The following is a 65,197-nucleotide window of genomic DNA, read 5'->3' on the forward strand; positions in this document are numbered from 1 at the left end:
CCTAGGTGTTTCTACCTCGCCTCAACCGACCACCCTTGCTAACCTGTACATCTTTACCCTCCCTTTTTCGCTTCATTGTGGCATGTTCTTTCGAGTGATGGTTGTTTAGCTTATTGGAGTTGCTGCCCTTGTTATTTGTATTTTAATGAAATTATGAAATATCTAACTGGACCATCTTTCTTTGTGAAAAGTATGTTTGAATTAATATCTCTAGTTTGAGTTTCAATAGTAATAGCACGTAGCTTAAATATTAATAACCTCCTCGCTGTAGTTTGTTAAGTTTACCAAGCATGCATCAAAAACATAATTTTACCTCAACTAATTTTCAAATGTTTTTGTCCTAAGCTGTTATAATATAATCAAAATGAAATAACAATATTGCAGCAGAAATTTAAAACAACGTAGACCTCTCTTCCAGTACCGAACGTTCCATATAAGCCAGATTGAACGAATTTGGAAAACATAAAAAGAATCAAAAATATAAGTGAAAAGCAACCAAAGATCTTTATTCCAGTAACAATTATACTCACAGTTTAAGATGTTCAGCGTGCATTTGGTTGATCATTGAAGAACGGTTGGTGAAGGTAATGGTTTATAGCCCAGAAAACTGACACTCACAGTAACATTTGCAGTGGACGAAATTTGCACCGGACGAACAAGCTAACTGGCTGAACGATTTGAATCACTTCGTTTAAACTGTTGAACAAACGGAGCTTGAGAGTTGCCACTTGAGCCTGTCTGCCCAGAGCCACTGCCCGTGGGTTTCGGTTATGAAAACCAGGACAACCGGACGGTCGAACATTCAACTACAGACTGTTAATCGACAGTGCCGTACTGACGCACCGCTAGTTGCCTACGTTTTGGCGCGCTTCTACCGTGATGCACGCACCTCCTTTGATGTGTTCATCGGCGCTGGTGAACGGCCAGAATATCCTTCGAGGCGAATGAATGCGCGGGCTCGTTCCAACGCGAGGTCCTTTCGGCCTCGAGAGTGAACCCACCGATGAACGCTTTCATCAGGCGACAGGAAGGGACAGCCCATGTGGGATAGAGTTGTGTTCGAGTTAACGACGATCCCGACTGGCAATCGCCCGTCATGCGCTCTCGAAGCCGCGAAGGTTTCGGCACTATTTTTGAATGGGCAGCGGAACTGTGTCCTTCGGCTGCTTCTCCAAAACCGGGCCGTTGGGGGGAAAAGTGAACCGAGGGAACTGCGCCTACCTCCGAACCGCTGGCCAGACTATCCTTCGCAACTTCATGTTTCCAACTTTAAAATTTACCTCCCCTTGTTTTTCCATGCGTCAGGTAAACCCCTAGGGTTTTTTTTAGATCGTTGATGACGTCATTATTCGCCCGTGCAGTGCTTGCTTTCAGTTTGCAACAAAACTGCAATTACTACGTCAGACGGATTGGAAACCTAATGGAAATGCATATATTATGAATTAGAATCGTAAAAGTATTTTATGCTCACGTTCGTAAGTGAATTCTAAAATTAGTAGAAACATTATTTCCTTGTGTTTTGCCGTAGGAAAGATTACATATTGCCTTACGTGATGGTTCAGATAATGGAAAAAATAAGAGTTTTCTATTTATACCACTAATGCAACGAAAAATTATGTTTATTATCTAAAAAATACGTTAGATAGTCTAGCAATCAATCAAATGTAGCTTCGATCAGAGGCCGATTAAGCGTTCCAAGAAAACATTCACTACATTTGCCATAAGATTTTTTCATTTTACCGTTTGAAAAAAATTCCAATTTAGACGATATCATAAATTTTTATCTAATTTAGATTCAACTGCAATTTATCTCAATGGTTTTTGATTCAAATGTTTTTGTTTAGCTTATTTCATGCGAAATCCTCAATAACTTTCGAAGAGAATCCATAATATCATGTTTTCTGAAGAATGTTGCTAAGTAATTTTCTTTGTTTATTTATTAATAATAATTTTTCAGTTTATTTAAATCTTACAAAGTTTTTTTTTGAAAAATATTAGAAAAAGAAAACTTTAATACAATTTTGAGCAATATTTTTGAGTTTTGATATGTGTAGGACACAATGTCTATTATCCTTAAACTTTTGCTAATCATTATATATCCATTATCCTTAAACTATTCTGAGAAATTTCCACATTTTCAATAAAACCTTTAACCTGAGCAATTAAATACACGCCGGTATCTTTTTATTGTAACCCAAATACAAACACGAGACATTTTCATTAACAAAACTCAATTCAGATGGTTCAATTGCATCATACTCATCTTTTCCTATACTTCATTTATTTTGATTGGGAAGTAAATCCACAAACCCATTATGCATTTGATAAGATAAGCAAAATGTTAGTATATTAATTCCAGCAATGAAATTTAAAAAAAACATGGGCAAAAAGTTAATAGTATAGTAATTGGTTTCACAGGAAAATATATGTGTGTGATGTGGTATATAAAACGAAATCGGCCATCGATAAAACATTGCGATGACTGAAATAGCATGATTCGTTTACAATTTAACGTTTAACGTTCTGTCGCAATACCGATTTTCTAATCGTATTTTTACATGTCACACACACACAAATGTAATATGATCACTGGGGGATCAAAAATGTGTTTGTACTTTAAACGTTATACCTTTAAACCCCTGCTGGAGTTCGCACAGTTTCAAACGATGAAACTTTTCGCACTGTAATCTATGTACATGTTTTCATATTCATTTTGTTGATAGTCATATAATAATCCATATCATTTAGCCAATGTAACCAGCGTGTTCGATCGATAGTAATGAGATAGAGATTGTAGATTCTTTACCTAGACGTATCTGAGTGTCATATTAACTCTTTTGTTTTGCACTGCAATAGAATAAAGGAAATATTACACTTCAGTTAGTGAATCTCGCGAGGTGGGGAAAAAAAAATGAACCGCTTCAAATCCCACCAAGCAGAAGGTCTCAGGCTTTTCGAAATTGAGAGGATATTTTTAGAAAATTTTGCTTCTCAGATATACACCGACTATTTTTAGCACGCACGAACACATCACTAAATAGTTGACCGTGCGCCTGCTGCAGCTGCTGATCCTCGGATGTTTTGCCTACCGCTTCTGTTTACCGCATGTGTTTTTCCATTGCCTTACTTTTTTCGTCCGCAAGCGCGACGTCGCTGCCAGCGATTGTGAAACGAGTTTTGTTGCCGCATGCATGAACGAAAAGCGCAGAAAATCAAACAAGAAAAACTAATATTGGCACCGATTGTGGGTGCAAACCGACCCAAACGGATGAGCTCACGCATCGCGCTAGACAAACTAGAGCACACGTTGGATCGAAAAGGAAAAAAAAGGATCGATGTTTCTCTCCTACGGATAGAAATTGGTTGTACGTCCGCTCTTGGGCGGTGTAATAATTCGTTCTAGCGAATTTCCAGGAAGCTGACCGTGTATCGAACTGTCGGTAAGCCCTACGTAATAATGCATAGCTCTGATGAATGCATAATTTAAGGTATCCTATGACAAGAGGTGGTCGCTTAGGGCCCTTGTAATAAAATATAGGTTGGAAACATTACCGATTCGATCAGAACAAGCTACAAAAAAAAATTAATAAAAGATAGTTGGCAAATAAATATACAAGTAGCCGTTTACGGATTAGAAAAATCTTCAAAAATGACGAATTGATAGAGTGTTGAAAAGAGTGTTTAACTGTTTTTAATAACTGTTTTAGTATAGTTCGTTAGTACAATCGTTTTTGATAAAATTTAATTGTCAATTTTATTGAACCAACGGTTTTTGTAAATTAAGTAAAACCTAGGCATCCGAAAGAATTCATTATATTGATTAGTATAGCCTGTTAGTACGTAAGTCCACTACAATATTAGTGTAAAAGTGCCATTTTTGCTGTGGCTTTGAATTTTAAGAAAATCCTTTTTTGTTTTGGAAAACATATTATGCCGATTTCGAGATATTAAAATCAAAAAAGATTGCCGTTGAGATTCTAGTGTTGAGGAAGTTGGCAGGGATTTTTTTAAAGATATAAAATAGCACGCATAAACATGACGTTGAAAAATAAAACCACGACACGACAAGTCTAACGTCACTGTAGCGAAATCAAATTGCCAAGTTCATAGTATTATTTATTGCTTATGCCACCAAAGAGTGTTCCTATCTAAGACATATGTTAACCTAAATCAATTTCAAGCAATTATCTCATCATCTAAAGTTAATATAGAATTTCTAAATAACATGTATGCTGATGAACTCAGTCATGAATATATAAATCAATGAGATAGAAGCAAAAGCAAGGGAAAGAAGACTCGTAAGATACTAAAAACACTGCTAAGCTAAACTCTTCGTTGCTTTCGAATTTGTTGTTAAAAAACATTTAAACAAAAACAAGTCAACAATATTACTTCGATATAGGTTTTTGCAATGGCAACATTGAGTGCCCCAAAATTAATTTATCCGCCCCTGTCTATGACATTTAAATACACTTGCACTGAGGTTTCTATCGAGAGTGTGAACTTTGCACGGTCCAGAGCAAGTGGAAAATAAGTATAAATTGCGATTTGCGTAGGGGACGTAAGCAGACCCATCAATACTGGAGGGTTTAATATCCAGAGACAAGAGTGCATCAGTTCGTTACTTAGATGATTTCTTTTCCAACGGTGATCGTTCGATCTTGTTTTCCGAAGGATACACGTTCTATTTCATAAATACCGCTTTTCCATGCGTGTTTGTGTAAATCTTCCCACATAATCCAGGCCAACTTACATCCCACGCAGCGATCACTTCGACTGTTGCCCACCAAACCACCAGGTCGCCACTTGGCCCCAGTTTTCCTTCGCCAAGGCGCCCCAAGCGAGGCAGCAGCTACATCCAGCACACCAGCAGCCAAACGAAACGAAGAAGCAGGTGGTCGACGAATGTTTCGCACGAAGCGCACGATGCGTAACGACGACGGTAGCGCGGGGTAGATCATGCTTAAATTTAGCTCATTGTTGCTACACGCCCTACACCGAACCGTGAATTTGATTTGATTCGTAAGAAAAAGTAAAAACTAATAAGAAGGCATCTCCCGCCTCTGCAGTTGGCAAACTGAGCTGCGGTGGTGGTTGTGAGGAGAGAAAATTGCCGTAGATAACAAGAACGTCCTGACGACGATGATACTGCGGGGAGGAGGAAAAATATTTCATACACAAACAGAACAAATACGCGACTTCGTAAAGGTGGGATCGCGCTCAATGGGAAATCCAACATTAATTAAAAGCAAAAAAACACACATACACACACACACACACACACACACACATTCAAATGGTTGGCACATAAAAGTCCAACGCACATAAGCGAAGGAAGATGCTGCCAGCGCGCAATGGAATGCAGTTGTGACAGATTGTCTTTTAATAAAATTTCGAAAGAGAAGTACTTGGGGATGCCTATCTTCTAACAAAACCTGAGAAAACAATTGTTTGTTGGAAGGAAAGTTTGAAAATCTCACCACGTACTACATGCCATACTAGCAACATGAGTCATGTCGCCATTTTTTTTTTGCTTGTAGCTAAACCAACCAAGTACGCAGTCGCCGATACTGATGTAGCTTTGCCTATCCTAGGAGTGATACGGTACAGCGCGAGGATTGGTAAAGTTTGCGTCGGCTACGCTTGTCTATCCACCCAATATCCATCGGTTTAGCTGCCTCCATAGTGTAGAGATACTATAGTTATCAAAACATTTCTTACATCGACATACTGTCGATATTTATTTGGCTTCTCAAGTTCTTAAAGTCTGGATTCTTTTTGTTTATGGTTTGATAGTCTAAAGTCCAACCGAATTGTGGTTTAACTCAACTATCAAGAGAAAGACTCATATCTCATAACAAACATAGGCATACAGTGGTAGTATTAGATCAAATGTCACAGGTCAACTCTTAAGACAGAGAAATTTAAACAATTCATAAGGAGAAAGATCTAATGCAAATTGTAATGCAAGTGCTAGTATTAGATCAAATGTCACAGGTCAACTCTTAAGACTGAGAAAGCTGAATAATTCATAAGGAGAAAGATCGAATCCAAATTGTAATGCAAGCTAGCCGACGCTCGATTGTACCTCGGGACGGGTTGGTACCTGTTTCTCAGCGAATTCTGCGCGCTAGTATCTCTTGTGCCAGATGCAGCACACACTTGTGAGGTGAGGTGAACCAGCCTCTGAACACTGGCTGCTATTCTTAGGTGAGCGTGGATTTCCGCCCCGGATGTGGAGCGTGTTGTTTGTGCAGACGGCAGGGGCCGGCATACTTCCGACGATGCTAATACCTAGCTAGGCTCCCAATACAACGACACGAGAAGACCGTCGGTCGGTCGTACGCAATCTGTGCCAAACCGAGGGTGTATGCGTGGGACGTAGGTGTTTATTTATATAAATGTTGGTGCGTTGGTGGTGCGTTGGTGGTGCATGTGTGGGTATATGGGTGCGGTTTCCGCTTCCTCTGACAGGTTGTCTTGGTCGCCGGTGCGCAGATAGACGCGTTGTCCGCGAACTGAGCAAGCGCCGTTTCGACCCGGGATCGCGCCCCACTACTAACCCACTGTTGGGTGCAACCCGGGGCGGCGCTAAAGGGTGGCAGCGGGTTGCAGGTTGCAGAGTCCGCGAACGACGTGAACCGGGCGCCCGGGACCAGGCCAGTCTGTCGCCACGCTTCGGATTGATCAGTATTCTTTCCGAGTTCTCAACGGTGTGTTTAGTTCCTTCGCCAGCACTTGTGCGCCGACCGCCAGGAACGTTAGTTCTAGCCGTTATCCGCTTACCCGGTTGACTTTGAGGTGAGTGCCTAACACAGCAGTGCTGCCGGCAGTGGATTTTCGGCAACGGTGCTTGGAACTGTCGGTGTCCGTAGGCTTCGTAACCAACCAAACCTCCTCCTATCAAACTTCACTCGGTCCGACATCGACCTGGACAAGTCCACGGAGTCCGGATACCGGGTGGCGCCGCAGAGTCCGCAACCGTGTGCAAAAACTCGCAATTCGGTGAATCGCTGGCGAATCTCTGTTTCTGACCAGCGGACTCGCTCTAATTCCTGCATTCGCATCATCCTTCAACCTGTACAAGCCTTCAAATTGTCGCGCTACTCGTTTAACACAGAATTTTGGAAAACATTCTACGGTGGGCCGTAAGTCGCACGGTTCGGTAGGACAATGCGCTCCTCCTCGTCTATCTCGTCTGCGACTCAACTATTCTTGCAACGAACGGGTTTTGTTTTCTGTTTTGAACCTCGCTAATGCATCTGAGTTATCCGTTTGAAATGAATTCGTTTGCCGAACCTACTTCTGTGACTTTAAGTGAGTGACAGCGAACAAACCGGGAAGAACCATTGGTCCCTCTAAACTGTTGATTGGATGTGGCCTAATGTACTTTATAATGGACACATTACCTTTTCTTTGGATCGTTACATCTCTTCTTATACCGCGTAGTGTTTTCTGAAATGATTTTATACTTAGTTTGCTATACCGAATGTAATTGAAAAGTGTTCTCGCTGTACGGTTCCAGGCGTATAACTTTTTTCGGCCAAAATACTTTTGAGAGAGGTGATGGGACTTCTAACCAGCAACCAACTGAACGGTTAAAAATAGACCTCAGCGCACGACACGCACGTACACCGATCTAGTGTTTTTTTTCTCCCATTTCTGTCGGACATTTCGCCTGCAAGTTGTTCGCGTTCGGTGTGTTCAATTCCACCCAATCGTAAACCCCGGCCCATCGCTGATGTCGGACCAGATCCGGGCTTGTGAAAATGTATAAATAGACCCGGCGGCTGCGCCTTAGCCGGCAGCCTATATTAGGGTAACACTTTTGCACGCGGATGCGCGCACGTTGTGTTTATCTGGTCTGGTTTATGGTGCGTGCGGCAAGGCGGAGGGCGCCTGGCACGGCTACGAAAGTGAAAGCTAGCCCTAGCGACTGATGAAACCCACGCATTGCGCAATCGCGGCCGGCGAGTAAAAATAGAACTTCTGCCCGCGCTGAACCTCGTTTTGCTCTAGATTCGTGCACGTACACGCGTCGGTGGACACTTATCTAATTTTGCACCAAATCTACATTTGCACTTTCGGTGAAGAAGTAGTTGCTAGGTTTGCTTTAAAACCCGCTTGCCAGGTTGCGATAGACTTTCCTTCGAAGAAAGATAACCCTACGTCGCTAACGGTGGCTTCTCCCATTTCTCCAATCCTCTTCTAGCCAGAAGGTTTCACCCTAAAACAACACCATGGCTGACGAAGAAGCAAAGAAGGCGAAACAGGCCGAAATCGAGCGCAAGCGTGCCGAGGTGCGCAAGCGCATGGAGGAAGCCTCCAAGGCCAAGAAGGCTAAGAAGGGCTTCATGACTCCAGAGCGCAAGAAGAAGCTTCGGGTAAGTGTCTACAGCAACAAAATGGGATCTAAAACATCAAAGCAGGGGAACTGAAAACTACGACAACAAAACGGGACAGATTTCTGATTACGCACTGCGTTGTATTCTGTGTCGCCCGATAGTTACTTCTGCGTAAGAAAGCCGCTGAGGAGCTCAAGAAAGAACAGGAGCGCAAGGCCGCCGAACGTCGGCGCATCATTGAGGAGCGTTGCGGCAAACCCAAGAACATCGAGGATGCCAACGAAGGTAACACAAACTTGCTTGCATATTTTGTTTCCGAAAACATCATATACTCATAATTTTCGTTTGTTACTCGATTATACAAATCACATCAGTTCGTTCGTAAATGGTTGCTAAAGGCTGGTTCTCTTCGTTCTATTGTGTTAGTTTTCTTTAGTTCATGTCTTTAGGACTTCAAATTTTTTTACACATCCGCTATTTCGTACAACGTTTCCATATCGCCAATTCAGATTCAATCGCAAGGTTTCGTCATGATTTCTCCTACTCTTTCACAATGCGACAGTAACGTCTTGATGTTACTCTTTTGGTAACCTTCTGAATCAAACATTGGGTTTGACAAAGTGCCGAAAAATAGTTTACCTTTCACCTTCCCACACGATATCATGCACCTTCGGTCACGGTTCCTTTTCAAAATACCGTTAGTTATGTAAAAATACACACTGTTTTAACACTCAGTACAATCATTTTGCTATCACCTACCCTAGTTCTCATCACATGTATTCCAGTTAATTCATATTTCATATGTTAGATGAATCAGCTTTCTTGCGTTCATGTGTATCCTTTTGTCACGTTATCAATGTTTTCGTGCATTCATAGCACAATCGTCACTTTTGGTTTTAACAATTCTCACTTTCGATCTGAACTTAGTTCCATTTTCGTCCACTTAAAATTCAATTCAGAAATTATATTACATTTCCATGCACACTAATATTCGGAGGTTTTAGTTCAATTTGCCGAAAACATTTATGTTTCATTGGCAAACCGTGTCGTTTCAATAGCATCGCCGTATATTATTAAAACAGAAATAAGCTTATGATAATCACGGACACACTTTATGCCCAAACGATACACAAGGTTTATTATCTTACTCAATCAGTACAACTTCGTTGCATCATATTATATATCTGTAACACACACACATTCCTTTATTTCTCACACACATCCGCCGGTGCCCCACCCTCCACCCTTAAAATCAGAGCAAGCGAGAAAGGTTCTGCGTGACTACCATCAGCGTATAAATAACCTGGAGGAAGAGAAGTATGATCTTGAGTATGTTGTGAAGAGGAAGGATATGGAGGTACATACTTAGTCCACATGAAAGATGCACCCTTCACCTAGAAGGTGTCGCCTTCGCTATTTTTCGCCAGTTTGATGTTTTATTGTAATCTTTCACGCAGGGACCGGACCTTCTTTGGCTCGGTACCCGTTATCTGTGTGTACTATTTATTATTCTCTTTGTTTAATTTTAATAAGATTCCTCCTTGTTTCTCACAACTCTATAGTTTCTTTGCAACTTTCTTCTCTTTTTTTCTATTTTGGGCTGTTCATGTGATGATATCAGTTTATTTAACTGCTGATCGCAATTTCTGCCATATTTCTTAATTACATCTCTATGCTATGGTAATTTCTCTTCGCCTTGCCTATCTTTCATTGTATTCCAGTTCCGACTTTTTATGTTCAAATTTTTACTGTCAACAAGAACGTAGATAATTTTTATGGCTTTTGTTGTTCCAAACCGTCCTCTCCTCCTTGCCCTTTTTATTTTTCTCGCTATCTCTCTCTGTCTCTCTCTCTCTCTCTCTCTCTCTCTCTCCTTATATATCTTTCCTTCTGTCAATTTTTTATTCTTATATGACCAACATTTACTTGGATGAACTTTCTTTCTAAATGTTGTGTGTTCATTTATAGCTATCGATTTTTGTATGTTTCGCTATTTTCCTCCTTGAGTATTCCCTGCTCAATCATATTGCGATTTTTTTGTTATTGGTTTCATGTAATCTCTGTTTTATTTTATTAATGTATCGAATTGATATAATATTCATATAGGTGACTACCAGCTATCAAAATGAGCGTTGTTTGTTTGTTCTCCAAAAATTAAGCTGTAATTGTAATTGTGACTAAATAACGTACTTCTTTTAATCCTAAAACAAGTATAGTTTATCCTGTTTTCAGATTATCAAGTGTTTGTTTTAGAAAATCAACTTCTTTAACTTCTCATACGTTGAGTCCAGGCTAGATTTTGTTGATCCTGGTTAGCAAAAGTGACGACAAATATTTTCCACGCGTCTTGCGATTACTTTCAACGCAAGTAGAATATGCCCAAGCTGTGACGTTCAATCGTAACATCTTGGTGTAATTTCCTGAACTCATTTCGCTTAGGATGGCTTTAGTATGGTTGCTATTAAATTATGTTTTTGTCCCATTATTGTTATTTTCTTGTAGCCAGTCTGAAGCACATATGCAAAGAGTACCACAAAAGAATTTGTACCCTGGAAGGCGAAAAAATTGATTATGAGTATGAAGTTGCTAGAAAGGATCTAGAGGCAAGCAAACCACTATCCAAACACGACCGCCGGCGTTTGATTTGCGGTCACCGGAAGCTCTTTCGGCGAACGCTGCGCACAATTATGCTACAGCTCTTGTTTGTGCAAGCTGCAATCGCTAGTGGTTCCGTTAGAAACTATCAGTATATTAAAAACAGCAGCAAATTTTGGCAGGCTATTTTGCAAGCACGAGGATTATACGTTAGCAATCCATCCACGTTCACGCGACTGTTAGAAAGAAGGTCCGACGGTTTTGCGCTTGCAACATGTTACCTCGATGCGGCAAAGATAGCAGTAATCGATTTCAATAATGCAGTCCGCAATAAAATGGGCTTCCGAGGATGATGCCGTTTTTCCTCGAGTCATGCAGCGTGCTCCTAAAGCATAGCCGTAGCACTTTGGCTTAGCTCAATGCGCCCGTGCCGTTACAGCCGCCGCCGCAATCGCCTTTTTTGTTGACTTTAACAGCGCCGCAGCTATTGACGCGCGTGATAAATAACGTTCGTCGAAAAGTGTCTCCTTATTTTTCGATGTCCGCTGGATTAGTTATATTCCGTAACTTTAACTGGTTGTTGCTATTCCTCCGGCTCTGTTTCCCACCTAAGACCCACAGAAAAAAAAAACTAAAAACTACACTTTCACGCTAATATGTACCCACATCAGTAGTCGTTTCCGTTTAAGCACGCAAAGGTATCCAATTTGATTTTCGTTCGAAAATTTATACATATACTGGAAAACACTTTCACTTAGCAAATGTAGCCGAAAAGATAACCCAACGTGGCTTAAATGCAAAATAAAATAATATCAATCCTTTTACTTATCCCATCTCTCTACTAGCTGAGCTACAGACAATATGTAAGGAATATTGGAATAGGGTTTTTGGTTTGGAAGGAGACAAATTTGATTTAGAAAGAATGGAAAAATTGAAACAGTTTGAGGTAAAATATTGCTAGTCGACTTTGTAAACAATAGTTGAATGTTTTTGTTTCCTTTGGAAATATTGTAATATGGTTGATTTAATTTCACAATGATGGTTTTCATTAACCGTACCGCCAAATGCAAATGTGACATGCCAAACATGTCTCCTAGTATACGTTAAATTGAACTCTTACATAACAACACTGAAGCACACTGGAACAGACATAGTCACACACAAACATACACACAAATACACTTACAAATATATACACACACACTCACAATACTATTCACATAAAACACACTTAACAAATAATACAATTATACAACAAATGTGTGCATCCTTCAAGCTTTATTGAGACAGAAAAAATACACAGAGCCACTTACATGCGAGCACGCGCGCGCGAATCCAGACTAAACAGCTCGAATGAAATAATTCTAACGGCTAAAACTATTTTAGTTATCGTTCATTATTTTAAAGATACAATTCTATCATCATATAACTAGTTCATCAATTAGCAATCACAGCAAAAGGATTTTTTTGTTTGAATTAAAATTCAATAACGCACACACCTTATCTGCAAACATTTGTCACACAAATTCTAGCTTTGCCATATGACCAATGTAATAAGAAAAAAACAAAACAAAAACTCATCAAACAAAAATGTCTCGAAATTGTAAGTACCACTGTTCACAATTGAAATTTGTTCTTGGTAGAACAGATCGTTTGAAAACAGCTGGAATAAAGCTTCGTTGTTTGTTGCTCTTTTTACAATAGAGCTTTTTGTCGATAAGTCAGTTGCATTTATTGACATGCAAACATTGAATATGGTCAGGATGACGTTTCGTTTCAAACAGGCTGATAGTTGTTTCTGTACATCAAATTATTTGAATTTCCAACGCTACATTTTTTCCAGTTACCAGTTCTCTTCTTGTTAAGTCAGTCTTTGGTTTCCCATTTATTTCTTTGTTTATATTTCAAACCTTGATTTTTAATGCGTCCTTTCTATTTTTCCCTACCTTTCTTTCTTTCGCTGTCGTTTTTTGCTCACCAGATGACTGGATGGAATATTTTTCAAATTACTTTTTGAATTGATACTTCCACTAATACATCCAAACTGTTTTTTATTTTTTTCAAAACGTCTTCGTTATCTTTCGGTTTTTATCTATTACTTCAAGGCATGCGTTCAATAATTTCCCTATACCAAATTTCTTTTTGTTCTTCGAGCATGGTCTATATGTCCACCCGCTCGTTACTATGTTGTGTCGTGACACCTTTATTCGTGCACATTAATAACACCACCAAACGTAGAATTTTTTATATTCTTTCATTCTTTCGAACACTGTCGTCCGTTGTCCGACGACATTTGAATATTCGATCACACTGGTGCTTGCTCTCTTGCTTTCTTATCGATATCCACCCACTCCTTCGCCTACCATCGCTCCCTTCACTATCTTGTAATCGTTGTTTCATCTTTACTCTGTTACTGTTTCTACGTCATCATTCCTTTCGTTTGTGTTACTCCATAGTATCATCGCGATGGGTAAACTTTTAGTTGAATCATTATGAGTATTCGATAAGTTGTACTTTGCTCAGCACATACTGGTTTCACTCTATCTCGACATACACGAATTATTTATATTGTTGTTCTCTTTTACCAGCATTCATCTGTTTCTCATTTCAATTGATGCCACATGTTCCCTTACATTTTTTTAAACGATTGCATCTTTTAACTGCGTATTGATTGAATTCGTACAGTTTTTCTAAGTGTCATAAACTCAATTTTCCCATTTGCAGACCAGTTGAAAGACATTGTTAAAGAATATTACAACCGTATGTATACGTGTGAAGGCCAGAAATGGGATTTGGAATATGAAGTCCGGAAAAGAGATTGGGAGGTACTGCCATTGAATCAATTTGAAATCGTGTTTCTGAACAAACAAAACCAATCAACCTTAAAAATCCGTTAAACCTTATCAACCCATCCAACCATCTAAAACAAATCTAAATTCAACCCTTCGTTTAAATTCACACTTCCCGTTTTCAAGATTCATTTCGTTTTGTTCTTTTTGAAAGTTTAATTTTTATTATTATTACTCGTTGTTGTTGTTCTTATCATTTTGCACTGTTGCGTGATAATTATGTCTCAAATGAATAAGTTTGATTAGTCACATTCCATCCCAATAAGGGTTAATTTCCGTTTATAACGTTTTATACTTGTAATCGATCATCATAGTTACACGTTTTTTACTGTTCGCGCTGCTGCGTTGTTTTAATTAGTTTGAATTTTCTTGTTTTTTAAAGCATTTTTTAGTTCCCTCAAATTAATCCACCATCATCCTCCTGTTGATAGTTATTGAATTTTCTTTTTCAAAACAAAAATATCTTATTTATTTCGGATCCAAAAACAGTTGCAAGTTTCGATGTTATTGTCCCTCTATTTTATGATTTTAATTGTATAATTTGAAGACATTTGGCTTCAATTTTAACCACGGCACTCTTTATCACTAGTATAGTTCTCTATTGCAATTCGATTAAGAACATTCGCACTTACCAGACAGGAATCTCTAATATTCGATATTTGACATTGAATATTTGATTATGCGTCCTTTCTTATAAGTTTTCTTTCGCGTTACTGTACTATGGGATAGTATTTTAAATGGAGTTGGAGGCGTATGCTTTGTTTTTTTCTATGAAAATTAAAGGATCTTGAGTCGAATAGAGTTGTAGATTGTGTTGTTCGTTTATTTTAACAAACGTTCCATAGAATTAATGTACCAAAAAGATACATCTTAATAACGTGTCAAAGACAATATTTTGAAGCAAATTTCGTCGAATAACTGAAGGAGAGAAATTATAGAGCTCTTTCTTATGATTAATTAATGCAATGAGTACAAAAGATAATGCTTTGCATAACAATCAATATATTTAAATATGTTATTTACTCCATTCAATAAAACTAAACTTGTTGATGAAGCGAAATTAAGAAGAAAACCAAGCAAACAAATACGCTTCCTAAATCTAAAACGTTGAAATTTCAGACGAACCCAAAATCTGGTGGCGTGTTCTAGTCATTCCATGCTTCTGTTGCATCTCTTTCACCTATCCCTATGCCCTTTCCTCTTGCGCTAACTCTAACCCTTTGTATCTGGTTGCACTGCATGGTTGTTTGAAGTTTTGTCCGGGAAAGAATTATAAATATGCACTTTTGTGTTCGTTTTGGGTTGCGTGTGGACGTAACATTTAACTCATATATTTATCATATGCTATGATCTGATGCTTATGGTAGACAACAAAAACTTGACTAAGTTTGCATTATCTTGTAGTTTTTGGTGAAGTTCGGGCCTGTTATATAATTTCAGTTGGAACAGTTTCTGTCTTTCAACGATGAATTATTCGCTTCTCACACACTACATTAGAGCCAAGCAATGGAGTACGCTTTAGCTAAACAACGTTCATGGTCTATCTTTGGCAGTTCAGAAACATCAACATAAACAAACTCACTTTGAAGCGGCTTTTTACAGAGATGTGTATATTTTAGTGGTTTCATGTATGCATAAAGTCCATGATGGATAATCATATGTAAAATTGTAGGTAATGAAAAACTATACACATTGCTTCCTGTGGTCAAACGCGTAAAAAATACACAGCGTTCTTGGGCATATTTTTTATATGATCGAGTGTTATCCTTCTGACACACGCATTACCAAAATTTGTCGTGTGAACCGTACATATTATTTTCAAATCTTTTATTTGCATTAGAAGAACTTTTGTGTTTTTTTTAAATCGAAAAAAGCAAATTCGCTTAAATGTACCCTCAGAAAATGTTGATGAAATATTAAATTAACCTGTAACCTGTAAGATTAATGCATCTCGGTGCATTTCCATCGGCAGATAAGCAAATATTAGACTCTTTTGATAAGCGTTTTCCGCTAAAGATTGTTGCATTAGCCAATTTAAACTTTTATGCGTCGCTACTTTTCAATCTAAGCACGAGTTGTTTTGTGAACTTCTCCATTCGATCCACTATGGGACATTTAGTATTGCTACTAAGTATGAAAGCTTCATTTTACGGAAGAATGCGTGCCAACAACCCTTATCTACCAAACATAAGCTCCCATTTCTTGTTTTAGTAAATTTCCCTATTCTTTTTTGTTTTCACTCCTGGTTTGATAATTTTTGCTTCTGTCCTGGGCTTAGGTTTACCAATTAATGTCTTTACGCTATTTTTTCATGATAAATTCACTTTTGCTTTAATATGTTGGTATCATGGAGAATACACGATATTCGATATTTGTTTGGAATTTTGTTTTTTAATTTCGGTACTTCAGTAGATCGTACGTTCAATTTTGGGCTTTAAAGATATCTAACGGTAAACATTGTTTCAAACCACTTAATTGTTTAAGGTTATTGAGTGGTTTGAAATTATGTTTGGTTCGGACTCAGGGCATCAGGAGCGAGTTTATATCAAGGCATCAGGAGCGTGTACGGTACAACGTCAATGAAGTACTAGACATTTTGCTTCTAAATTTTGAAAACTTAGCATAATGTATCTTAGCATTACTTTTTCGAACACAATTTGTTCCTACTTAGTATGGGAGCCCAGCACAAATATATGTTACTTGCAAAATCCGTAATTCACTAGAATGATCTGTACCGAGTAAAGATGAATAAGAGATTGACCTGTTATCATTTGCACAGTTTAAGAAAATTATGTCATATTATAGCTGTTCCAAACAAACTATAGTGTTTTCGTTTGAAATTATAAAAGCAAGTAAGTTTGTTGAGATTAGACAATCTTCTAAAGATTCAGTAGCCTGGTTTATTTTAAATGTTAGTTCAAGCCGTAAAGTTGTATCGGATATGAAATCTGTTCTGGAAGCGGACATTTTCACAAAGTTTTTTAAGCAATGTTAAATTAATCTTATATACATGTTACACTATGATTAAGTGATGATTCGTTTTTTGCTCTTTATGAAAATAATGTGTTCTTTAAAGTGTCCAACTTTGTTCTTGCTCGTGCTGATTGTACTCGTTGTCGCAGCTCAAAATGTGTCATTGGAAAAAAGTCAGCGTTTATTGATTTGCTTTGTTTGAACCATCCAATCAATTTTTTCCCAAAAGGGTGAATGTTCTTATTTTTAATTGTATTGGTGTTTTATTGGAATGGTAATGTGACGTTTTGTCTTTCCTCAATTGACTAACACAATTCTCCTTTTTGTCTCGTGATAGTATTTTTTCTTGTTTTTCGCTCTTGCAGTATTTAAAAAATGTTACAGTTTCTTTGTTAAGCAAGTTGGTGGGATCATTAATATACAATTTGATTAGAGCTAAGCGCAGTGCAAATGGCATTCATTGGAAAATCAATCATCTAAATAGTTTTCTATTCTTTTTATCCTAATGGTCAATGTTTTTTTTTGTAATGTGTTCCTTTCATAACTGTTTATCTCCATGTCGATTTCTCGTTTCTTCTTTTCTGATGTTTAGCTACAATTTCCTTATTTGAGTGTCTCTCTGTCTCTTTCTATTTCTTCGTTGGCATCTGTCTTCACACGTTCTTCGTTTTTCATATATGTGCGTTCACTCCTTTCCATTCATTGTCTTGTTCCAAACGCCGTGTTAGTTTGCCCACCATTCGTCGTGTCTACTATCAAGTTTTGTTGGTGTAAATGATAGATGATGGTCAGTTGATGTTACTAGTAAGTTTCTTCCTAAATTGTACCATGGAGCAACTTAAGCTAGACACTTACGTACAAAAGGAACACTTCACCTAAACATGGTTGGACTCATCTGTATGAATTCACTCCTATTTTGAAATTATCTTCGTATTCGGTGGTAGATTTGACCTAAAGTTTCATTGCCAATTCATTTGAGTTTTGGCAGAATCCTCTTTGCGATAAGAAACATAACTTTTGGAAGGTTTTAGCGTTGGAACTTTTTAAAGTTTATTTGTCTTCTTGAATTTTATCGCAGAGTATTTCATAGTATTTCAAATACAGTTTCAACGATTAAAAACAGTGCTCGAGTAAAATATATGCCTCTATACGGTTTAATGGTGTTTGGAAGGAAATGACATTTTACACTGAGTAACAGGCAAAACTAGCACGGTTTAATAATATAGCCCATTTTTATCATTTCAATTATAACTTTTTATTAATATCTCACTTTAAAAGTACTTTTAACCAAGGGAATTTTTTTATGTTTGTATTGTGGAGTTTACAACAGATGAGTTTGTGAGACCGACATTAACGGAAACAGGAATGATGATTATAGAATGTTCGTAACATTGGAAGCTGAATTTTAAAGATGTCACAATCGAAATTACTTGATATCAATTTAAATGAGTCCAATTTATTCTGTTAATTTCATTTTTACTTTCAACAAAAGGTCTTGTTTTTTATTTTAAATTAAGGGTAAAAACCCAAACGGTGGTTGAATCTTATATTCGAGGGTTTCATTAGTTTGTTAAGGAATTTGGTATCCCGCGTCAATAATATTTCAACATTGGAAAATGTTTTTATCAGCACAAACCATATAATGGTTCCCAAGAACGCATCGCATCAATTCCGAAGCAGGAGCATAAACTTCGAATTTGTTTCATTGGGCCAAAACATAAAAGCTCGTATACAGATTGGTTGTTGTGAACAAGTTAAACATTTTCGCTTCTCCTTATGGGTGTTGGCCCCGAATGCTTGTTTGTTGGTATTTTTCTAAACGTTCGAAACATATTGAATGTTATCGTTTCAATGTCGTAGGATCTTTCATTGAAGCTGTTGCTTCTACGAACATCATCCGTCGTACAATTGTGTGCTGTGCTCGTACTTAACGAGCATCTTGCACATGTGACACAAGGTTTACACACAGTTACTAATCGCAACTGTCGAAATTTGTTCGAAAAAGATATTTTGTTTGTTTTTATTTTTGTTTTGTTTGTTTCTTGACATTGGCTAATCTGTTGATTCAACAAAGTCGTCGTGCAGATGCAGAAGGTCACAACGTGTTCCAACTCTATCGTTACACAAACCCACTTGAAGCATACCCAAACACTTACTTCACGCCTTTTTTAGTACTTTCGATCTACCTGTAGGATCCGGTACTTCATTTGCTTGCTCCAGAAATATGACATATGACGGTCCCCAGAGTTAATCTTTTAGCCACAACACCGGATGCGAATGTTAATCCTTAGCTGCACTACTGCTTGTTTCATTTGAATGTGTAATAAAGCTACACACAGGCCAATGAATGCTGAAATGTGTTTATGGTGGCAATTTGATTCTAATGGCTGCGCAGAGATTAAGATTGTTTTTATATTAGGCTGGCTTTTCAGTACTATATGCATCACCAGTCGTGCAACCTAGTTACTGGTCAACTATTGGTGCTTCGTAATCAGTGGCATGTACTTTGCATGACGGATGGTCCTGTAAAGCTGAACGGTTTCAGCCTATGGACATCTGAACATGTTAAATACTATACCTAGCGCATCAGTATGTAAAGTAAGGTATATGTGAGATATGAGTGCTTGGGCGTGTGTCTACATCTCTGGACGTGTTAGCGTGCCTGTGTGCTGTGCTCATTCACTAACCACTGCATATAGTATCGCTTCGTCATCTGTGTGAGCCTGCCACTTTCGCCAATCTTTACGCTTTGTATACGTTGTACTCCTAGCATTGCACTATAGACAACCGATATTGATACCACTGCTAACCACTTGCATTTTCATCTTCTCTATCTCCCTGCATCGCTCCCTGCTGCTGGGTACTCGGCAATATTAATTGTTCTGCTGGTAGATTTCCGACTTGAATGCCCAGGTTAACGACCTGCGTGGCAAGTTGTAAGTATCGTCGCAAGCGGAGACCTCTCTCCCCATCCAGACATCCCGTTCACATGCCACTCGTCTTTTCTTTCCCCAACAGCGTCAAGCCTACGCTCAAGAAGGTTTCGAAGTACGAAAACAAGTTCGCCAAGCTCCAGAAGAAGGCCGCCGAGTTCAACTTCCGCAACCAACTGAAGGTTGTCAAGAAGAAGGAATTCACCTTGGAAGAGGAGGACAAGGAGGTAAGTGGCAGCGGTACACTCGCGGTGCGACACGTACCCCATTTTTGAAACATTTTGATTTTTGGGCCATTTCAATCGAGGCTACCCATATTTTGACAATTGAACTTGAGTACACAACAAACACAATTTACACTACTAGAGTTTTACTCGACCAAATTGAAGTCTAATACATTTTGAAAGACTTTGCAAATAAATTCACAACACATACTTTTTTCCCTAGAGTATTTATTCCCATTCGAAGAAGTAAATTTCTATTTTATCGTCATGTGTGGCGATATGTTTTTTTATTAATTTACCTTCGATTTCAAATGCAACTATTTTTTAACCTTTCCCAGAAGAACCTCAAAATATGACGGTAACACAGTGCTATATAGCAAGTCGATCATTGAAAGCAACAAAAGAAAACAAAACACGTAGTGCTGCACGTATTCACAACGTGCTAGGCGCTAATGAGAAAAAAAGGAACAAATTACTCAAAACACAGTAAAATGGCTTGTGATCACTGTTGTACCACATCTGGAAAACATATTTTGGTTTTTAAATTAACAACTAAGCCATGTTTTGAAGAAAAAGGCTGTTCGTCCTGGATGCTACCATTCCCATCTACCATCGATATGGTGTTTTTTTGGTTTTTGACGATGGGTGCATCCCGTTTAAAGGCTGCGTTACTATTCACTGATGTACCGATTCCTTTCCCAACAGGCAAAGAAATCGGAGAAGGCTGACTGGCAGAAGAAGTAGGGGTGTGTAGCCGACAGCGTGATAAACAAGAGGAATCAACCGAAACCCCACATAGAATACCCACACCAGAATACCTTTCAAAACCTTCTTTGGGCTTCACAGTATAAGAACACGTCATTATTTACGCAAACTATTACACCCGCGATACCAAAGAAAACATTATTAAACTGCCCGGTTACCGCCCTAATCGTTAATAATGAAATGCAAAATAATCAAACATCGCTGCATGTAAAGATTAAATAAACACGGAAGTTATATACTTGGAAAAAAAGGGAAGCACATCTTTTATCTAGTCCACAACCTCTACTTCCGAGCACTCAGGTTGAGCATACGCATGAATGTATGTTTAGCAATGTGGTTGCGGTTTGCATTTTTAACGAGTTTGAAGAACCGCGCTCATTCGGAATTGGACAGAAGTCTAACGAGCTTAGGATTAAGATTTAATCAGCAGAATGCCCTTTGCTATATACCATACCACATACAATATTGGTAAAAACAACAAATACATAAAACAACAGGTAAATGATCTTTAACTATCACAATTCGTCACTATGTTGTACGTATCCAGCACAGCTAAACCAGAAGCTAAAGTTTTCAGTTAATGAATCTCATCTCACAAGATTAAATAAAATGCACACCCACCTTTCCTCATAACACAGACGATTTGAGGGACTGCATCCTGACCAATGTGAATGGCGGATTGAGGTCTTCAAATTTTCGTGGCAAAATTTAGTAACAAATACCTTGCTCCCATTCGATCTCATCAATGTTCATTGAAATTTAAACTTAATCTTTATGATTTACTAATTCGCTGTTCTTTCTTTTTTCATTACTTTATTGTTAACCATCGTCCGCCGGATTGAATGAATCGCTTGATGGGACCTCTCCATCCCCCCTAACGTCCACCGAGCGCAGAAGAAGCCCGAATGGTCGAAAAAGGGCGACAGCAAGGTAAAAGAGGAAACGGCAGAAGCGGTTGAAGCCGAGGCATAAGCCCCCGTTCGCTTCTATTCAATACTCTTACAATCACTATTCACAACATAACAACCAACAACCAACAACCAAGGACAGCAACATTAAAACAACTGCAACGACCACTGTAGGCGTGGTGTACAGCTATGCTCTGTTGAAATCGTTTGGAATATTTTTGACAATAAAATAAACATACAAAAAAAAAAAAACAAAACAAATTACCCAAATTTTCAGACTCTCACTTTCAGCCGTATTAGCATGACGACACATGATCCTTTGTGTCTCCAAAGCCCAACACTCTTCACTGTGCTATAACCAACCTTCTTCCAATATAAGCTATACGCTGGTGATTAACAGGTGTCAACACTACTACGTCATTTTTGAATGGTATCAGTCTATGCCAAAATTTAGTAAAAAAGTACTTGCGGTGTAAACTGTTAATTTAATTTAACTGTTTAAATCTACTTAACTTAATCTTTATCCTGATCTTTTACAAACTACGCTATACATTCGAAAAGTTTTATACTCTTCCGTGTTTTGGATAGAACAAATCCGAGGAAAATAATCAACAACACAGAAGAACATTTAAGTTGAGGCAAGCGTTAATTTTCATTGAGTTTTTGTATTGGAAAATTCAGTTAGATAAGTCTACCAAATATGATTTGATAGCAGATTTTGTACATTAATGTGCAAAGCTACATTTTGCTTAACCTAATGTTCATAAACTAATAGTAGCGTGTCTTTTCCTCTTGAAAGCAGGTTATGTTGAAAACGAAAAAAAATATGAATAACGCATTTAAAACTGTCATGACAAAATCTGTAATTGTAGTTTTTCAAACCTACATTGCACAGCGGGATAAGTTAGAAAAACCAAGCGGGCATTTCAGTTTTTTTATGAACTTCTCGATGATTTTGATTCTTTTTATATAAACTGAATATATAAAAATGATAAAAGTTAATATTACCATTGGAAACCCAGGTGCCCCTGTCTCTTCTAAAAATTTAATAATCTGCATTGAAAAGAACCTTTTTCACTTTTTAAACTTTGGCATAGCTCAGCTACAAATTCAGTAATATATTTAATTAATACTAAGGCTATTCTTATTAACTATCAGACTCATCATTTAAGCTTGTTATCATTAACATACAAACGCTTAGTTCCGAAATGTTCTCCTCTTATCCCTACGTGCACTGGTTCAAACGAAACATGTCTGCATGCAACGTTTCTAAGTGAGAAAACCCTGTTATTTCGATTTAACCGTGTATTTCCAACTGGTTGGTATTGTTGGATATGGAACACAACAAACTTCTGTTATCTTCTGCGTTACCTTAACCGATACAATCTCATACTTGTATGCACATGACGACTATCGTAGTAGCTTATGACTTTACTCTCTTCATAATCGTTCTTTTTATGTCAACCTAGCCGGAAGCGCCAGCTCCAGCAGAAACTGCATAATTGAACGATCGGTGCTGCTAGTCTCGATCGACGCGAGAAAGAGAGAGGGAGAGAATGAGAAGTGCATGTAGGAAAAACATTGAAAACCCTTTTCGCAAAAAACAAAAAAATGCTGGAAGCAGTTTCTTGGTAGAATATCCATTGCCTACCCCATCGCAATCGGACATCGAAGAACCGACGTAACCAATCCAATGAGCCATCATTGATGATCTTCTGTAAGTCTTCATAAGGTCCTGCTTCGGCGTACTGTTCGTTCGTAGATATTGTAAATGTGCAGCGTCAAAAGTTGTTTGTGCGACTGTCCCTATCTTGTTAGTTACACTGTGCAGCGTGTTCGTAGTGTTTGGCTCATGAGTGGCGTCAATGTGGTCATTGTATGTCTAGCATTGTGATTTTCTCACCAATCACACACATGTAATCTCTGTCCGACCAGGTTTTCTACGTGTTACCAAATTGCGTTGACACATCTGACTTCCATAGTGCATACTTTCATCCGTGCAAACGCTAACATTCACCGATCGCAACGACTCGTTCTCTTTTCATTCCATTTCATTTTCCGCTTCGCTTGCCATCTCTTTCGCCAACGTTTTTGAAATCATCTACTAGGAGGGATCCACCGGCGCGGAAGGCAACTAAATGATGACTACCATTGATTTCGATATTATGATCCAAACCACCATCACCACCACCACCACCATCACCACCATCACTACCACCCTGCATATCCGATTCCGGTTAGCGAACGAATATGCAGCCACTCTCGAACGACGTAGCAACCTCGGATACCCACCGTTTTTTCCAAGGCTGCAATCTGTTAAGCTTAGTTTAGGTAACAATTTACTATTTTTTTTTTAAATATAACCGCACTCGCACCAGCGAAAACGAAGATAAAAACAAATGTGCGGTGATTTAAATACACACTTGAAGTGGAGACTTCGACGAAAATATGAAAAAAAAAACAAAACCTAACTATATATTCAGTTTTCCTGTTTTATATCGATGTGCGCACATTGGCTTAGACATGTAAGAATATTGCTGAACGAAACGCATCGCTTAACGCTCGCCGCAAGTGGTTCGCGGTCAAAGGTCGAAACAGAAGACATTACCAATAAATTCGGGACATGTTGACCGTATGGAAGGGCTAGACATTAGGCTTTGAAACCCAACCGACTACGACACGTACGTAAGAGGAAAAGTCTAGTAAGGTCGTTGAGATCGTCATTACGGCGGAGAGGAAGAAGGTACTTATTCTGCTCGTTAGTTTCCCGTTGCAATCGTTCAAATCGTGGACAAATGTTCTTCAAAATATTGAAGAGTGAAATTTCTTAACCTGGCAGATCCGGATTTGGGTTGGAGTTGGCTTTCTTTAAATTATGTTAGTGCTCGATTGCGTACTGTAAATGAGAATATTGACTAATTTTTAAATCGCTGCTTTGATAAGTCTTGCTAAACTGGAGATATCGTTCACCGATCATTACTAAACCTTCGAAATCCCATGAAGATAACTTGGGTTTGCATTTATTTGTTCATTTATTTATTCCTTTATTTATCATTGTTTTTATTTGCTTAGTTCTGTTTTACTGTCGCCCAGATGAAAAATGATTATGGCGAGCAAAACATCTTTAACATCGTGATTATCCGTGATCAAGTTGAGAAATTTTAGGCGAAAGAAAGATTTCTTCCTTCAATAGATATGATCCGAAATAGTTTTACCGTTCGTTGAATGTTCTTAATATCAGACTGACGCCGTCTTTGATTAGCTGCTATTTCATCCTGATGGTATCCTGATCGTTTTCCACCAAGCTGATCGCATGCAATTTGAATTCAAAGCGTGCAAGAAAGGTTTGTATACACGTTGTAGTTTGTACGCAAATAGTGTATGTCTCGGCTGGATAAACCCTGTGCCAAAAGGTCCTTGAAATATAGCAGATAGTATTTCGATTTACTGAAACGAATTCTTATTTTAGACATAAATAACAAACTTTTCGAGGATACAGGATAAAATCAAGCAAACGGTTTCAAACAGTGAAAAGAAATACTGCACCATCCTCAGCTCAGGAGGAATGTTTTTTTCATATTACCATTTATGGGCCTACTGTACAGCAACTATAAAGACACATAAAACAACATTGAGAAACGGAAGCTGTTGAAGCTTTTCAGTTTCCGTAAGCTTTTGGTGGAGCTCCTTTATCTCCCAATTCGATTGCAGGACAAATTTTCGTTAGTGGCCCGAACCACTTCCATTTCTTAATGTATTACGTAAAATTCACGGGGAAAAAAACCTGTCGGATAAAATGTGTAGAAAGTCCCCTTTTTTATTGAACTTGGCATTCGCAAAGATTTTTCACATAAAGTTATACCAAGCAGAGCGGTACAGTGATCGGCAGGATAAAGTGTCCAGAATCATTTTCACGAGTATCAGTTTCTATGAACCAAACTGACAAGTAATTACGAAATTTGTTTGAAAACATGCTCAAATGACAGTTTTGAAAGGAGTATAAAACCTTTTGAAATGATCGTTATCGTTATAGATTCCCAACGCTAAACGAAAACTATTGATTATTTTAGAGATGAACTATAGCTTATTTACAATTCTGCACCGTTTGTTTATCCGCCGAACGTTGCCGCTTGACAGTTTACGATAATTTTGTATGAGTCGTGTATGCACGTGAGTTCAGAAACTTTTAGTCAGTTCCAGTTCGGCGTCGCATCAGAGCGGATGGTTAGCAGTGCACGAGGTTCCTGAAAGGGTTAGCTGAAAAGTAAGGTTATCTTAGGCACGGCCGCGTGGTGTCGCCGAGCTGGAGCTCAAGTCAGAGAAATCCTAGCCGACGCACATCTCGTGCTGTTTGAGTAATCAAGCGGATCACGAGTTTCGTGCGATCTGACAAACGGAAGGAAATATTCCTTTCGTTACGGCGGGTGACCAGCCGCATTTTGACTGCGCACTAGCGTGGTTGGCTAGCAGTGCTCCTGGCCGCATGGTGGCAGTCAAAAGGCGACGCCTACAGAAAATCGAAAACCACAGAAAATCAGGACATATGGCCTTTAGTTGCCAGTCCTTAACCTAAAGAGGTCTATGTCTCCAGGTTAGCTTGCGAAGGCCCAGGAAGCTGGATTCAATAGCCGTACTGGAGTAAATCCTCGACGAAGTGAAGAAGAAGAAGAAGAGAAACTTTTAGTGAACTGAAATGAAGACGTATTACATTTTCCCACTAATGAAACTTACTATCATCTAACTGCACCTTTACATTCATTTTTAAAATGAATTCACTAATTCATTTCATCAACAGTTTGTGGCTTCGTAAAGCTGTATCGCATTTTTGACATTAGGCAATTGGGTTAAGGTACGACATTCAAAGGCTACGAATCAATGAACCTTTTTTCGGTGCCATGCGTCAAATCCTACTAACACACAGCCAAACGCAGCTTGAAAGGAATACTTGAATGATGCAGCAGTAGTCATGGATACTGGGGGAGCGTTCTCGCGACGAGTGTTGGTATCCTTCCTAGTTTCTGACCTAGTGTCGAAGTGCGCATGATTCGGTCGTGCTCAACGTCAACTTGATGTTAGCGTGACTAGACGTGTCACAGTGTGGCAACTGCGTTACCAACGCTTCTTCGAGCGATTATGTTGAAAGGCATCACATCAGTAGAAAACTTCTTTTGCGTTTCGTAAAGCTAGAGATTCCAAATGTGTGTGTTATTCAGCATCGAATTGTAGCTTGGGAACGCTCACCCTTCGATTAGGTAGCATGTGTCGAGCGTTTCATCTGCATGGGCAGCAAACAATGCAGCTATCCAAAGGAACCTGTGGAGCTTTAGTGAGAATTGAAGTTTTTTTTAATGCTGGCTTATTTTGCTAGTGAAGCTGTCCTGTGCAGTGGCTGAGTACGCCGTGCAATCAAGTGCCATGCAGTAGTTCAACTAGTGTGAAAGACGACATAGCTATATATTTTTTTTTAATTCAGATTTCTCATAAGATCACTTCGAATGTTATGTGAAAGTAATACTATAGTTGAGACATTCGATGGATTAGAACGATTTTTAGCAAGGTGTGCTTAGTAGTGTGTAGCGGGTTTCGGAGGCAACTGGTATTGATTATTTGCAAGCAGAATGTTCATATTGATTTTCGTTTCGCTTCTATACTGCTTTTAATGGAATTATATTTCCATCGTTTACACAGAAAACCATCGTCCGCTCCGTGGGCAACATTATAGGAGTACCTCGCTATCAACCTTCGTAATATGGGAGCATCATTTAACATTAACCGAGTGCGTATTCCCATCGTTATCTTTTTCAAATCATTCCGTAAGGATAAATAAAGAAAGGTAAGTCTGAACTCGAAAATTGTAAGCTTCGAGCAACCCGTGGAATCTACCCAGATGAAACATAAAGTTTACTAAAATGCTTAGCTTTTCTGCATATTTCACTCCAATGAATATTTGTTATAGACTGTCTACGTTGAGAAATTTTCGATAGCTTTTTTAGACAGTTTGATTTGATCTTTGAGGTTAGTCTTTTGATTTCACAACTTGTTTTGAGAAGGTTCCCCATGCTGTCCATTTACAAAGTTAGTTGGTACATTGTGTGAAAACGGTTCGTTGTACAAACGCTTGCTGGTACCTTTTATTTTGATGTATATTTGTATCCTTGGCTTTCATAGATAACACTGGAAGAAATGGTGCACCCAGACGACGCACAGTGTTTACGTGAATATTAGTTGAGGGAGCCGGCAGCTTTGTGCATCATTCCGCGTACGCCATGGATACCGCTGTGCTTATTTCCTGCATGGCATTGACCGCGACTCTCCTGATCGTTCTGTTGCTGCTCTGCCGATTAGTTCAGCCCCATGATATCGCATGGTTTCTTTCGAGCCGCGAAGACAAGCTGAAACTGTCCAAGATGAGACTGTACAACGCTAACGGCTATCTGGTAATTTCCATACTTATTTTTACTGTTCTATCTGAGGAATTAAGAATAGTTTGCATATGTTACACTATAAGGTCAGAAGTTCGTGCGAAGTTCGCAAATATGATGAAATCCTGAGAAATGCTATAAGATACAAACTCTAGTAGAGAGTGGTCTATCACACACATATAGTAGGTGTACAGTAACTCATTAGGTTCTTACTTTTCACTTCCACATTATTTGTAGATGCATTCTGGATCAGAGATTTTGCTAGGGTCCACGGGAAGCTTTCAACGGTTCGATTCTGTGGACCGCGACTATAAGCCGCAGTACGGGCCGCGGTCTGGTATTAGCTTTCCATCCTGGCGCAACTCCACAGAAGAGCCTGACATCCCACCACAACCGTTGCGACCTGCCCCGTCACCCAGAGAGGCAAAACTTTCGCGTGAGAAACCGATCCTGCGGCAAATGTAAGAATAGTTATTAATTGGATATATCTAGTTATTTGTACTTCCAGTAATCAACTTCTCTGACATTGTTTCTATCTGTTTCAATACCTTAACCTTTCTTTTTTAGTTCGGAACCGAAAGCCCCAACGTCACGAACGGTGTTTATCTCGCCCATACCTCGGCCGGTACCTCGCAAGCAACATTCGGCTCCTATATCTTTTCCGCTCCTGATTTCACCGCAGGATAAACAATCAAACAAGACGGTGCGACCACCTGATCAAACAGTGCCAGTGACCCAACACCTGTCGTGTACCAATCCTTTTCTCAACACGTCCCAGCAGCAGGAAGAGTTGCTGCACGGTATTTCCAAAAGTAGCCATCAGCAGGTATCACCTTTAGTACCTTCGCCGCTGACTGTGCCGAATTCCGCCGTGTCAAGTTCTTCTGAGTTCCATCCCCTCAAGTCAGCGAACAACCCGTTCATTGATTCTCCCGTGGCATCCAGCAAGACTTTTGATCAACCACAACAGCAACCGCAACAGCAATTCTGTGTGTTCAACTTTGATCCGGCTATGGTGCAATCGCTGTTCAATCGCCCAGTTCCTGGTGGTACACATTTACTACCTAGCTCCAATAGTACTAGTACACCGATTTCTAGTACAGTTGGCAGTAGTGTGAGTACGTCAGCTGAGGTGCCAGAGCTACCTCCACCGGCACCTCCAGTGTTAGAAGACGATACATTACGGGGGACACACAAGCGTATCAACAATCTGCGAAGGATGTCCAGGCTGATCGAGAGCAATCAACTACTACTGAACATCTACCAACAGTTTAACCGAACTATATCTGAGCAGGCAGAGCTGCCGTTGGTCGTAACACCACATGTCAGCAAGCCACTGATGCCTTCAACCACCCCTGTAGCTACCCAGCTCCCAGTGACATCCAGCGACGCAACTCGAACCTCCACTGCAGAAACATCCGTGGAAGCCCAGCCGGCGTCGTTGTCTCCAGTTTCCGAGTTTAGTACCATCTTTAGCAAGCCTCCGTTGATTTCGCCGCGTGTTTCAAGCAGTGGTAGGTCGTCACCATGCAAATACCGCGACTCGCCGCGTTCCGACATCACCGAAAGCATTCGGGTGCCGACAGTGTCGCGCAGTATAAAGCATATCCTGCGCAATCGATCGTACTCGGAAACTGAGTTCAGCCAGCGCAAGCTCATCAAGTCGCAGGCAATTCTGTCGGCATCCGACGGGCATCCGCAACAGGCGTCCGCTTCCAACTCGTGCTCGGTACCACCGTCGCCACTGGCCAAAAATGCATCCTACAAAGACCTCAGCCAGTACCAGTGGGGAAGTGCCGGGGCAAACGTCGGGTCGGCCAGCTGCGGATATTTATATAGCAGCCGCGATTCGCTGCAGAAAACCGTGTCAGAGTCCTTTCTCGAGCAGTACTCGTTAACACAGCATCGCGAAAGTAACGAGAGTGCGGCCGAACTTCCGATGAGGTATGGTATTCATTCATCTGGCATCGATAGCTTCCGAACTGAGCATAACCCAGGGACGGTCCTGCCGTCGTCGTCCTGCGAGTCGGTTGCGTCAGAGTCGTCGGTCGTATTCACCGATCTTATTCGTAGTCCGAGCCATCCAGCTGCCGGATACCTGTGCATTGGGCTTCAACTAGGCAGGTATGAACACGGCTAGTCTTCGGAAAGGATTTATGCTTGAGTAAAAGTTTGATTTCCTTATTCTCGTTCATGGGTTAAGTACTACCGACGACCGAGAGGAACTCCTGGTGACGGTAAGGGAAGCTAAGGATCTGGTTCTTTCTCCTGAAGTCGATGAGCTGGATACATTCGTGAAGGTGTTGCTCATACCTGCGGACGGTACTGCGCGCCAAACAAAGGTGAGGTGACTGCCGGCTTTTATACCCTGAAGGATGTGCAGAACCTTTCAGTAGCTAGTTTGAATAATTGGTTATTTACTGGGATACTCATAAGACAATTTAAACGATTTATACTCTTTGGTTTCTTCAAAACTAGGTATGCAAACACGCGAAACAACCAAGCTACCAAGAAACATTCAGTTTTTGGATAAGCAACCGTAAAGCTGTACGTCATTCGCTTTGGTTTTATCTCTATCTCAACAGTGCCAACTCACAAACATTGATAGGTAAGTTAAAAGGTCTCTGATATTCTATCAGGCTATTGATTTGAAATTGGATAACTGGACAGCTAGTTGAAAAATGTTGAGTATGCAGTTTAACTTTGTAATTCTGAAGTACAACAAACGGTGTTATATCGTGGTGTGTATAGTAGAGTACAGACACTTGATGTATGATTACTGCTTGTTGAATGCCTGTAGCAGCGTGCTAATCTCTTCCCAAAAGAGCAATGTGAGACGTTGAGAGAACGCAATCTCAATGTAATTTAGAGAATGAATCATTTATATTATATTGATATTAACCACCATTTTCCTTATTCAATGACAGGAGAAGCCGAGATTCATATAGATGAAAACATTCAGCTACCTGTAACTAACTGGATGAAGCTGATCGATCCTAGCCACCGGAATTTGGGCCTGGGTGAATTGATGCTTTCGTTAAGCTACCTGCCGACGGCGGAGCGGCTTACGGTTGTGGTGGTGAAGGCACGGAACCTTGCACTGAAAAACCGCGGTTCGGGTAGTGCGCTGCGTGCTAGTGGAAGTAATGAACCGAAGGCGCTGGATAACGAAATGGCTCTCGAGTCCGATGGAGCTGGAAACGTTTTCGTCAAGGTGAGTTTGTGAGCTGTGTTGAGAAGCAACCTGTGCACCTAACTGAATCTTCTTTTGACAGGTCTATCTGCTGCAGAACGATCGCAAGATTTCCAAGAAAAAGACGTCCGTGAAGCGCGCGGAACAGTTTCCGATTTACAATGAGGCGATCATCTTCAGCTTGCCACCGTACATGCTGAACGTGGTGCAAATTCGTCTCTCCGTGGTGCAGATGGTGCAGCGGGTGGAGGCGTGTGTCTCGGAAGACCTCGGTACGAACGGCCGGAAGCCTTCGGTGGACGGCGTTACCCGCAAGCCGAGCGTAAAGCTGGTCTCACTCGGTCACGTCATTATCGGTAGCGGTACGACCGGGAAGGGACTGCGACACTGGCACCAGATGCTGACGGCCCTGCGCAAACCGGTGGCCATGTGGCACGGGCTGCGCAGCACCTCGGAGCAGCACAGGAGAGACAAACCGAACGCGAACGACGGCCGAGTTAAGCAAAGAAGTGATCCTTTGGAGTAAATTTAGATAACACAATTGTGCTTTGAACATTGTTCGCGAATATAGACATTTACTTTATTAAAAGATGAAGAAGTTCTACACAGAAGATATGTAAACATTGTCTGTTCTGACCACAACTCTCAACAAACATTGAGATGTTTGATATTATAGACATCTTGACCTACGTTGATATTGTCACATGAAACCCCTTCTTGATGATCTGCATTCGTTCATACAAAAAGAGCTTTTGAATTCCAACAACATTATCGACGACGCAAAGCAGTGTTTGTTGAAACGTCTTCCATTATTTGAAAAACAAAAAAAAACATATGCAAGGACATGCCTGCAAATTTTCATTTTATTGTTCAATTTGAGCTTTTATGTAAATTTATTTAATCTTCTACAGTTTTGTTCGATTATTAAGGTGTAGCAATTGTTGATATGAAACCAATTTGCAAAGCATAGCAAGACACTTGTTGCATGAAGCTTCATAGAATTTGATACTTACTGTGCGAGAAATTTTTGAACCCAAGGTTTTCGATCCTTTTGAGTGTGGATCAGCTTAAATTTGATGACAATTTCATGAGTGGGTTTCTCAAACTCTTAAACCGTTTGAATGTATGAAAATCTCACAGTATTCGTCCCTCGGTCGTCTTATCTCTTTGTAAGCGCTTCTTTATTAGTAAGTCAATCCAATGTCGCTTTTAAAAATCATATATTTTTATTGAAAGAAAGATATTACTTTTTGTTCAAAAACTTACATATCATTGTTTTGATATCCTAAAGTAGTTTTAATTACTTTCTTTTAACAAAGAACCACAGTCGGCAATCATTCCTTACCCTTCAGCTGTTAAAGGAGCGGCAGTTAATGTAGAACTTGACACTCTCACCAAACAGTACCTGTGTTAGTGAGGCTCTTTACGATAGAATTCTTTCAGAATATGATCCACGTACTTGGATGTGATAAAAGTGAGATCACCGTTGACATATAGCAGGTTGCACTACGTAATGTTCTCATTCGCAATCTTCATTACAAGTGAATCGTGTTATCTCGTTTGTTATAATCTAAATGAGGAATATTTCTAAATGTAAAAACCCTGTATAAATATTACGCGTACGTACATGTTTCTATCAAAAAACTTACTTACTCTAAGAAATATACTTGATGTAATAAATTGCTTTGTAGTTTTCTTCATTTAAACAAAACGTTTCCTCGAAAACGAGACCCGAAATGTGGTAAGATTTATTTTTAATTCAGTGGCACACTGGATTCGATTCTAGCAAACAGCTCAAACATTTCGTGTCAAGCCATCAATTTGGATGCCTAAATATATTTTTTTGAATTATTTGTGACTTGATTTGTGACGAGGAAGTATTTATTTTACATGTTTTTGTTCCTATTCATGTAGCTCATAGTTTACAACCGACTAGGCGTCTCCATCGTTACGAAATTGCGGAAAAAAGGAAGGAGGAAAAAAACTTTGCGAAACGACAGAGCAAAGATGCTGGATGTAAAAAAAGGGTATGGAATGTTTATTGGCGATAAGAAAAAAGATTATGCAATCGAATTGGAGCTGAATCTCAGCGAAAGGTTCGGTTTTATAATAGCCTCAAGTTGTATGTATACTTTGTACACAGTTCAGTAGACGATACTACATTAATACACTCTGATCAAGAGTCAAACTCTCCGAACTTTCAGTCTACTGTGGCTAAAAAATCAACTAAGCTCGAATGGATCGAATCAGGCAAATCCTTTTGGTTTGTTGTATCAGTCCTTTTAAACTTGATATGATGAGATGAATGTGATTTTTCGTATATAATAGATACCAAACAACTAAGAAACCTTCTTTTTAAAGATATTTGCACGCAGAAAAAAACTTGTAATCTTAACCTTGGAAATAAGTAGCATTAGGGATCGTCGTGTACTTTTTGTCATCACCATTTTCGTCTCGTGCTATGATTGGTTGATCAGATTTGAGTATCACATTCCCCTACTCTTCGATTCGAGCAGTTCAACCCCCCACCAGTTATAGCAAGTATTTTATGGTACACTTTAAGGGGAATTCGAGCACATGATACGAGCTCTCGAAGGCATTGTGTGTTTTTAGGCTGGCAGTGGTGTTCGGAACAGTTCAGTCGACGGGTGTTGTGGTATCATTTTGCACAGCATGCTCCATGTAAGAAGGACCAACAATAACTAAGAACACTTACATATTATTCAAATGTCTTATTCGATAAAATTGTTCGAATTTGTTATGTTTTTAGTTTATGTACGGGGTCGCGATTTAGAATTACTGCACACTGATGGCAAATCCACCCTTCTAAAGGAATACTACTGCCATTTTAATAATTCCATTGCTGCTTCTATTGCGGTTCTTCTGATCATCAATTCAAATATTCGCGATGATCTTTTTTGCATGAGAGTATCAACTATTCGAACTGTAGTAATACAAACAACCTATTCTAAATAATTGTTTTCTTTGAAATGCAGTAAAAAGATCTATGAGGATGACAAAAAAACAAATAACAAATAATCAATAACACTTGTTATGTCTAAAGACAATCCGATTCAACTGTAAGGATCCCTTTCGACAATCCTACGAGCGCTATTATCTAAATGGTTTTACCTATTTTCTTTAATTTATCCTAGTTATCCTTAATGATTATCTACTTTTGATATGTCAAACATGTTTGATATTAATTTGATATTAATTTCAATTTCGTGCTAATTTAGTTCTTTACTATTATTTCACAAATAAAATAAATACAATAGTATAAGGAATTATTAAGCCGTTCAAGGAAACATTTTTAGGAGACAGTGTAATAATATGGATGAAGAGATAGTGGCGGCAATACGTAGCTTCATTTTACACTTGAAGATGTGACAAAACAACTCCGAAACAAATCACGACAAAAATGCCATCTCAGAAAGGGTAGAGACTTTCTAAAGAATGCGGCGACGAGCTGCAATATCTGTTTAATGCCGGGATGCTTTGCGTGCAGGAATTCAATCAGGTCAATTGGGTTCGTTTTCACTGTAATAAAGATCCAATTTCGCATAACCTCTGCGGCGATGTGAAAGAATGTTAACCACGACTATTGACAGGGGCAGCTGTACGAGCAAAATTGGAAAACTCAATAGCATGTTGTGAATTTCGTGGTGGTGAGGGTCTTAGGACCTGTCGCCACTCGTGTACTTCATTTGCATGTGGTACATTCTGAGCCGTGCCAATTCAATTGATGAAATGCTGTGAGTACTTTTGACTATATTACTTGTTCTGCTCACTTTTTAGGTTCGTTCCTGTGTTCCTTCCTTTGGTTTCTAAAGAATTGTTTCAATAGTGTTTTCAGTTTTGCGTCTTACGGACGGATAATTTTAAGAGCTAACAATTAAAACTCATAACTATTATCATATCTTTGTAAAATAATGTTTACATACGTCACGTCAAAGAGGACACTACAGTTGAAATGAATAAACACACTTAGGACCAAACCCAACTATAAGATACAAACCAACGCAAAGCAACAACCACAGTTTTACAAAATCATTTGTCACAATTAAGTACGTTGGTTTTCGGTATTAATACTCTAACTTTTTTTTGTATATGTTTTAACTTATACAACTTTGTGCTGAACTGGAAAAAGTACAAACGAAAGTAATAAATATAACTGTTAGATTAAGATATCAGATTAAAAAGCATCATTTAAATTATAGAATGAGCTCAGAAATATGTTAACTGGAATGAAGAAACATAGTTCGTGTCATTTCATAATCGCTAATTCTGATTTCAATTGAAATATGAAAGACTGGAACGTGTAGATGGCATGGTTACTGCTACATCGGCAATCGGATTTGATTACTCGGATGTGCGCTCAATCAAAGGGTTGATCGATTTTGTTTCCGCCTTGAAACTTTCCCCAGCATTTGTCAAAACCAATCAACAGGTTGGGAAGGAAAACATAGTGCCAAATGTTACAAAATCCGCCGCCTGGTGACGCGGCGGTGCGTAGTGCGAAACGAGAAAGTTAGTTCTTTGACTTTTCCCCATCATCCGAAGACATGTCAAAGGACTGGTAAATTTGCGGTGACGTGCGGGCGCTTAAGTCGGTGGCAATCAAACTGTAATTAGAGTTGGTATAAATGTTCCTTCTCTTTGCGCAAACTTTCCACCATCTCTACTTTCGTAATGCAAGAGTACTTTGTCATCCGTGCGTGTCATATGGTTCCAACTGCTCCCGTCTGACTGTTTGCGAATCAATGTAAGCATTTGTTGATGAGATTAGCTTCAGACACTGGTGTTCGTGTTTTCAGAGCATCTCAAAAGGCAATTTCACTAGTATGACAGGCCAGATAGATTTATAAAATACACATGGTGGGTTTATATGCAATTCGTGTAGACATTTGAGAATTGTTTTATCGAGAAAATACAATCAAAGGTAGTAAACCTTGGATTTGGCAAATTTTGTGGTAAACTTTTGATCAAAGCGCATTTTTTCATTTCACTTCTAAATTAAAAGAACTTTTAGATTTTTCATCAATTTAGTTTATTGCAAGTCTGTCTTTTTTCATATTCAAGTCAACGCGCATTTTTTCATTCAAATTTTCAAATTTAAAGAACTATTCAGTTCATGAGTTCAGTTGATTGCAAGTCTGTCTTTTTATATTAAAATCAAGTTTTACTTGCTCTCTTCTGAAACATTGCCAGTTCTATTACTATTTAACTTGTACTACTTTTTATCTAATTCACTTTGAAAGAAATCTTACTTTCCTATCACTTCTATTACTGCAACATGTACTTCTATACTACTATTTCCATTTCTGCAACTTCCATCCTTCGAAATCTCTGTTAATAATTATTTTTTCATAAAGTCCGCCAGGTATAGCCATTTCCAAAGCGCTTATTCTTCTACTGGAAAGTAAAATAAAACTGTTTCTTAGCCCAGCATTCCCATCGGAAGCCGTGCGCTGCTCTTCGTTTTACTTTTGCTTTTCTAATCTGTGCATAGCATAAGAAGATAGTCGGTCATGTTCCTCTAAACTGCCGCCTTCGCCCATACCAACCTCTCCCTCCGCCAACCTCGACATACTTTAACCATCCTTGCCGCGCTGTCTACGAATTCCTACCCATCTAGCATTATCCAGCACGCGCGAACTTGAAATGTTTATTTGAAAGCACGCTTCATGAAATATTAATGCAATTAATTTTTACATCCACCAGCTCAACCGAGCGAAAAGGTGGACTTTGAAGTCACCTGCAGCCGACGGTCGCGCGATTGCCCCGGACTATGTTTTGCTACAAAGATTCGCGTTCGCGTTCCTAGTTGCCTCTGCGCGCTTGTGTTTTTATTACTTTTCTTCCGACTCTGCGATTCCTCAGTACTAGTTTTGAAGAAATCGTACTGCCCACAGAGTGAAGCGCAGTCTACTTGCATTCCGTAAATGGAAGTACGAGCAGACCGCAAACATGTTTGAAGGAGGGCAAGGTTTTTGCGGCATTGACCGGAAGAAAGGTGAAAATTGGATGTTAATTGCTTTAATCTTATCTCTGCCTTTACGCAACTAGGCACGGTAGGTGTTTACTTAAAAAAATCAAACATATTTCTGAATAGTTTCTCAGAAAGATAAGCAAATATAATCTATAAGAAGATTGTTTTATTATAACTCAATTAATATGATACGTTAGTAAAAAATATTGAAATATTTCTCTCCTTTGACTTGTAAATAAGTTGTTTCATATAAGTAGGAAGTGTTTAATGTAATGGAGCAAAACGGTAGATAATTTTTCACACAATCACAATTGTGACTCACTTGAGCTCCACTGGCGTCATTGTGTCACTTAGCACTTGGGCATGAAAATGGTCTTAACAAACGACTTTACCAATTTAGTAGATGAGTACCGTTTATCCTCGCTAAGTGATTGTTTTTACTTTATCACTCTGACTCAACGGAAAACCTCCGGAATGGAAAATCCTTGTATCTCAAGTAGGATTTCCACGTCTTCCTCCGACAAACCCCACTAGAAATGGGTTTTTTTTCTTCTTCTTTTCGCATTCCGATGGGAGCTGTGAAGGTTTTATTCTCAATCAACCGCACTTTAGCGGTAGGACTAAGCCAACAGCGCTTCCCGTCTGTTTGCGATTGTTTGGCAATCGCTGTACTTGCAACGCATCTCGTGTCGTTCCATCCTATCATAGGATTATATTGATCGGATTTTCAGTGTGATCCTCTTGGGTTCATTTGAAAATAGCGCAGCTGGAAAATAACAAGTCTTATGGTATTGGGCTCTGCGAGGTATTCGCAACTAATGGATGCTGAAAATATCAACTGGAAACTGAAAACAATAATTGAATTGGAAAGGTTTACACTGGACAGGTGTTTTCAGTGAGTTGGATTGGGAGAGACAATGAAATATAAGTGTATTTGTGGTTGTGCAAAGACGAAATTCTACGTAATTTCCTCACATTAAGACTAAGCTATTGATTGCATATGATTTTTGGTTTACATATTTACATCATGAAGCAAGTCTCTAACCCTTTTTTATTTATTTATTTTAACACCTAATTGAGTTTCAACTGGAACAGTAAAGCAACTCCTTTACGAAAATGTGATACCATGTAAAGTGAATCAAGCAGCGAAAGCGGAAAATGGAGCAAGGATGAATAGATTGAAGCATAAGCCTCTTTGCATTCCATCTTGAAATGAACCTACTAAGGCACGTTTCATCTGTGCCTTTTTTCATTTTCCCTCCACAGTTTCCCATTTTTTTCCCCCGGAACGAGTTTAGATTACCATTCAACGCGCCTTGGGCTTGCACGGAATGATAAGCCAAGAATCATCCCCCAAAACCGACCGGGGTCTACCGAAGCGTGAGCGTGGGTGCGGGTAATGAATGGAATGGAAAATTAGTTCCCCGTCTTAGGCGGAACCGGCGGAGCGGCTTGCTGCAAGGCGCAGACGTATTTTGAATACGAATTAAATAAACAAAATTAAAATTAACATCATTATCACATCGTTCGCGGTTTGACGAGCTGCCGAGAGATGTACCCCTTTTTCGGGGCGGTGCCTGTGGCGATTGCTTAAAGCTGGAGCGGATCAGAGAACGTGGTAGTTGAAGGGAGAAAAGTTAGATTAGAAAGAAGTAAAGTGAAGGAAAAAAAAATGAGGAAAAACTCAAATGCAAAATGAAAGTGAAAAACGCCAATTTTGCAGTAACATTGCGTTAACCAGATGCTCGGAACGAACAAACAATAACAGATAACAGATGACACAAATGGTAACAGATTGTTCCATTTCATCCAATACGTTTCAAAGTCATAGGAAATAGAATAATCCCAACAACCGTTTCGCGACGTTTCAGCGTTTTCTTGATCGACAATTAAAGGCTTTTGAATTTGAAAGATTGAAAAAATGATTTTCAAATAATTACAATAAAGTGCTTTCGATTGTAAACTAATTCACACAACCTTGAATTAAGTATATCAAAATTGATGAAAGCTTCACTTCCCATGAAATCGTCAAAGGGGTATGAATGTTTTATTAGGGAGAAGGCCACTTTGAAGAATTCATCAAAAGAAATTCATTGCTAGCCGTCGAACAAGCAGTCACCGTGGAAGACTATGAAGCTTTTAAAGAAAATTAATATGAAATTGTGAAATTGAAAATTTGAAAAGAGAATGTGAAACTGTGAAATTTAAAAGAGTATGAATAGAATAAGATGTTGTTCGGAGTGAAGAATGGAATTTCAAATCAAGTTTGATAAATCCGGCCAAATATAAATAAGATTATGATTTGCTTGAAAATCGCGCCACGCAACCCCGCGTGGTTTTCCAGCGTCTCGCCCCAACACCAAGGCTGTACCGGCGTGGAGTGGGTGTTTGGTTGGCACGGAAGGCGGAAGCAGTGAGGCGCAGAGTAAATAAATCTTCCATTGTGCAGATCGTACGGGGGGGGGGTCCGAGGGTGTTTTGGATGGCCCGGCACCTGTGCGCTAACCTCGTTGTCTTAACCCACGTCAGCGTAAAGCTGGCAGAGGCGTAGCTTCCCGAAAACGTGCAAAACCCATCTTGACCAGCGCTAGGCGGCGTAGTCGACCCCCGTAGCTGTCATTGCTAATGCTGCCATCTACACCCTCTCAAGGCACGCTTTCGCTCCGGTCGACAGCATGATGATTTATTCAAAGCAGCATTTCATGGCCGCGTGTTTCTTGTTATGAAGGGAATGGAATTCGTAGGCTGGCCAAATTTCCGACCAGCTGTCTTTTATCTTCCACGGTGTAAGCGGTGAGCAGTGCATCGATTGCCCTCGTTGTCACGGGGAGAAAGAACGCCGGCTGTGGTGCTAAATACTGTTGATCCGCTTTAGCCACCCTTCTCATTCAGCAAATTGTGTGGAATATACAACTTCATAATTTTCAATTAATTGAAAAAGTGTGCCAACTGTTTTTACAATATCCAGTAATCGTCCCTCTATAGAGCTATAATACGGATTGACAGATTAGAAAATTATATGCGCTCTCAAAACACATTATTGTCCGTTTTTGTCGATATCAGGGAGTTTGCAATATTTTTGAAGATGTTAACCGCTGTTGACAAGTTTCTAAGGTCTTTCAACATTATCCAAATTTATGTAGCTTTTGAGACATACTTTCTTTTCTAGCTGTAGGTCGGATACAAACGTACGTTTTTGTTAGAACAATGTACAGTTTTGTAAAGCTTGAGAAACTTTTTTTAGTTTTTCGTTTAGTTCTTACAACACGAAAATTTCTATATTTTTATAATTAATGTTATTGTTACATGATCATTCATCGTTTTGGTAATTTTTGACATGCCACTTTATATTTTTTCGGTACTTTTTCCTGCTTGGAGCCTTTGTTCAATTTTGGAAAAAGGAAAACAATTACGAACAAAAATACCGTAAAAATCGTGAACACACAATGTTATAAAATATACATTCAAAAAGAAGAAAACAGCAAGCTGAATTGAGAAAGCCAAACGGTGCAAAAAAAGGGAAACAGCAACAATGTCTCTGTGTTCAGAATAAAGTCCTTCTGCGTTTGTATATCGTCCGCTTAAGGAAGACATGGAGGAGAAAAAAAACCGAGCATAGTTGATTGTGCTACCTTCCTTGAAGTCCAGACGGTGTAATCTTCGGTGGCGTTCGTCCCTTCGACGACGGCGGGAACTATGTGCCACAGCCTTACCGAAGATCGAGCAGCCGACGCGTCCTAACAACATTATTAAAATTGTAATAAAACGTTTTGTGAATGTGTAAGCATTTTAATACTCGTTTCTTGACGATGGACGAACGAACGAAGAAAAGAAAGCTTGTCCTGGGACAAGGGCCGTTGGAATCTACTTGTTGGAAGGTAGAAAGATAAAATCCGCTAAACTACAAGTACAAAAAAGAAGTCATATTGAACCCACACTCCTGTCAAGGGATGAAACCTACCAGGCAGAAAAACGGTTAACCACTGTTTCGTTCTCATCTTAGCAGGATGTAAAGAAACTCCAAACCATTACAACAGGCGGAATCCTTAAAGACAGAGTGCTTCCGGCTGGGGATAAGAAAATAGTAAAATGTTGTGGCTGAAACATACTTGCCCTGCCATTTGCTACCTGATGCGCCAAAGTTGTCAGGTGTGTGTGGGTGCTTTATAGCCATCAGTGTACACGTGGCGCTAATACTTCTCAAACATATGATCGGATGGAACGGTCTCAGGATAAAAGCTTAATTTTTCGAGACATTTAGAAAGATGATTAGAAATGATGAGAGTAAAGTAAAGACCAATAAACCAAATTAATAATGATAATAATGTTAATAAAAATAATAAAAATAATAACAATAACAATAAAAACTAACATAAGAATACGAATAAAAGAAATAATATGTTGTATTAATATGTTATGTTATGTTTCTTATTAGCATTATTATTCTAAAACTTTACTCAAAGTTGAAATATAGAAGTGAAATAATACTCTACGGCGAAAAACCCTGAAAAAAATAACAGAGCAACATATCGGAGAACAACAATGTAAAGGGGGAAACGATTAGCGAACAAACCTCGGTGGCTCGCCTTAAGGTAGCTTGTCTTAAAACGCTCGGCCCGAAGGGAAACACAAACAAAACCGGATTCCGGCTATACTTGATGATCGTCTCTAAATCCCCGGGTAGGCCACTGGAGAGAACCTTCGATCAAAGTTGAAGCAAATAAACAATTGGTCATAACAGCAAAGAAGTGCAAAGAAGTAGACAAGCCACCCAAAACAAACACAAATCTCGCCGAAAGAAGTTTGATTATTCTCGCAATGGAAAAACATACGCCAAACAAAGGGATAACATAAAGGAAAAAGTAAAACAAAATGTTTCCCACTGCCTTCAACTACCCTCATCAGTTGGCCAATTTTCTGGGGCCGAGTTTGGCATCGTCGTAACCTGGTTTTCTTAAAGTTTTCTCCCGCATCTCAGGTTCTATTAGGCGTTTTAAGCGGATCGGGGGTTGTTTGCAACGCAACGGAGGGAGCGGACGGGCGAAAATGGTTCGGTATGGTACGGAAAATTTCATTCCTGCAATGTGATTGGAATTTCAATGCCTTGTGCGCCCACCCTCGCTCGCTTCCGATCTCGGTCGGGTTTTAGCGACCGGGCGGTTGCTTCGCTAAACAAGGACATGCGATGCGCGTGCGAATAGGTGAAGCAGCGGGGAGGGCAGAACCCAATGGATCTCTTGAGAATTGCTGCGAAGGCGAGCAATCGAAGCAAAAGCCCCGGGCACGTGGTGCGACCGGCGACGGCAGGCCTACCTGAAAGCTGTCGCTTCTGACTGGCCGGCCAGACGGAAGACGGAAGCAGCATGGGAAAAATTGTGCTAATGAAAATCAAATGGAAAATTCACTCAAACCAATATCCATATTCGAAAGGTGTGAGAGAAATCCCAAAACAAACAAAAATTCCTAGCCTCTTCCTTCAGGTCTGGAATGTCAGAATGCATTTGGAATGGGGAATAGTAATAAAAAAAAAAACGATGTTAAAGGTCAAGATACTTGTGTGAGGTGTGTTGCCAAGAAGCACATATATAGAGAGAATTGAGAAGAGGGCAAGAAGGCTCAACGAACTTCAGTCGGGGGGTTTTTAACGTTAAGGCGCTCTAGAATGTGCTGTTCTGGCAGGTATCCGTTATTTCGTTTTGAAATCAATATTGCATCGGATCGTATGTTAACAACAATGAAACTGCCGTTGATTTTTAACAAAATTTATCAAAATGTTTTTAACACATTCTTACGAGTTGTAAAAAGAAGTGTGAAAAGAAACACCATGAACGAACAATAATAAGATTGCAGAACACAGAGCAAGGAAATTCAGAATCCCAAAAGATGATCAATCAATCAACTAACATTAACATAAATAACAAAATTTACCAAAACGTTTTCTAACACATTCTAACAAGTTGTGAAAGAAGTGTGAAAAGAAACACCATGAACGAACAATAAGATTGCAGAACACCGAGCAAGGAAGTTCACAACTCTAAAAGATGAACAATAAATGAACTAAAGTGGAGCTCTTTTAAGATCTTAATAATGACAAAGTAATATCGTTTCGTAAATGAAACATTGACCGCTGTAGAACATTCGGGAATGGGTTCAAAGTAAAATATTGTGATTTTAACATCTGATACTGCTGATTTAGTGACAATTGTAGTGAAAAGAGTAAAGTGTTAAACAGTTTCATTGTCAATACGTGCTTTAGCAGCTGATTTGTTCGAGTTCACTTGTTGCTAAACATAGGAAATACAGACAACAACAAAAGTTAATAAAACCTCAATTAATGAAGTAACATATACATTAGAGCGGACAGTGGAAGCCCGTATGCAAATGTTCAGTGAATTAATGAAAAGAGAAAAAAGAATAACGTTTGGTCGGATGTCCCTGTTAAACGGTTGTCTGCTTGCGTAAGGTAGGCCATCAGAGTTCCCCTTGCAATGCCGCCTGACATTTCTCCTTCCATCTTCCAGTGGTCCGCCGAAACGGAACCTTGTGAGGACCTCCTCGTGCCTAAGGAGCAAACAAAACAAGGCTGGCTGGCCTAAATGGAAGCCAAACAGCGGCGAACGTATTATATTGGAGGGCAGCGTGACATGAGCAACGCGCGCAACCGTAATCAAAATTTATAGTCACTTAAAAACACATCAACAGCGAATGTTTGAAATCATTAAAATAACATTAAACACTAACGATCCGTGTTTCCACGCGGGCCCGGTTTTGTTGCCGGTGGAAAGATCCAGCGACATTGGGGCTTTCGGGTCAGAAAGTATAAAAAAGGCGTAATATCCCTTCATCGCCCAATGAATGTGCTAGGTGACGATGAAGCGGGAAAATGAATGCAATACCGCCAATGAATGCCACAATAGTGGCAAACCATTTTCGGGGCAAGGGACAACAACATGCAGTCGTACAGCGTCCTTGGAAGGAGTTGGCGACATTGGAGGAACGATCGTCGCACGGGAGAATAACCAACTTTATCCAATGCCTTAAGTCATACGGCCTGAGGGTTCAGGCTAAAACATGAGATACACCCGGAAACGGAAAAGCCGACTGTGTCCTTACAGTTTATCCTTCTTCTGACATTGAAACCCTTTTTAATAGACCTTGCCAGGTCGGCTTGAGCTGATATTATATTGAAAAATAAATTGTTTCTTAGTATTTGTTCCACAAAGGTTCTTACTTGTCCCATAAAGTAATTTTACCAGTGCTATGTAATCACACTGGTATATGGTTTATGCGTTTTATACTTTCGAAACTATTTGAAACGACTTTGTGTTCATCTTGTTAAACTTCGAGTTGATACAAATATTCCTTCTGTTTTGTTATGGCAATTAAAATTAAACCTTCTAAGATCTAACATTTTTATCATCTTTTGTATTCTTTTCTATTCTTCTATTCACAATATTTCAATCGGTTCCAAAAACAAAAATAGTTGACGAACAGTACAATTCGTTTGACAGGTTGTTTATTTGGCATTTTTTCCTTCTCTATGGCAGTAAAAGACTTTGGATCAGATATCTAACGGAGATTTATTCAATGAAAATAATATCAAGTGGTTTTCGTAATGTACCGAAAACTATAAAAACTAGTTTGATATTAATGCTTAGCGTAAATATTTAACTATTGAAAGTGTATGCAAGAGAAACGAAAATACATCAACAAACCAAAACGTGAAAATGGCATCCAAAGGGCTATGGAAAACCATCTCCCACCCACGCCGGTCAACACAACCAGCCTCAGCAGCACAGTTTCTGTTCTGTTCGATAAACTTATTCTTACGTTCCTAAATTCAATCAGCACCCGAGCTTCCGTATTGGCACCATTTGTGCTGCCTCCTACGGTTCACCCACCCCATTCCAACCAGCAGCCGACGCCTGGATGGTGCTGGAATGTTTGATGGATGAGCTTAAGAACGGTATCGATTTCCCACCGTCCGGTGAATGCAGTGACATTTCCATTACCATTTGTCTTCGTTTGCTATTCGCGCTCGATTTCAATTTAAACACCATCGTCAATCCCTGCGGACAAGGTGGCCACCGAGCGAGAGAAAATGAAATTCCTCGTCTCGATGAAGCCATCCAACCGGAACGGCTGGGAAATGCTAATTACCCTCGCAATTTCCAGGTAGAAGTTGTGTGTGTTTGTGCGCGTCAAGCAAAATGTGTTTGTGTTAGAACATTTTTCCTCCCGACACTGGTTGTTTTAATAAAGCTTCATTAGAATCCGTTACATCATCAGTGGAGGGAAGAGGTGGTGGTGGAAAGGATCCCTGATGGTGAAAACACAAAAATCTCCGTAATATAACTCACAGAGATCATTGCTGAGACGCCGACGGTTGGACATCCTTAGCACTCAACATACCAACGCGTCGCTTTGACGCAATGTGCTTTAATTTTGAAATAGAAGTTCTTATCGTAGATGTTGGATGTTTTCAAAGGTAATAAGAATGTTTAAGAGGGTCCTCGCGGATACTATGGCATGAAAAATGGCATGGGTTCGAATCCTAACTGATACAGGACCCTTTTTGTACCAGAAGATTAGATATCCACGAGTGCAGAAGAGATAAACATAGAAGAACAAACGATAAAAGAAAGTAAATCAGAACAGAACATAATTATAACGATTGTCTTTGTCATCAGAATTAATTATAAAACGCTGGAAATGCCCTTTAACTTTTAACTTTCACTGGTACTTACTGCTGATGAAGCAAGGATCATCCCTTCCGGTTTTCCTCTGTGATAAAGTTACTAATTATTAATGTTGTTCAAGAGAGATCAAATAGAAATCACCGATTGTTTTGTTCACTGACATTATAATTATGATTATAGTTAAAGCAGAAAAGAGTGAACATGAAAAGATAATTAAGAACGTTTCATACATACTGCTGTAAACATACATTTTAGTATAAAAGGACAAGATTTTAAATAGAATAACTAGCAAACATTTCTGAATTTGGAATGGATTTTTCTAAAACAAATTCTAAATATATTTTTATATTTATATGTATGCACAAAAACTACGGTTTCGGATGATCATGATTAAAGACCATGCCATTATGTTTGTTTTCTCAATGCCTTTCACTTCCTTCGTGCATCTATTTCCTCATCAATTTGCTCATCCTAGCGACTAATGAAAATGAAAAGACTTTTGTTTCTTTTCTTTCTTACTTTTAACCCTTCTAGCTCTGGACGATGGGCATGATGAGTATTCAGGGTTTATCCACATGATTGCTTCTTTGTTGCGTTTGGCATAGGTTAACAGTGGTGAAAAAGCTTGTGCGACATGGTACGAATAGACAGCATTGTTAAAAGTTGTTTGTTTCTACTATATCTGTACGCCTTTTGTGCTTTTTGTGTAATATAGATAATTTAACATATCATATTTCTCTTGTAACTTGTGTTCATACTTATGTTTAATTTCTCTTAACTTGCGTTTATACTTTCTGAGTTACTTCTAACTTTCACTAGCTATTTGAATAAAGTATTTATTCGTATGATACATTTACATTATCAATTATTCGAGTTGAGTTAACTATTTTCCAATGTGTCAAATTGTTTCTCGATTGTATTACGCGATTATTGCAAAAATGCACAAGATGTTGATCTTTGTTCATTGCTTTCCTCTAACTTTAATTATGCTTCCGTGATGCTGTTTTCTTCAATCAACCACTATATGTAACCTTTTGCGTCCTCTTGTTTACTGTATTTCAACGTTTTTCATTTCGTTTCCGTTAGTACACGAGTCATAATCAAAATGACCAGATAGCCATGGGGTTGGCCATTCACCTTGCGAAATGTCACGAACTGCTTGTTTGCTTAAAACTATCCTCTTTTCTAGCGCACTGCATTGCATACAAGATTGAAAACATGAGCGCACACCGGTGGTACAATCAAACATGCCGGTCGTTTGATGGAAGCGAGATGTCGCAAATGGACACATTGTGCGGACAGTTCCTATTTTTACTGTGGTGGATGGCACGCTGGGGTTGTGTTATCGAGATTTCAATCTTCCCGTTCCATGAAGGAATGTACGGTGTTGCTACAGGTGGGCATTTGGTGTTTGCGATACAAGAGTGCATAGTTGGGTTGAATAAATCTAACCCGCACTTGTGCCATATGCTGTTTTGGCCTCGAAACCCTCAGTAGAAATCGTGGATTCGAATCTCAAGCCTCCGCCAATAGGCCACAGTAACTTTTTTCGGAGTAGTCCAAGCAAGAGTAGAGGAGTAAAATGAATGAATTGGCAACTGACATGTTTTGCACATTTTTAAACATTGAAATAATGTTAAACATTGTTAAAACATTGCCAATTTCAGATAATTTAGCTATCGTGACTGTTAAATTTGATGGATAAATAAAATCATGGATACAATTGAACTATTTCAAATTTGTAAATACAAGCAGTCTTGATGACACAATAGACTGAACAATGCGCTTAGTTAACCATCGAAAGTTGTAAATGGAACTCCAAGAATCCTCTCTACATCGCGCTCGGTCTTTCCTTAACAGTGACGCATTGACTCGGGCTCAAACACTCCCGCTATCTTGTGTCGTAGTTCTCTGCTGTGCTTCGTTTTCTTTAACTAGCTGTAAAACATTCCACAGCATATTGTTACCCCATTTTCCTCGCTTCCTTTTTTTTTCCTTTATCAAAAATAGTTAAATCATGAAGGGGTAGTGGGAAAGAAATGAGAAGAAAAAAGCCAGTGAATAAAACCAAGCTCTCAGAGCGTAGAGCTCGAACGGAAGTCCCTGGACGCTGTATGGGAAACGAGGACACGAGCGATTCAAAAATGCTGAATTTCCTATACACCCGCCGGCGCTTGTGTCGAAGGTGGAAGCGACCCCTGCAGGAAACTGTGCAGGAGTGCAGAGGCAAAGGGATGGGGGAATAGACATGGAAAAATGGATGGAATATATGAAATAAAATAGCGCCTTGGGAAGATTCTTCGATCCCGCCCCCGCTGTGCAGGGGGGGGGGGGGACGGGGACGGGTGGGTTGGAGTCGGCGGATTTTTATAACGATGACCCCAAACGGGTGAGAAGAAAAATAACGTTAGCTAAATCATGGGCGGAAAAATGGCGAAGGGAAAAAAAATAAGATACTGCCGATACGCCCGAAAGACGAAGCACTCCGAAGAGGCAAATGATGAAAATGAAATATTACCTCTGTTTCCTTTCCGTATTGTGTGTGTGTGTATGTTTTGTGAATTAAGGAGTCTGAGATTAAGTAAGGAGACAGCAAGAGAAAGAGAGTTCTGTTGAAGTTGAGAAATAATGTAAGAGCCATTTGGATATTCATACGTGAAATTTTTATTCTTTCTACATTTTGTGGTTCATGTTCTAATGTTTAGTATAGCAAACTAAATTTACTAGGACGGTTGTTAGTAGTTTTTTATAAGTTTCGTTGCATTTACCCCCTACCGGGCTGGCCTATCACATTTAATATGCTTACATGTGATTGAACAACGTGAATTCGGTTTCGTTACTCATTCTCGATAGAGATTGGTGTGAAAAGGACTTCTAGTTCACAGTAAGGTTTTAATTTTATTAGATTTGTATAAATGTGACAGCACATTTATTTTTGACACTGCTTTGTAAGGTGTCCTTCGCCTTACTTTGTACTTTCGCCACGATTGAAACCTCGATTGAACTCTCTGGAATGTGGAATGGAAAAAAAGACATACCAAATTACAGCTGAAATGTCCATTGTGTATTTTCTCCTCAAAATAGTTTGTGATTTGAATAAAAGCATTCCTATCTGTATTCGGAAATTTTATTTTTTTTAGGTGATCTGATTGAATTGTTTAGGACAGAAACGTTTTGATGCTCCGTTTTACATCTGCTTTAATCACTTTCAGCTTTTTGTGATTGTCTTTGAAAAAGGTGTGAAAATTTGTGATCTTGGAAATGTGATTAATACTACATTCCTTCTACATTTGTTGGCACCGAATCAAGCTTCCTCAAATACACTTTCCTAGATGGGACCTTGACAGCAGAGCTCGATTGAGCTTGAAAAAAACAATTGTAAGAAGCAAAAACATTGGTAAACCACCTGCAGCACGGAAATCACCAGAGGTGGATCCTGAAGACGCCAAGCTCGATATCGGCGGAATAATGTTTTAACGTTTTCGTACCGTGGCAAAGGATGCCACCATAACGAAAGACTAGACGGAAGCCACCGAATGTTTTGGGCGGCATTCTATTCACAATGACACAAAAAACCCGGGGCAAACGGAGGGAAATTCGCGAATGAAAATATTCGAACATTAAATATTTGCCTTCAAGTCGTGAATTTGCCCTTGGGCGCGTTGAACTATTCGGTTCAACTGATCGGAAGATGGCTTTAAGAATAGCTAGACATGCCACAGTTGATTCCGATGTAAGCGGGAGATGGTTACGTTTGCTTAAGTTATACGACTTTCGTTCCCATATCGACCTACCAAGTTTCGGTTATGCAGTGGGAAGGTAATGAAAGCAACTAAGCAGGCATTTTTTAAACACTACAACACCAAGTATACTTTTTACTACTAGGGATGCTAACTCCGGAGTTAATTCGCGAATCCACTCCGACTTTGTCTTTCTGAAACCGCATCCGAATCCGAAAGAGTTCTGCTCTGGATGCTAATAGAAAATGCTCCGGTTAATTGCGGATGCCTTTGGTTGATTCCGAATGGCTCCGCTTGACTCCAGATAGCTCGGGTTGATTCCAGATGGTTCCCATTGAATCTGGACTGCTCCAACCGGTTATGGTACCAACGAATGCTTCCAAGCAACACTTTTGAATTCATAATACGAGCGATATATCGACCAAAGAAGCAGAATAAAGGTCCAAAGGGGAATAGAAACTCCGGAGTTGACCTGGAATTGAATCCGTGTTCAACCGGAGTCGGATCAAATCTACTCCTTCTAGCTTGCTAGCATACTAATTATTGCGTTATCTGATATTGGATACTTATTTGTCATTTTATGATACCACAATGCTCTTCACACAAGCTGCATTAGCAGATGAAGTTGATACTTCATTGAAGTTCTTGTCTCCCTACCATTGTCTACACGTCATTTCATTCTTTTTGATAGAGAATTATTAAAAGCGGCACATCAAAGTATATCATCAGAGAGCTCCCTATGCCTTAGCCTTATTGCTCAAAAATAACCCTTCCTACTCATTCTTCAACGCCGCATTTGATGGCGCCCCTTCAAGTTTTCATGGCGGGAATGTAATTAAGAAGCCATTAACACCGTCGTTAAAGAGAAGATATTCTAATTTTCAGCAAAAGTTGGAGTGTATGTTTGATTTGCACCAAACAATGCGCCTTTTACCGAGTGCCTAAGTTGGCGGAAGCAATACCCGTTTATCGTACACGTCACCAGAGAGGACTACAAACGAGCTTTGGTGATCCGAAGTAACTTTCCACCCGCTGCTATCTTCGCCTAATGATAAGAAATGATGCAAACTCGAGAGGCGTCACACAGTTCAATCTGTTCATTTATTTTGCGCAGCGAACGAACTGCTGTGAGTGCCATATTCATATCCAAATGAAGTTTGATGAGAGTCGGAAAGAAAATAGTAACAAATGGAAAAACTTTTGCTTCCACGATAACTCCACTACGACTCCCTGGACTGCCGCATCCAGCACACTGTTCGGGCTCAAAGTGGCTGGCGAGAATCGAAAACGAGCAAACGGTTGACAAAACAAAAATAGTTTGATGCTCGTTCCAATTCTCAGCTGTGTTTCTCGACCATAACCGTTTTCGTTGTAACGAAACTAAGCAAATAAAAGCTGGTGTCGGATAAACGGTGAACCGAAACATAACTTTCCCGTCGTCCCGCTGAACCTATCCTGACTTATCCTTCCGCAAACGGGCAATGAGTACCTAATCAGCAAACCCTTTGATTTGAAAAGAAGAATTTAAAAGAACAGTCTACAATATGATACACATATCCATTTCGTCAAGTATACGTTGTAGACAAACCTCATTGAATGATATGCAGGAGCCGTAGGGATTAGAAAGTTGTTCTTTTCAGTGGATAACTATGGATGCAGGACAAAGTGTGGACCCAACAACTGGATCAATATCATACCGGTCATCATCATCAACAACATATTTATGGCGGCGACTAGTAGGATCCTGTATGAAGACTGCATTTTAATTCTGTAAAAGATAATATAATAGATAAATTTAACACAATACTGCATTGACAAAACTCTGACACATTTGATTTGGAATTGTATTGTAATCTTCTCTTTTCGCTCCTAACTCTGGTATCCGAAACACACATTTTGGTAAGCAGTGGTTCATGTGAGTGGCGTTTCTAAATGACATCCGAAAGTCACACCACAGAAGGATAATCTGTTCCTTAGTTTTCAATGGATTTGTTGGTGAATAAGAGCTGCGAGCGAAATATTTTTAACTATTAAAGCAACTGTCATTCTCAATACAGTGACAGCCTGCCAAGGCCTGTCAGAGTCACGCGCTTCAGGCTAGAACCTTTAAAATTTACCGACATACTGGACCGAAGTGGTGACATCTCTGTGTCATCTGGTATTCACTATAGTTCTGCTGTCGATAGTGTGAGACATTTCTGTTTCTTAGTTGCCAAGTTCCGGCATTGTTCTAAGAATTGCTTTTCGTTGTTATTGTTTACTCCATAATCTTATTCAGTAATTACCCACCTGAATGTGTTTATTTTAAACATTCATTCAGCAGTGATTGTATGAAATGTGAAATGGTCTGACACTAGCGTTCAAATGTCCAAAGCCTAACGCTTCCGCTTCTGCATGCATTTTTCTACCACTCAGCAAAAGATGCATTCGGCTGCGGGCGTAGGCCCCCTGTTTCGCGTCGCCCCGGCACCGTCCGATGCCCTCGGAAGATCGGGACGGATGTGCCAATGCTGCTACATGCATATTATATACGTATCAAATATCGAAGGATTCGCCTCCCTCCCGTAGTACTTACCCGAAACCGGACCTGGAGCCGCCGGAGGATTGGAGGATTTCAATTTTCCCGCAAAACCCCATGCCGGAGCGAAAGCCGTGAAGTTGCAAAGGCAGCAAAAGGGTCCCACCAGGAACCACCCCCCTCCAGAAGAATCGCAATAACGTGTTGGGCGTAGGATAAGAGTTCATATCCGTATTTGTGTGGCTGTGTGTTTTCAAAGGGAAATTTAATATTCTCCATGTTACGCCACGAAGTTGCTAGGGGCTTCGTTGAGATAGAGATATTATTTCTACCATTTGGCACGATATCATTCTTCCAGCAGCCTTCCTCCTCCACATCCGCCTGTGCCATTTTCTCCGTCCAGAATGCGTCGGGGTTGGTTTCGGGGTGTAGTGCTTTTTTTTCGTGCTCCTCTTTCCGATGCGGCATCAAAGTGAATCTTGCACCCCGAGGAACCTCCATAGAGGCGCAAACCACTCCTGCCACTGGCTTCGGTAGACGGCGTCTTAATCGAACGGCTCCAGCAACCACGTATCCGCAAGTCCGCGCCAGTAAGCTCGCCCTCGGAAACTCGACAAAATCGGGGAGCCAGTCATTCAACTCGCTCCCTTTCGCTGCGCTGGGTAGGAGATCTCGATGATCGATTTGCCTAGGATATGTGGCCATCTCCCTTCCTTTATCTCTATCCTTCGCCCGCTCTATCTCTTTCGTCCTCGGGCGAAATGTAACGTGCAACTTGTCCCAGATAATCCTCAAAATCGATGCCAAATGCGAGTACGGGTTTTTGCTTTCACCCCGTCAGCGCACAAACCCCTTCATTCATGAACAGATTAAAGTATTTGGCAGACCACCTGCACACACAGTGAGCGGCGAGATTGTTATTTTTTGTATCTTCACAAGTTGGTCGAGCTTAGCATCGCTGAAATTATTGCACAATTCTACAAAAACGGGAACATTACTCAATATCTAACCGCAAGTTGATCTTTTTACGTCATTAGAACACGTATCGCATATAAATCAGGATCATGTGGAGCCTCATATGTCTAGTGCCTTTGTCGGTTACTCAAAAGAATGAAGAAGTATTCACAGTATCACAGGAAATCTCAGTTGTACACAGATTTCAAGCAGTAGTAGTTTAACAATAGAGTTTACAACATTTCAAACAGAGGCTATTTAGATTGAATCACTCATTTTAGATCTCATATATAAAATCAGGTTAAGCCTCAAAAATAAATTCAAGAAAACGACGGTTGTTTAGAAGTTAATAGTTTTCTTTAATTTTAAAAATGGTCAATGTGTTAGGTCCACAGTGATAATAATAACAATTCTTTTAATAGGTTCAAGTGGTTCGACTCTTTAAGTTCCTCTTTTGCTGAACCCTCAACAAGAATTTGAATCAAAGTAGAGTTTCAAATCTGAAGTAGGGAGTAATAATAGATGTAAAACATCATTAACTCTCTGCTCTCTTAATAACTCTCATAAGATTCGGTTCCCTTTTCGAGATTCAATTCTAGTACGTTTGTTACGGGATTCGAGTCCTTGATTCCGATTCCAATCCCTGATGAGCACTATCATTTATTCATGAGATTCAAATCTCTTCTTCGGATTAGAATCCTTCCTTCGAAAAATTATCCATCAGAATTTCTATCAATCAATCAATCAATAGTAACTCAATCACTCATTCTTGCTCAGTACGCAGATCACTAGCACAAAATGAAAATCAAAAACTCTGAATAACAAAAATTAACTAATAAATCAAGTAGTGTATATTAGTGTATTACTTACAAATTTAGCAAAACTACTTTTTCCTTTTTTGTTCTCTTCCTTCGTTCCTTACTAATTTTTCTTTTTAGTTGAGTTCTAATAATTTTAGTCGAGCTGATCGGAATCGCTTTTCTTTTTTCCCTGATGAGTACTTTCACCCATTTCTGGGACTCAAATCTCGGATTGGAATCCTTTCTTCGAAAAGTTACTTATGAGAATTCCAATCAATCAAAAATTAGAAACTCGACCAATCATTCTTACTCAGTACGCACATCACAAGCACAATGTAAAAATCAAAAACTCTCAATAACAAAAATTAAATAATAGATCAAGCAGTGTATATCAGTGTATAAGACACAAATTAAGCTGTACATTAGCGTCCAATATTTGGAAATAATATCGTATGTTCACTTTTTTACAATATGTTACTTTTAGTCCTTTTTGTTCTCCCCCTTCGTTCCTTAGTAATTCTTCTTTCTAGACGAGTTCCCATTATTTCAGTCGAGCCGATTGGAATCGCTTTTTTCGAAACTATTTAATTTAAATATCAAAAGCAAGTGAGACTTCCAAGTCCTGCTTGGGTTTCATAAAATCCCTCCAGCTCGAACGGAACCAGTCGCACCGGACAGTTGATCAGTGGGTTCATAATCTTATACGGCGGTATCGATTTGAACCGACCCCGAATCCAACAGTTCCCATTCCTTTCGGCCGCAATTTTCCCAAACTTTCACCCACGGCGGGGAAAATGAAAATCGAATGAAATAAAACGTTCTCACTTAACATTTCCATTTTGGGGCAACGGTTGGTGTTTGGATTTCGTTGACCGGCAGAAGCGGCTCGGGGCGCTTCTTGATGCTCTGGGGTCAATCAGTTTTCCCGCAAACCCTCCCGTCATCACACACCAACACACACATACTAGCTACACGTGTCTGGCAAGCGGCCTGTGGAACGTGTAAAAGAGTAGAAATGGTGAAGAAATACTGATGCCGTCTGTCGAAAATGGGAGATGGAAGGACAAACCCCCACCCCACCAGCAGAACAGCGTCGGTACTAACTATGTTCCAGGGGCCTGTTTCGGCCGTACACCGGCTTCATACACCGACATGGAACCAGGGACCAGGACGATGATAATTTTCCAGGGTTTGCCCGTAGCGAAAAAGGGTTTAACGTGAGCCATCGTCAACATGATCGGCCGCTGGGTGCGGAGGGGGAAAATGGGAAAGGGGGAGCCCGCAAGAAAATTGATTCCGAACCGCAAATCGTCAAAAATATTTGCTACTTCGAGTACAGAACCGCTTCGGTTCTCGTGTTGGTCAGTTCATCCTCAGATCGTAACATTCTTTTTTTTCTTTCTCGAACATCATCACCATCACCATTTCGAAAAACAGCGTTTGGACACAGGAAGCGCTGTGTGCCACGTTCTCTTATGGCCTTCGACGTGTCGAGTTTTTGGGGAGCGGAGGCGACTCCACTAAGCGACGGACGAGAAGCTCGAGTGTAAAAATTTCACCAAAGTGCCTTTCACGCCACCACAAATGCGGTGGAAAAGGAAAGAAAGAAGGGGAAGGATCGACGGGGGAGAAGGAATTCGGTTTGGAGTAGCTGGGAGAAAAATTCCACCCCTAACTCCTCCCCCCTTTCTCCCCGTTCCCCACCAGAATATTGTAGTATATTTGCGTATCGATTGCAAGGCAAAAACGGACTCCGGGTTCAAAATCTATACCCGATCGTGGCCGTCACCCTCGTGACGTTCCACAGGGTGTGTGGGGAACTCTCACCCCTCCCTCCCCCTCCCGAAATTTAGTTCACCCACCTACTTATTACGTCCTTCGCAGGCGGCTGGAACGATGCGTTTCCCTGCTACAGATTGTACCCTTTTTTCGGGTTCCGGAAATGAGAAAACCGGTTCGATCACGAAGGACGAAAGGGGGAGGATGAAAAGGGATGATGCTTGCGTTTAGAGAATCCCCCGATGGGCATGTGTGTGTCATCGTCCCGTAGGCGAATGATTCGAGCTCCCGGGGGTAAAGTTCTACCCGGTGTGTTTTGTTCCAGAATTCATTTGCAGCAGGATCTCGGAGGTGTACTACACTTTCTTGCATTTGCACTTTTGGTACATTGCGTTGTTGGTTCTGCCTTTCTGCCCACCAGTTTCCGCAAAGTTTCGGGCAGCCTAAAGTCGCCGACGGAAATCGAGAATGAAATTTATTTCGTGTAAATAAATTTCATCAGCAAAAACCCTCCGGGAAAGCCGGCTGCATCTATTGGGGGAAAACAAACCCTTTCGCTGGAATGGAACTCCCAGATGCACCGGGACACAAAAGGACCACATCGCCAGGGCCTTGGTTTAATGTAGCCCGCACACCAGCATCATCATCATCATCGTCGTCGTCGTCGTCGTGCGGCATTCTGAAAAATAGTTTTCAAAAAAAAAAAAAAAGAGAGTAAGCGTCCATCCAATGCATTTCGGCAATCGAAACACTAGAGTGAGTCGGGTGTTCGGTACCCTGGCTATAGCCTCGGGTGCCGTCACGTCACCGGAGTGGTGTATCGCCGTAAATCAACCCATTTTTCTCGTTCGCTATGTGCGGCCGGCGTGCAATGTGATATTCTACAGTTTCTCTCTCTCTCTCTCACTCTCTCTGCTCCATTTTACTTCGGTCGATGTCGTTTTTGTTCTTCGGTGGCGGCGTAGAATTTCTCGGTATCCAGTGCCCTCGCAGAAAAGCGCATTATACCGAGCGTTACACCGATTTTTCTCGACGAACTGAGGCGGGTTTGTGGCAAGTAACAACCGGAAGGTACTTTGGAGGAAAACGGCGCGCTCTTGTTGGAACCGGAGTGGACTGAAGACGACCCGAAGTGAGACTGGAGGACACACCAAGCTGCCATGTGTCGACTTCTTACGGTCGCGCCAGCATTCCGCACCCCGACAGCATCGGAATTCTCTAGCTTCAGGGTCTCGATGCCGTAGTCCTACCAGCGCCAGATCCCGCAGCGAATGCCTCATACCGCGTGCCTAACGTGGACATCACCCAAATGCCCGGTGACCATCGCCTTTTGTTTATTCAAAGTCAATTTCCTGTTTTTAAATTAATACTCTGCTGATCAGCATTTGAACCGGCGCAAAACCGGTCAAGTCCGGAGGTTTTCTGGAAGTCATCACAGTGTGAGGGCGCTGCCTAACATGCTTCAGCAAACCGCACGATGCTGTTCGGCTCCGAGCTACTTTTTTCTCCCTCCTTTAAGTTGTCTGCGGCTGCATGTTATGCAACACAAACACACAGACACACACCAGCCCACAAAAACCATGACGTGGCGGTAAAACCCGAATTCCTCGTCTTTGGCTGTGTATAGCAGTTCCTCGGAAGAATAGCAAGACGTGCACCTTCGGCGCTCGGTGAACTTTACACTTGAGAGAACCACAAGAATGCAACACTTTACTCATATATTCATTGTGTAAACACACCGTTTGATGTTCGGTTTACTTTACCGGTTCACCACGATCGATTCCGCAAGTCCAACGCCTTAGGTATGTCAACCTTTATGTAGTATGTGGTACTTCTACGAGTGACTCATGGTGGGGGAATGATGTAACAACGCGATGTGGCACCGGAACTGCTTATCCACTATTTTCGGCCTATCAGTTCATCGCTAAACGATTGCTAAATGCACATCACAATCTGCTAAACAGACAGTACAACAACTAACACCCCATCGAGTTGTCTTCCCACCGACTCACAGTGGGGGAGCCTGTATGGAGCAAGCGGTCATAATTAGCTCAAACAGAGGCCAGTCTTCTGGTATATTAAATAAGCTATTTTTCAATATTCGTAAATATTTTGCGCCTGAAGTTATGCAATTTAATAAAACTATGTGTCGTAACTGGAACTGTCGAACTCATCTTTATTTAACCGTTCGAAAACTGACTGAACTGATTTTTCTCCGTTTTCCTCGCGTTCTCTCACTCGATCCTTTCTCTAGTCGATCGTTCAATGATCTGGTCTCCTCTTTATCGTATCGTTAGGATCCTTCGACAATATGGCTCTCTTTTACTATTCTGGGACAAGGCTGACGTGTCTTATTCGTTTTATTCAATCAACTCTTTTACTTTATTTCATATTCTATTCTTAGTACTTTTATCTACACTACAAACAAGCGTTGACTCTAATGCAGGAGTTGGCATAGATTTACCAGAAAAGGTTGGATAATAAAAAAGAACCCTAAAGAGCGGGTCAGATATCTTAAACGATGATTTTATGCTTGGAAAATAATTCAAAACTATTCGATTTCTCCAATATTGATTTCTCGACTGAACTTTTTTTCATTCTAACTCATTTCTGTATGTTTCACTTGATTAAATACGTGATCAGTCGATATTTGTCATTTTTCTAGTTAAAGTTGAAGTTTCAATCGACTTTGACTTGACTTAATTTAAGGCTTAATAATTTTCTTGCAAATTCAGTTACTTCTTTTAAGTTATTGTTTGTTTCCAATTCATTTTCTGTTTGCAACAAGGACGATTGCTTATCATTCTTTTGACTTTGACAGCTTATTTCTCGGAATCCACCTTTCAAGGCTAAACATTTATATTGGTATTTGTTTACTTATGCCCACTGTGAAGAAATAAAATTGTAATGTTTAGCTGTTTATTCCTCTTATGAGCGTCTTTTTCTCATTGTGCAACCCCTCCAAAGACTGCACATCTTTTCGAGTGGTGGAAGAGGAGGCTCGAGTGACAATGGCGTGGTAAGGTCACCAATTTGTTGGTATGCTACCCCTTTCCCCTTGCCCGATTTGTAAAACGACCAGTCGGACGGCTGGAGATCCCATTTAAAGCGATGGGATGACCGGTATCTGTGGGTGAGCAAATTGGTGACGCGTTACTTTTATTGGCTCGACATTGTGTCAGCTGCGGGGCTAACGGTGGTGGTGGGGAGAGAGGGGTGGCGGGGCTTCTGTGCACCACATTTCTTGCACCGAATTTCTTTCACTTTTTCTTCGCAGGCGATAGAGCAGCAGCCTCACCTCGCTAAAGAGGCTCTAAACGAGATTCTCCATTAAACCGTTTCGAAAGGTGCAGACGATAGATCTCGCCCCCCCTCCGGCAAAACCGTGTGCAACTGTGTCGTACTTCGTTAATGCTTGCTGGGTTTTTCCTGGCCGGATGGAAACCGATCCGGAAGGGCAGCGAAGAAGTTCACAAGATGAAGCAGAGAGGAGGAAGCAGAGGAAGCGAAAGAAGAAGATGGTGTATAGCGATGTAACCACCGACATTTACCGAGGGAGCGGCACTAAACGGACCATTTCAGACTATCCATTTGGCCGCGCCAAAACCGGTTGGCCTCCTCGGTTCGCGGTCGAGGTTGTGGAATAAATTGTCTGCACTTGCCACAGCACCCTGTATGACATCGAGGCCCGGGCCCGGTGTTGCTGTCCCGTCCCGGGACTCGAGGAAGTCTATTAAAGTCATTTCAATTTGTCGCCCCGAGTACCCGCACCAAAGCTCACCGTCTCCTGGACCCGGTTTTGCTTCGCTTCGCTTTACGGGCTTAAACGTGTGCCGTGGCTTCGAACCCGGTGTATTATGATTTGCTCTTCTTTTTTGTATCTTTTCGCTCCTCCACCGGTGATATCGCCGCTCCGAAGGTACGACTCGACTCGGTTGCTGCTGGTCATATCCTGAAGGATCCGCTCGTACTGCCGTGTGACAGCATAATAAAAACCGACCGAGTGGTGCCTGTCACTGTCGCCTCCCGAACGCCGTTACGCATCCGCCCGGCGGGCGTGCTGTGGCAATTGGTACAAAGATTTCCGCCTTATCCCGCTGCTTCGTCAGTTTATCCACCCAAGCGACACCCACCGATCGTTGTGCCTATGAGATTTTGCCTTGTGTTTGGTTTTGGCTGTTCGTTTTTTTTATTGTTTTTTCTCCACCTCTATTTTCCACGCAACGCACAGTGAGATGAGGTGGAGCAATCAAACGGACATTTGAACTTTTTTATGTTAGTAGCTTTTCACCAAAACTGAATTAACTCCTGATAAAAGTAAATTTCTCTCATTTTTTGCACTTGTAATTGACGTATTTCAATGAGATTTGTGATTTTTTTAAAGAATTGATACGTTTTAGGCCATTTAATACTCCATACGACGCTCGGTGAAAGTACCTTCACTTAAAAGTGTTTTGTAATATACCATAGTAGAATTTATTTAAGAAGTATAGGATAATATAAAACGATTAAAAATATTTGAATTTATTCATAGCAAGATATTAATTATGGCAAGGTATCAGGTATATAGATTAAAGGTGTTAGATTCATAGTTTTGTTAAGTTAAGAATAGAAGTGAAATTGAACTAAGCTCTCAAGATAAGAAAGAACGATAACATAATAGAAATAGACAAATAGTTGTTTCACCATAGATAATTAATTATCCAAAACTTTCCCAGTTGCTTTTTCTGCTCTTTTTATCACTACCAAGTTTTAAAATCTTGCTTTTTCCATATTTTTTAACAAGAGAAATGTTTCTAATTATCTCATTTGCGCCTGAAGCTATACAAAGTCCGACATAAGCATTCTTTTCGAATATTTATATTCTAACGGTTCGATTACAAAAGGATAATGGTTTAAAATTATCATGCATTTTTGGTTGAATGCAGGGTAATATACTTTTTCGTATTAATTATCCTTGTAAAATATATTACACAGGTTGGACAGAGAGAATAAATGTGTGTGTGCTTAGCTAAATAAATGAATTTGAAAATTTCTTATATAGTAGTGTATTGTATTTATTGTAAGGTTTTTTTCTTAGTTCGCAATCTGACTGTCATTTAAGCTTGTTACCGTTAAAACACAAACACTTCAATTTTTTCCGAAACGTCTGCCTCTTCTCCCACCGTGCAATGTGACGATAACGTGCAGTATAAGATAGTATTGACTGTTGGGTCAGCCTGCCCAGCCGTGGAAGTCGTCACGCTGGTGTCTATTCTGATGACAAATGACTGATTACCTCACCAGGTTGTTATCTCATCAGAGCAGTCAGTCAGAACCTTGCGGCTCCGTACACGATTGTTTGCATTTTGGATCGTACAAGCGGACCGAATAACAAAATCTGTCAAAGAGAGGTGAAAACAAGAAAAAAGAATAGAGAAGGTGAAAGTGAGAGGGAGAGAAAGAGATAAATAATGGATGTATAAAGAGAACAACCGAAAAGGAAGGATGCGAACGGGAGAATATGAGTGCGTTGTGATTCCAGCTTATCCACCATTATTCCTCCTGTTCTCTTTCTACAACATTGACAGTTTCCTTCATGCAATCAACCCTCCGGCTCCCCGAAATCCCTCCATAATTTACCAGAACACCAGAAAAGAAGAAGTTAACTTGAAGAGGCTCCCCACCGGAAAGGAAAACTTGGATGGTAATTAATCACAGCTTGATCCACAAGTGCAGGAGGGTAGAATGACGAATCGGTGTTAAGCATCTCGACCCCTCCCTCCCTCCCACAGCAAAGCCTGCCTGGGTCTCGGGTCTTTTTTTGTCATCCTTTTCCACCCGACCTTTTTGACTCGTCCGTGCGCATATTTGGTTCTACTGGTTCTTTCCAGCCGCTTTCGTGTGATTTTGCCAGAGGCACGCTTTTCTGTTTTGATTGGCTTTGCAACAAAAAAAGAAAAAAAAAACGGGAAAAACATGGGGGAAAATGACGACACAACGATAAGAGGGCACACTCTGTTTAGTGGACTGTCAAACAGCCGCTGCAATCTTTCACCAACCGAAAGATGTTTTATTCGTTACATTTTTCAATTACTTTCATGTCACTTGCTTCAAAGGGTACGCATTTTGTAATGATCAGAAATCTTTCTGACTATTCGATTTTTATTCAAAAAGTTTAAAAATCAACAGGTTAAACAGAAAGCATAAAGTAAGTCACCGAGTTTTTGTAAACAAAATGATTTTCTGCATGTCATACACCATTTTGAAATTAAAAAGATGTATGATTAAACTCTATTCATTTATATACAGATCACTCTCTAGCTAAAGTTTCAAGAGAAATAAGAAACATCACTACTTTAAAGGTACACTTATGCAAAACATAAGAGAAGTTTCATCACAATGATGAAAACGAAATAATAGCACAATTAGTAGAGACTAAAGCGCAATCATATTGATTAACATGTAGTTAAACACATTGACGGGTTTTACTGTTTTTATTTCTTTTCTTGTTCTTTATGTTTTGTTTGTATATTTTGAAATGAATAAATTTCCTGATCTAAATGTTTGAATGAAACATCCAGAATTAATAAAAAAATTAACCTTTACGTGTACTACTAAAGTATCGTTATTATCTTTCGCATGTTTGAAGCACTGGGCGCCTCCATAATTCGGTTGACAATTTGTTGGTGCACTGGGCGCCTCCATAATTCGGTTTACTACTTGTTGGTGTACTGGGCGTCTCCATCAATTAAAATAAAATAAGTTGACCCTACGCTGTTGTGAGAACTTGTCGTCGATATATGTGAACTAAAGGGAGATTTCATGAATGTAAGCAAATAGAGTATCGTTTATTTAAAATATTATTACAAGAACTAGATTCTATTGAATGATATCAACCAGAACTAGGGACGAGGTTAACTAAACAAGTAAGAAGAGGCGAAGCGTGGAAGAACCCAACGTATCAAAACCCCAGTGCACTGATTAGCAAAAGGCACAACATTTCGAAGGGAGTTTAAAAGGTCCTTGAGGGTGATTGGGGTGAAACCATTTCTTTACAATCAATTTCGTCCGATAACAGCTCTGTGTGTGTGTGTGTGTTTTCATGCCCACCATCGAGCCGCGAAGTGTTAATCGCAGTCCTTTTGCTCCCGTCCTAGAAAAGTGGGGGAAGTTGAATGACTGTCATTGCAAAGATGGTAACAAATACATGGCATAAATAAGTGAAGAAGTTCCGGCGCGTTTGCCGGAGAATCACCGGATGCCGGAAACACTCTTCACCCTCGGCAGCGAGAAGAAACACGGAAAAAAGGGAACATTACCCGGCGGCCAACCGAAGGCCCATAAAAGGACGCATCGAAAGGGGGGCCATTATCGCGCGCGTGAATATCTCCCCGCCCCTCCCCCCACCCTCTTTTCCGTTCCATCTTTCCGTGTTCACAATCGATTGCTCGGTTTCGTTGCGGTGCGGGTTGCGGCGGAGGCGAACAACCGTTTGAGGCCGGGTTCAAGGTTCCGAACAGCGCAAACAGAATTTCCAGGATGTTATTAAACGTTGTCATTGCACAGTTTGTAGCGAACAATTCGTCAAGCCAGAGACCTGCTTCGACACGGTACGAACATGGTCGGCAAGAAAGATAGAGAGAAAAAACAAGGGAAAAGTAAAACCACCCCAAAACACCGGCGAGCCAGCTATCCAGAAAGGGAAGCTGAAAAGAAAACGGTGGAGTGAAAAAAAGGCGGAAGGAAATCAAACCACAATCAGTTTGGCCGTCGGGCGGCGGTCGGTGGCACTTTTACATTTCCACTCCATCGTACGCCTGGGACAAACAACCGTCGTCTAACGCGTAAAATTTGTTGGATAACCAACGGAGCAGGATGGTGTATGTAATGCGCATAGCGGAGGGAGGAACAACCGAACGAAAGCAGACAAAAAAACCCAACAATGTGCCCCCGCTGTGTGTGTGTGTGTGTGTGTGTTGAGTAGATCTTCAGCATCGAGTCCAACAAGAGACTCCCAACGTACGAGAAAGGCACCCTAAAAAGCGTGTCACGGTCGGAGGAAGAGGCGGGTTCTGGTAAAAATCCGGATTTCATGTTCGAGCGCATCGTGATAATGGGAGGTAACGCGAAGGAAAACGTTTTTCCGAGAGGAAGTCGTCCCGACACGATCAGCCTGGACCTGGCGCTACATTTGTGGATACACTGCAGGGTGGGGGGTTTTTGCGGGGCCGAAGAAAACAGAGCAGGGTACTGAACATGGCGGTGGAGTGGCTCGCAGCATAACGCAGGGTAACGAATATCTCACCTCATATGCGGCACAGTTGAGAAATGCAGGACCTCCTTCTTTTGTTGGGCGGCCCAACACATTCCAAAGTGTCCTGTGAAGCAGCACCTTCCGAAAAAAAAGACGATCGGTACGGTGACAAAACAAAATATCCCACTCCCGGTTAAAACTCTCCCCCCCAAAACAGGCCTCGTTCCAAGCCGAAGGTGGTAGAAATTCAATAATTCCCATCAGGCCCTCCCTTTTTTCCAAGGAACATTCAATTTAATCTAATAATGGCATGTGCACGGAAGCGGTTTAACACTTACTGTACCGACCAACGTGCATACCTAATCATACCAGCTGCGTCATTTTGACCCTTTCCACTTTTTTTTTATCATATATACCCATTTTCATTTGACAAACAGCATGTAAAAGGTACATTTGTTTTCCATCAAACGATGATTTAGTTTTGACGTAACGACTTTTTATCTTACCTTTCAAGTTTTGCCTAAAAAATGTAAACAGCTTTACTTAATAAAAAGTTATAAAGTTACAAGGTTTACCACATGTTTGATTCCTGAACTCTGGGTGAGTATTAAAACTTCAAAACAAATCCCAAATGTACAAGTTACCCTTCTCAAGATCCTTATTTGGTTTTTGACTTTTAAGAGTTATTTTCGAAATGTATCGCTGGAATCCGGTGGAATCCGGTTTTCAGGATTTCGATTCAACCAGATTCAATCCGGCTTGAATCTGGTTGAATCCGGTGGAATTCATTCGGATTCACCAATTGAATCCGGTTGAATCTGAATGAATCCGATTGAATCCGGTTGCAGCCGGTTGAATCCGAATGATTCCGGTTCAATCCGGTTCAATCCGGTTGCACCCGGTTGAATCCGGTTTAATTCGGTTGAACCCAGTTGAATCCGAGTGAATCTGGATGAATCCGGTTAAATCCGATTGCATCCGGTTGAATTCAGTTGAATCCAGTTCACCCGGGAATAAATTGAATCCATCCGGATTATCAATCATCATAAAAGAGAAAATTATGTTCAAAACTTGATTTCGACCTATTCTTTCTAGAAATGTTTCAAAAGGAGTTTTTCCTTAAAGTGTGAAAGAATAACTTTTGAATGGTAACAAATTAGGACAGAATTTGCGTTAAATTGACGCACTGGTACGATGAGTGTTGAAAACTTACCTACCGTCGGCTACGACTCGAGTAAATGTAGATTAATTACTTTTGATAAATTTATGAAT

The 65,197-nt window shown here is 40.2% G+C and overlaps 2 protein-coding genes across 4 annotated transcripts; both read left to right on the forward strand.

Annotated features, from left to right (window-relative positions):
• The first annotated feature begins 6,674 nt into the window (after positions 1-6,674).
• On the forward strand, positions 6,675-21,761 carry LOC131290937 (troponin I). Of its 3 annotated transcripts, none has more exons than XM_058320124.1 (7): positions 6,675-6,801; positions 8,213-8,384; positions 8,507-8,630; positions 9,602-9,702; positions 19,655-19,698; positions 19,781-19,922; positions 21,579-21,761. In XM_058320124.1, exons 2-7 carry the CDS (start codon positions 8,241-8,243, stop codon positions 21,654-21,656), a joined length of 633 nt encoding a protein of 210 aa, XP_058176107.1. In that variant the 5' UTR covers positions 6,675-6,801; positions 8,213-8,240; the 3' UTR covers positions 21,657-21,761. The 3 variants fall into 3 exon arrangements, with proteins under 3 accessions (XP_058176107.1, XP_058176110.1, XP_058176108.1); XM_058320127.1 differs by lacking the exon at positions 9,602-9,702 and adding an exon at positions 13,665-13,765; XM_058320125.1 differs by lacking the exon at positions 21,579-21,761 and adding an exon at positions 20,625-20,663.
• Positions 21,762-27,858: 6,097 nt separating this feature from the next.
• Positions 27,859-31,733, forward strand: LOC131291004 (uncharacterized). The gene is made up of 9 exons (XM_058320196.1): positions 27,859-28,029; positions 28,252-28,475; positions 28,582-28,948; positions 28,985-29,048; positions 29,184-30,153; positions 30,218-30,356; positions 30,493-30,622; positions 30,942-31,228; positions 31,290-31,733. Exons 1-9 carry the CDS (start codon positions 27,859-27,861, stop codon positions 31,731-31,733), a joined length of 2,796 nt encoding a protein of 931 aa, XP_058176179.1.
• The last annotated feature ends 33,464 nt before the right edge of the window (positions 31,734-65,197 follow it).

The sequence above is a fragment of the Anopheles ziemanni genome, chromosome X (genome assembly GCF_943734765.1).
Source record: "Anopheles ziemanni chromosome X, idAnoZiCoDA_A2_x.2, whole genome shotgun sequence".
Lineage (NCBI taxonomy): Eukaryota > Metazoa > Arthropoda > Insecta > Diptera > Culicidae > Anopheles > Anopheles ziemanni.

What these genes read in the sequence shown, in the direction of transcription:
- LOC131290937 (XM_058320124.1), top strand. Translation starts at nt 8,241, where the DNA reads ATGGCTGACGAAGAAGCAAAGAAGGCGAAACAGGCCGAAATCGAGCGC. An exon ending in CATCGAGGATGCCAACGAAG is followed by an intron (nt 8,631 to 9,601) that starts GTAACACAAACT and finishes CCTTAAAATCAG; the next exon opens with AGCAAGCGAGAAAGGTTCTG. An exon ending in TGAAGAGGAAGGATATGGAG is followed by an intron (nt 9,703 to 19,654) that starts GTACATACTTAG and finishes TTCTGCTGGTAG; the next exon opens with ATTTCCGACTTGAATGCCCA.
- LOC131291004 (XM_058320196.1), top strand. Translation starts at nt 27,859, where the DNA reads ATGGATACCGCTGTGCTTATTTCCTGCATGGCATTGACCGCGACTCTC. An exon ending in ACCCGTTCATTGATTCTCCC is followed by an intron (nt 28,949 to 28,984) that starts GTGGCATCCAGC and finishes CAACCACAACAG; the next exon opens with CAACCGCAACAGCAATTCTG. An exon ending in GGCAGGTATGAACACGGCTA is followed by an intron (nt 30,154 to 30,217) that starts GTCTTCGGAAAG and finishes TCATGGGTTAAG; the next exon opens with TACTACCGACGACCGAGAGG.